The 72,089-nt window shown below is 37.1% G+C and overlaps 1 protein-coding gene across 1 annotated transcript; it reads right to left on the bottom strand.

Moving 5' to 3' along the window:
• Positions 1-26,135: 26,135 nt before the first annotated feature.
• LOC128652068 (aquaporin-2-like) lies at positions 26,136-61,824 on the bottom strand. The gene is given in 6 exon segments (XM_053705018.1): positions 26,136-26,348; positions 34,958-35,038; positions 37,779-37,943; positions 61,463-61,561; positions 61,563-61,808; positions 61,810-61,824. Coding segments are annotated over 6 exon segments (819 nt in total).
• Between the last annotated feature and the right edge of the window lie 10,265 nt (positions 61,825-72,089).

Below are 72,089 nucleotides of genomic sequence, written 5' to 3'. Positions count from 1 at the left end.
AGACACACTTGTCTTTGTACTCCTCACCTGGTTGCCTCCACACACGCTTGAACCATTTGAACTAAATAAGTTTATCTTGGTCTCATCGGACCACAGGACACGGTTCCAGTAATTCATGTCCTTAGTCTGCTTGTCTTCAGCAAACTGTTTGCAGGCTTTCTTGTGCATCATCTTTAGAGGAGGCTTCCTTCTGGGACCACAGCCATGCAGACCAATTTGATGCAGTGTGCGGCATATAGTCTGAGCACTGACAGGCTGACCCCCCCACCCGTTAAACCTCTGCAGCAATGCTGGCAGCACTCATATGTCTATTTCCCAAAGACAACCTTTGGATATGATTCTGAGCACGTGCACTCAACTTCTTTGGTCGACCATGGCGAGGCCTGTTATGAGTGGAACCTGTCCTGTAAAACCACTGTATGGTCTTGCCCTCCGTGCTGCAGCTCAGTTTCAGGTTCTTGGCAATCTTCTTATAGCCTAGGCCATCTTTATGTAGAGCAACAATTGTTTTCAGATCCTCAGAGAGTTCTTTGCCATGAGGTAACATGTTGAACTTCCAGTAACCAGTATGAGAGAGTGTGAGAGCGATAACACCAAATTTAACACACCGGCTCCCCATTCACAACTGAGACCTTGTAACATTAACGAGTCATATGACTCCGGGGAGGGAAAATGGCTAATTGGTCCCAATTTGGACATTTCCACTTAGGGGTGTACTCACTTTTGTTGCCAACGGTTTAGACATTAATGGCTGTGTATTGAGTTATTTTGAGGGGACAGCAAATTTACACTCTTATACAGGTTGTACACTCACTACTTTACAATAAATATTTACAAAAATGTGGGAGGTATACTCACTTTTGTGAGATACTGTATATATATAAGTATATATATAAATATATATATATATATATATATATATATTTATATATATATATATACAAATTCACTATACTATAATACAATAAAAGTTTTGAAAGTGCACATATTTCAGAGAAGACATACTTCACTGATAAAATAACTCTTACAAATCCTTTTATTTCGGTTTTTCTTTTATTCTTTTTTTCATACTTATATTCTCATCTTTCTTCTTTTTATTTCTATTTCATATATATATATTTATATATATATATATATATTTATATATATATATATATATATATATATATATATATATATATATATATATACATATGTATATCCACAAAGCCAGCGCTCAAGGTTATTAACAAAACATCTAGCTGGACTGCACTCCAATAGTTGCATAATTATGTCAAAAGAGAGACACTCACCCGGATTATTAGTACATTAATTGCCTAATGTAAACATTTCAGAGGCATATATGTCACTGCTGACTGCATTAAAACAATCTAACAATATGAGGCCTACTTATCAAGCCGTCAATTTACTTGCATTCGGCGGCACCAATACGCTCGCCTGACATCACCTAACATCACGGCCGCGGACCTGAATACGCTCTCCATGTTTATATAAAAAGCTGTCAAAAAGCTGCGCACCAAGTACGGGGCGATAAGCAGCGGACTGTTGTTAACTAACAGTCATCGATCTCGCTGCTATTCGGCTTTTTCACAGCTTTATTTATACCCTGTCACTAAACACCGCCACTATACTAAACTGTTTAACCCCTATCCCGCTGCTCCCTGACACTGCCGCAACTCTAATAAACTTATTAACCCCTATTCCACCGCTCCCCGACACCACCACAACTAACTAAATGTATTAACCCCTATCCCTCCGCTCCCGGAGCCCACCGCAATTCTAATAAACTTATTAACCCCTATTCCGCCGCTCCCGGACCCCGCCGCAACTAACTAAATTAATTAACCCCTAAACCTCTGGCCTCCCACATCACTACCCCTTACTAAACCTATTAACCCCTAAACCACCAGCCCCCCACATCGCCATAAACTAAATTAACCTATTGACCCCTAAACCTAACAACCCGCTAACTTTATATTAAATATTAACTCGTCCATATCTTATAATAAATTTTAACTTATCTTTAGATTTTAATTAAACTATATTAAACTATATTAAACTAATAATTAATCTACCCTAACTGTTATACTAAATTACATTAAACTATATTAAACTAATAATTAATCTACCCTAACTGTTATACTAAAATGACATTAAACTATATTAAACTAATAATTAACCTACCCTAACTGTTATACTAAAATGACATTAAACTACAAATTTAATTAAATATATTATATATTTAAAAACCTAACCCTACTCAAATAATTATTCCAATCAGCCAATAGAATGCGAGCTCAATCCTATTGGCCTATTGGATCAGCCAATAGGATGAAAGCTCAATCCTATTGGCTGATTGCAACAGCCAATAGGATTTTTTTAACCTTAATTCCGATTGGCTGATAAAATTCTATCAGCCAATCGGAATCTAAGGGACGCCATCTTCGATGACGTCATTTAAAGGAACATTTATTGTAAAGAAGACGTTGAACGAAGAGGATGCTCCGCGTCGGATGTCTTGAAGAAGGAGCCGCTCCTCGTCGGATGGATGAAGATAGAAGATGCCGTATGGATGAAGACTTCTGCTCGGTTGGATAAAGACGTCGGCCCGCTTGGATGAAGACTTCTGGATGTCGGTTCTTCAGAAACTCTAAGTGGATCTTCGGGGGTTAGTGTTAGGCTTTGTTAAGGGTTTATTGGGTGGGTTTTAATTTTAGATTAGGGTTGTGCTTTTGAAAAAGAGCTAAATGCACTTTTAAGGGCAATGCCCATACAAATGCCCTTTTCAGGGCAATGGGGAGCTTAGGTTTTTTAAGATTAGGTTTTTATTTGGGGGTTGGTTGTGTGGGTGGTGGGTTTTACTGTTGGGGGTTGTTTGTATTTTTTTTTACAGGTAAAAGAGCTGATTTCTTTGTGGCAATGCCCCGCAAAAGGCCCTTTTAAGGGCCATTGATAGTTTATTGTAGGCTTTTTTATTTGGGGGGGGGGGCTTTTTTATTTTCATAGGGCTCTTAGATTAGGTGTAATTAGTTTAAATCTTTGATAATTTATTTTTTATTTTGTGTAACAGTGTTTATTTTTTTTGTAACTTAGTAATCTGTAATAGTAGATTTAAATTATTTGAGTAGGGTTAGGTTTTTAAATATATAATATATTTAATTTAATTTTTAGTTTAATGTAATTTTAGTATAACAGTTAGGGTAGATTAATAATAGTTTAATATATTTTAATGTAATTGTATTATAATAGGGTAGGTTAATTATTAGTTTAATATTGTTTAATTTAAATCTAATGGTAAGTTTAAATTTATTATAAGATGGGGATGATTTAATATTTAATATAAAGTTAGCGGGTTGTTAGGTTTAGGGGTTAATAGGTTTAGTAAGTGGTACTGATGTGGGAGGCCAGGGGTTTAGGGGTTAATAACTTTATTTAGTTGTGTAGTTGCGGTGGGCTCCGGGAGCGGCAGGATAGGGGTTAATACTTTTATGTAGGTGGCGGTGGTGTCGGGGCGGCAGATTAGGGCCAGGGTTAATAACATAATGTAGGTGGCGGCCGTGCCGGGCGGCAGATTAGGGGTTAATAACATAATGTAGGTGGCGGCAGTGTAGGGGCAGCAGATTAGGGGTTAATAAGTATAATGTAGGTGGTGGCGGTGTCTTGGCGGCAGATTAAGGGTTAATAAGTATAATGTAGGGGCGGCAGATAAGGGGTTAATAAGTGTAATGTAGGTGGTGGCGATGTCGGGGGTGGCAGATTAGGGGTTAATAAGTATAATGTAGGTGGCCGCAGTGTAGAGGGCGGCAGATTAGAGGTGTTTAGACTCGGGGTACATGTTAGGGTGTTAGGTGTAAACGTTACTTTATTCTCCCATAGGAATCAATGGGATATCGGGCAGCAGCGAACATAAGCTTTCAAAAAGCACAAAAAGAACAAATGAAAAAGCTCAACCTATCTTGTAATAACTTATATAGGGATATGCTACCTGGTAAGTGTACTGCAATAAAACTGCAAAAAGAGAGAAGGCTGTACCGGTATAAGGTGCGGCCACAAAGACCAGGACAACAAGCAATCACCTTAAATAAATGAAATACCAATAAATATCATATAGTTGCAATTTAAACAAAAATTAATAAGGCAGAAAACAAACATCCTAAATAAATAAGCACATAACATTGAGACATACATAGAACAAACAAATCACATGGGCCCCTCATTCAGCTCCTAAACAGTGACCTAAGCCGGCAATACAGTCCAGTTTCAAAGTGATATAAAGCACCATTCAAAGCCACAGCAGTTGTAAATCCACATATGAATGTAAATGGGTGAAATGACAAAATGAAAAATATCAATATGATGAATGATACTGATGATAAATGAAGGTGATGACTGTATGGAGCGGCACAGCAGTGATAATAACAAAGCAGTCAGCAATGAGGATGAAAAAGTGAATCACTTAGGCCAGCTTGGAGCATATCAACATATTCAGCATTCTTGTAATCATAGGAATCTAGACGCCTAGTGTGGGGTATCCACATGAGAGAGTGCGTATGGGGGCGAGTGTAAAGGGTATTCAGACATCCATATGAAATGATCAACAGTTCGTACCAAACTCGATAACCCCCAGATAGTAATCACACAGGTGACCAGTCCCAATGCTACTCACTACTCCTCCACACTTCGGCTATCTGTACATCAAGTACGTATGATGAAACAATTAATGCTGATCCAAAAAGGAGGTGGGGGATCCCATGGACAAAACGCTGCACACCGACGCGTCCTTCTGCGCGTTTCACTCCTTACTCTCAGCACGGAGCTTCTTCCGGGTTGTGACGTAATGCGTGAGAAAATCTCTCTTATTGGTAGTAGGAAGAACATGTGACCATTAGGTCATGGATCCTTAAAATGGCACTTCATTTTTTGTTTTCAGCAGCCATAATAAGAAAGTAGTTTAGTCCTTAAAGCGGCAATGTATTTCAAAATGCCAAACGGAATACTTGATTAAACCTATTATACTAGATATATAACACAATCGTCACTTAGCAAAACAGACAAAAACACAAGGACAACATAAACACAAAAGAATTATCTAAACATTTAATCATATTTACAAAAATTACATATTGAAACCTAGGCATTAAACATTGATTTTAGAAAAGCACTAAATCAGTATTTAAAATGTGTACAAAAATTCTATGTATATCTATGTGATAGAATACGTATTCAATATCATTTTTCTGCTATAACAATACTTGAAAATTTGCAAATTCAAATTGTACGTAAAGGATCAGATTGGTGCCCCAGGAAGGCCCAAGTCACTGAGAGAAGGGAAGATGTACAACTTATATACATATTTTATTTTAAACACAGACACTTATTCTTTGGTAGAAATGAGGCAAACTCTAATTTTTTTTTTTTTGTGTCGGACTGAGACTGGCGGATCGTATGTTACGTCACAGATTTCAACTTTTGCCGGTCTGTAGGCTTTGATAAATAAGGGGAATCAGGCTCTCCACAATTACTCTGCGGAATTCCAGCGTATTTGCGGTTGACGGCTTGATAAATATCCCTCTATGTATCAAAAACAGCAGGTACATTTATATAATCCGGTTTAGGCTCATCCAACTATATTTACGGCATATAAAAAGCAATGCCCTTGCATTTCTATTGGCTGATTTTATTATTCCAATTCAAATCAGCCAAAAGGATGAACGTTTTTTTAATTGACTTATTTGAATTGGAATTAAAAAATCAGCCAATAGAAATTCAAGGTCACCCCTATATAAGGGGGGACTTTGCATTCAATATTCAGTGTTTTGCATTGACAGCATGAAGGATAAGGTGGACGATCAGAAGAGGACTGTACAACAAGATCAAGGAGCGCCACCATGGACCCGTCTCTGCCCCACAAAGGAGCTGAATTCAAGATGGTGAGCCTTAACTTTGGGGTTTATCGTTAGTTGTTTTTTTTTGGGGGGGGGATAGATTTATTTATTTTTTAAAAAAGCTAGAATCACTTTTTTTGTGAAAGGGCTAAAATCCCTTTTGTGCAAAAGAGATATATTACAAATGCCCTTTTAAGAGCAATTTTTAGATTAGGTTTTTTAAAGATAGTTTGTTTGTTTTTTTGTTCGTGGGGTAATTTTAGTTTTAGTATAGGGATTTTTATAAGGGTGGTATTTTTTTAGGGTACTTTAGTTTTAGCATAGGGCTTTTTAGTAGTATTTTTTTTTTTTTTTTTTGTATTTTTTTTTAATAGCTTTTAGGGGATTATTAGAGTTGGAGGTTATTGTGTTGGGGTAATGTAAGTTTAGTAGTTAATAGAGTAGTGGGTTATTGTTATGGGTTAATGGCAGTTTAGGGTTTAATGATAAGGAGTTATTGCTGTTTAGTGGTTAATAGTGTAGTGGGGGAGTTTGCAATGGGGTATGTAATGGTTTAGGTGATAATAGTGTAGCAGGGTAGTTTGCGATGGGGGGTTATGGCAGATTAGAGGTTAGGTGGATAGTATAAGTTGTGAAACAATTTTAATGGGTTTTTATGTGTTTAGTGCAACTTTTTTCAAGAGCAAACCGTTTACACGAGCTTCAAGCTCACATAAAAAGTTTGAAGATAAAATGCAATTGCGCTTGAGCGAACGCATTTACTTTCAGTAGTAGTATAAGAGTAAGTTAACGCTATTGTACGATCAATGTAATATCACGCTCACGTTAAAGTTAACACTCCACTTGTAATCTAGCCCTTAATGTTGTGCTCATTGGATTTAATTATTTTAGTAAAACAAGAGATTGGAGTGCTTTTACAACAGGCACGAGCTGAGATACAGCAGTATGAAGAGTTGAGCCTGCCTAAATTGCAGGAGTATAAAAGTGACAACTGGGAGGATAAACTAAGTCAGCAATTAAGAGATTATGGGATATAATTAATTTACCTTAAAAGCATAACATTGTCTACTGTTATTGAGGACTACAGGTAAAAGTGTTTATCTGTGTCTCTTGAGACCAGAAGAAAGGCAATAACTGACAGAAACAAGACAATGAAAGCCTAGGTTCTGTAAGCCCAAGAGCCTGGTTACTGTGGATAGGTCTGGATCTCTTTCTGATTCAGGTGCAACAGTTGAAACCCAGCCTGCACAACAAGTTGTAGGAGTCAACGCCCGTTCGAAAAATAAGGTAGAAATAGACCCCACCCAAGCCAAGGGTATAGCAGGGAAGTAACCAAAGCCCAGAAGGACACAGATAGAGAAGTAGCTGTTCATTTGAGCAGTTGTTTATTGACTGAGGTGGAGGAGAACCTATGTGAAGTTGGCACCCCATATTTGTAAAAACTGAAATAAAATATAAAACGTTTGTGCTGGTTTGGTTTGGGAGATATAGCGCATTATTTTTTATGAAACCACACCCACTTTCCACCCATGTTATTTAATTTTAAAAACAAATATACCATATGTTTGTGCTGCGTTTGTGCTGATTTGTGCCGCAAAAACTAACGTTTGTGCCGGTTTAGTTTAGGAGATATTGCACATTATTTTTTTATGCAACCCCACCCACTTTGCACCCCGTTATGCAATTTGAAAAACAAATATACCATTTGTTTGTGCTGCGTTTGTGCTGATTTGTGCCACAAAAATGAACGGTAGTGCAGGTTTGGTTTCGGAGATATTGCACATTATATTTGTTGAAACCCCGCCCACTTTGCATCCCATGTTATTCAATTTTAAAAACAAATATACCATTTGTTTGTGCTGCGTTTGTGCTGATTTGTGCTGCAAAAACTAATGTTTGTGCCGGTTTGGTTTCAGAGATATTGCGCATTATATTTGTTGAAACCCCGCCCACTTTGCACCCCATGTTATTCAACTTTAAAAACAAATATACCATTTGTTTGTGCTGCGTTTGTGTGGATTTATGCCGCAAAGATGAACGTTTGTGCCAGTTTGGTTTTGGAGATATTGCACATTATATTTGCTGAAACTCCGCCTACTTTGCACGCCATGTCAAGTTTTAAAAACAAATCTAGCATTTGTTTGTGCTGCATTTGTGCTGATTTGTGCTGCAAAAACAATTGTTTGTGCTGGTTTGGTTTCTGAGAAAATGGACATTCAAGATTTTATCGATTCTATAAACTCAAGTCCACTTTGCACCCATGTTATTAAATTTAAAAAACAAAAATCCCATTTGTTTGTGCAGATTTGTGCCACAAAAAGAAACGTTTGTGTCAATTTGGTTTAGAAGATACTGCATATTATATGTTATCAATCCCCACTGACTTTACACTTTATGTTATTAAATGTTACATACAACTATAATTATTTGTTCCCTGTTTGTGCCGAATTGGTGGATATTGCACATAATATTTTAGTTAATCTGTTTAGTTTTGCCTACTGAGATATTACTCTTATGTATCCTCAGTCTGCAACCAGTAATTAATTGTAAATAAAAATACACTATTGTACTGGATAGAGACAATTTGTGGATTTTTTTTTAGGGGAAATGTAGAAAACCAGTGATTAAAGGAACATTAAACACTCATTTTTTCTTTGATTAAATGTTTTGTAGATTAACTATTTATATAGCTCAGTTGTTTGTTTTTTTTTGTTTGTTTTTTAAATTGATAGTTTTTGCTTATTTTTAAATAACATTGCTCTGATTTTGAGACTCCTAACCAAGCCCCAAAGTTTTAGGAGAATACTGACGTATACCTACTCCAGCTTGCTTCTGTTTGTGTAAAGGGTGAGTGTCTGATATTTCCCAATTGCAGTGGGTGCTCCAGTAACCTTTTAAACAGAGCTAAACTGGAAGCTTCTAAGTAAGTTTTTAAATGGTTTTATACCGGATTTTTATATCAGTATCTGTGCATATTATTCTTTATAATAGTGTCTATTACATGCAGTTATATGAAAATTGGTGTACACTGTCCCTTTAACACTGCACCAAATGTAAGAAGGTTAACATTGCACCAGAGAGGTTAATGTGGCATTTACAGGGCCAGATTTGTAATGAGGCAGAGTAGGCATGTGCCTACAGGCGCCCTCCATAGAGGGGAGCCGTGCCCTTGCCTAATTGCTGGTGTTCTCTCAACTAATTCAACAGAATACCGGTAACAACAAGGAGGGTGTGCTCTATATAGAACACTATTCAGAACGCACCTCCTTCTTTTCCATGACCGGCGGCTTCCGTGGGGGCAGAGAGGGACCTCGGTTTAGGCTGCCCATTGAAATGCCTGTCCAGCACAGGCAGGCGTTTCATTGGGCAGCATACACTGGGGTCCTTCCCTGCCCCCACGGAAGTCGCCGGTAACAGAAAACAAGGGGAATGCGCTCTGTATAGTGAGCTCTGTGCCTACAAGCGCCCGAAATGTAAATCCGGCCCTAGGCATTAAGGGAATAACACGGTAACATATCGGTTTATACGGCATGCATGGTGTTATTGAAGCATAATATATGGGAAGGAGCCCAAACCATAGCATAAGTAATTTAACTGCAAAGTAAATAAGTAGAAACTCACTACTTAATTGAAAATGGAAATTTTCAATTAAATTGCAGTAAAGCCCTCTTCAACCCCATTAGGCCTAATAAATCTCCTTTAGCCAATTTAACCTCTTTGTTGCCATTTTATTCACCTGTAATGTCATGTTAACCACAGACAGCCCAATATTAACTAGATTAGAGTTAACAAGCGCTTAAAAGCACTCAACTTTTTAAAAAACATTTAGGGGGGCATTACATCCATGGCGATGGGGAAAAAAGAATTGTCTCACTAGTTTTCTATGCAGCACAGTAGTGTAGTTACACAGCGCAACAGTCTAGTTTCAGCGCCGTAACTAGACTGTTGCGCTGAGCAACTACACTGCTGCGCTGCATAGAAAACTGAAACAGGTTTTTTTCCCGTTACCAGGGATGTAATCTCCCCCATATGTATTTAAATATTTTTTTCTGGTGTGGAAGTCACATCTGTTCTTTTGTATACCCCAAAGTTTTACAATTATATTTGTACTTATGAACATTTTTGTTGTTATAATACTTTTGAATCAAAGAGTACATGTACACATAATGCGCAATATCTCTGAAATCAAACCGGAACAAACGTCGTTTTTGCAGCACAAATCAGCACAAACAAATGGTATATTTGTTTTTAAAATTGAACATGAGGTACAAAGTGAGCAGGGTTTCATGAAAAATAATGCGCTATATCTCCAAAACCAAACCGGCACAAACGTTCATTTTTGTGTCACAAATCAGCACAAACGCAGCACAAACAAATGGTATATTTGTTTTTAAAATTGCATAACATGGGGTGCAAAGTGGGCGGAGTTTCAGAAAATATAATGTGTAATATCTCCGAAACCAAACCGGCACAAACGTTCATTTTTTTGGCACAAATCAGCACAAACGCAGTGCAAACAAATTATATATTTGTTTTTAAAATTGCATAACATGGGGTGCAAAGTGGGCGGGGTTTCATTAAAAAATAATGCACAATATCTCCTAAACCAAACCGGCACAAACGTTCGTTTTTGCGGCAAAAATCAGCACAAACGCAGCACAAACAAATAGTATATTTGTTTTTAAAATTGCGTAACATGGGGTGCAAAGTGGGTGGGGTTTCATAAAAAAATAATGTGCAATATCTCCTAAACTAAACCGGCACAAACATTAGTTTTTGCAGCACAAATCAGCACAAACACAGCACAAACATGGGGTGCCAACTTCACATAGGTTGGAGGAGAGGGTGCTGAGAAAAGGCATATATTTTGTTCCCACTTGTTGGATAGATCTATTTGATATATCTGTTGACTAACAGAAGTTCCATAGATCATTTTGCCTAAAATAATTTTGTGGATTTACTACAAAAGATATAAAGAAGTTTAAACAACATAGCAAATTACTTACATACTGTTGGCAGAATGGTGGATGAGGAATCAGTGAAAAGTCTGTCAGAAATTATTTGACAAATGTGAAGCTATATAGAGTTTAGCAGAAGATGCAACTACTGTAAATTCGAAAAGTGGGTAAAGGTGGCTCTATAGTCATCTTGGATTATAACTACTACAGAGGTGAGAAAGTTAATTTAGTGATACTGAAACATTAAAGAGGCTATACGTTGATGGATGCTTAGGGGGTTGGTTGAACAGGGTTACATCGACAAGGATGTGAATGCATTTCTTACATTAAGTAACCTGAGGATGCCAGTCTTCTACACCTTCCCCAAAGTCCACAAGGACCCTAGGTGCCCTCCTGGTCATCCAATTGTAGCAACAATTGGTTGTCTCTTTTAGCCAATAGCACGCACTTGGTGTTTAACATGGATACTTCTCTGCTAGATTAATTATCTGTAATTGTTTTGTTTGGCAGGGTACAGGATTTGAACGAGAATGAGATGAAAGATAGATTTATCGAGAGGGGATACAACAACAAGGACCTTGAGGAATTAATTAACATTAGACAGAAGATAGATGTTGGGGATAATGAGAAGGATGACTGTTTGACTTTCACCACCATATATTGTGCAGATGAGAGGGAGATAAGTGGGATCCTGAATATGAACTGGGACATTGTAAGGTCTAATTAATCATTGCCTTTTAGGCTATGGCATTATCATGGAATGGATATAAAACAGCTAAAATTTTAAAGGATATACTGTAGAGGACAGATCCTATGCATTGTTACTTGCTGAAAACATGTTAGGGTGAGCTTAAACGGGGTTGTTATAAGTTTAGTGGATGCACAACCTGTAATAACAGGCCAGTTCTTTATGCATCCAGGTGAAAAGAGTAGGTATAGGATTAAATATAATTGCTTCATGCAGTTTATTTTATGTTGGCAAAACTAGTGATGACCTGTGCACCCGGGTGGCTAATAATAGAAGTGCCATCTGGGTGGCTAAAAGAAATGGGAAATCTTAACAGCTGGTAGCTTGCCACTTTTTTTGGAAGCAGGGCATTTATTATGTTTTCGTTTAACCTCTATATAATTTGAAGCTCTAGGATAAATATCTTTAAGAGTAGATATAGGGTGGGATGAGCCTTTTTCCTACAAATAGTTGACTTATTTAGTTTTAAAGAAATAGATTTGAGCATAGTGAATGGCCCAGCTAATGCATGGTGATTATTTAAGATATTATCTCTCCTTTAGTATTACTATTCTTAGCTTGATATATTTAGATTTATAAGTACGTTTGTGGATATTAATGTACCCTCTCCTTCTAAAAATATTTTCATATTGCTTTTAATGCAGCTGTTTCCTATGGTAATGGTGGTTGACGGTGATATCACTGGATGGCGATGGAGCTGAATGGAGCACCACGCCGGAGTTGAGGCAAGGTATATATACCATGTGTTGTCATCCTAAAATAATGTACACTTAAATACACACACTTATATCCAGAGATGACAGCTATAGGACAGATGGTTGACCGCATTACCAATCAGACACGCAGGTGAACTCAAACGGAGCAGCAGGGATTCCCTACTCAAAGGGCACAAGAGCGAAAATGCTGTGAGAAGCTGCTTGTTTCTTTACCTTCCAAGGAGGGACTGCAATCTTGGCGTGTTACACCACACACTGTGGTGAGGTAACGTTGAAGCGGTTTATGTTTCCCAGTTTTTAGCTGATGCGGCTCTGTTCTTATATTCAGCAAACAGCTGTTTTAATTATTGGGACAGTCAAACAGTGATACGCTGGAACTGTGGAATCTAGTTTTTTGGCTAATTCAGTCGTATTGTTAAAAAGACTGATCAGGATACAATGACTTTCTGAACTTTTAGCTAAGGTGGTATTTTTAACTTTATGCTAGCAAATTTAAGGGAGAAGTCCTTGATTTTTATGATTCTTATTATCTGAGTATATTGTTATCTGAGTATATACTGCTGCTGATATTTTGCTGCTGCTATTTCTTTATATATAGCTTTATGAATATACCGCTGCTGAGATATTGCTATTTTCCAATTTTACATTTTTTATATGGTTTACATTAAATATTTTAACTATATATAACTTTGAGACTCATTGAGGTTACTGAGATTTATTTGGACTGTCTGCTGTAGAGCGCCCTTTTCATTGCATTGTATTTTTTGTTTGTTTTTTGCTTTAAGCCTGTGAGGAGTTTAATAGAAAAGAGGCTAAACACCACCTACGCCTTTCCTACCCAGGGCCGTCTTTAATATTGATTGGACCCTGGGCAAAATTTTTCTTGGCCCCCCCCCCACCCCATGCAATTTCGCTCTCCACCCCAACATCCCAAAAAACAACTAAATCAATTTTTTTTATTATTAGCCCAGCGGTGGATAATCCACTGCTGGGCTAATCATTTAGGTAAAGGAGGAAGCATGGAGGTGCAGACAAATATAAGTTTACTGACTGGAACAGCAGAACTACTATGGGAAGCTGTAAAATCTGAGACAGAGAGAAAATAAAAACTATAAAAATAAACCTTACATTAATGTGTGAAGTATCAGCATGACACTATACATCAGCCACAGCAGCACATGTAGCTTCTTTGCTAGGAACAAGTTCCCTCTCACCCTGAACTAGACAATGCTGCATGGGGAGGGGTGTGTGTGCACTCGCTTATTCATCCCACTGACACCTTTCTACAAAGCACTATTCCCCTAAAAAACTTCAGTTAGTTGATCTTAGGGCCACAGCAGAAAGAGCAGGGCTAAGGGGACCAGTAGACATGGTGCTGTCTGTCCAAGGCTGCATGGATACAGTGTGAGATGAGTCACACAGCCTCAAGACTGAAGAGAGCAGTGTATGCAGCTGCACAGATGCTCAAATCCTCGTGTGCCTGCCGCTCCACCTTTCTGCTGCATGCGCCTACAGTCAGCCCTAACCAGAAACAATCCCCACCACCAGAGCAGTTACCTGGTAACAGTGGTAACCCCAGTAGGACCTTTTCTGATGCAGTGGGAAATGGCTGGATGCCGAGTTAGAGCTTTGCATTCAGTGCTGCACAGTGCACATCTAAAACAGCACATGGCACTAGCTTGGCATGTCACATGACACCGGCACGGTCTGGCACAGTGTTTTTAAAAAAATATAAGCAGAGTACTTTTGACTGTGACAGTATTAGGACTGAATGTGTGTGTTCCCCATGTCACATCAGCAGTCTGGTATGAACCATTTTTTTTTTCTTTTTTTTTTTTAGGACTCTTGGGCCCCTCAACAGAGACTGGGCCCAGGGCAGACGGTCCTGTTCCTACCCCCTTGGAAATTCTATCTTTATGAATAAATAGAACATATTTAGCTATGTGGAGAACATTGGAATGTGAAATATTAATATTTTCATGTTGGTTAATGCACTTGAGAATATGTAGGTAGGTTTTTTTCCCCCACTTATTTTGCTCCATTAACTTTTATGGGGTAATACTTTTCGCCATATTCTAACTTAGGCTTTTTGTGTGTATTGGGTTAGCGCAGGAGCTAAATCTTTTTACTTCCAGCTTGTAATATGAGCTTACTTTTTCAGAGTTATGCGTGTGAGCGTAAGCATTAAATATAGCTCCACTTGTAATCTGACCCTGTATTGGACTAATTTGTTCTGTTTTTTCTTTTGTGTGTTGAGGAGCCTCATAGTTAAGTTTTTTCTGAGGCCTTACTAAAGGCCCGATTATCTAAACCTCACCAGATCAGATGTAGTGTTTCACACCAACCGTCACAGGGTCTGACCTGGTGGAATTATTTTAAAAAAGGGTCAGTCCCTGTGAGTGGTGAGATGTCTCCTATTGAAATTAATGGATCTTGCTGGACAGGGACACTTCACTGTGTAGGGCGAAGTGAGCAGGGGGCTCACTTTAATAATGTAATCCTGCAGTCAATATAAATCACATTATGCTGCTTTCTGTGTATAGCACCATGCAAAAGCCTATATTTTTTTATATGTGTTTTTCTATGAAATATTTTGAGTATTTTTTCACAACCTCGCCATGTTTTCATTTGTGAGAAAAATCAGTTTTTTAGAGAATTATGCTGGGGTTTGAGATAAATTTTTTTATACACGCCCATGGAATTTTCATGTTCAGCCCATTTTACGAAAAAACAACAATTACGCTTTCTATTTTGTACTGTACGATTTATTCCTGTGTAATTTACATGCAAATGTTATGTTTTTTGATGAAATATGAGTTTTAAGGAAAATAATTTTCTTATGATTTTTGTTGAACCTTAACAATACCATTTTTTTCCTGTGTATTATTGTGTGAATGGTTTAACTCGTTGAGTGCTAAGCACTTTCCCACCTGGGTGCTAAGCTTTTTTAAGGGTTTTTATTATTTTTGTATTTTTTGAAGAAATTTTTTTTTAACTTTTTTTCTTCTTCTTTCAGATCCCCAAGACTTACACTGTTGGAAAGGTTAGGCAATTACCATTCCAACGGTGGGTCTTGCGGGTCTGTAGCTGCTTAGATGCCTGAGATACAGGCTCAATGATAATGGCTCAAAGCCGTCATTAGCACTCAAGGGGTTAAATATTAATTTTGTATGATTTTATAATTACGATTTTCATTGTGCAATTTTGTACTGTATGCATCTCTTTCCCATACAAAAATGCAGTATACACCCATTGGTGCAATAGCCTGTTTTTAGGGTAAAATGGAGCTTTATATAATTTCACCAGGGAAATAGAAGGACTGGCGAGAATTCTTAAATAATCTTGCTAGCCCAGAGAACTTTAGAAAATCAGCCCTTAAGTCTAGAGTTGCCTTTGATTAGTTTAATGTATTTTTTCATGCTAATAAAAGCATCTCGTTTTAAAATAGGGCCCGAAACCCAAAATTAGCTGATCTAAATGATTGTTTAGAATGTATTTTGATTCATGGTTTAAAGGAACATGAAACACAACATTTTCCTTTCATGATTTAAATAGATCATACAATTTTAAACAACTTTCCAATTGACTTCTATTATTTAATTTACTTTGTTTTCTTGGTATTCTTTGTGAAAAAGCATATCTGGGAGCTAGCTGCTAGTTGGTGACTGCACATATATGCCTCTTGTTATTGGCTTATCAATGTGTTCAGCTAGCTCCCAATAGTGCATTGCTGCTCCTTTAATATAGGATTCCAAGAGAATTAAATAAAATTGATCAAATAAATAAATTGGAAAGTTTTTTAAAATTGTATGGTCTATCTGAATCACAAAATCTTTTTTTGGGTCTCATGTTCCTTCATTATTGTCATTATTTTATTTAGATAAGCTGTGTTGCAAGCATATCATCAAGATAGGAAAAGTAAAACAAGGTGTTCCAGGTACACTTCATTTTTTTTGTATGGTAACTATATTTCTTTCATATAGGTGGTGAGAGTCACCTAGGAGCAGGCAAAGATTCCCAAACCCAAAGAGTTCTATAAATCCCATCCTACCTTATATGTACCTCAGTCTTTACTTTGCCTTCACTGGAGGTGGTCAAAGAATTAAGATGTGCATTTGAATCTTCAGTGAGAGGGGGTTTCATTCTATATTAAGGCCTGGTTTATCCTCAGGGTACAGTGCTTGTCAGAGGGATGTATATGGTATATGGTTTGTGACTCCTTTTTCACCTCATGGTAAATCTGTCACAGACCCTCCATATTTGGTTGCAGGGACTTGTATTTTGCCTCCTTCAATGGATCTAAAAAATACTCATATTCCATAACCTCTGATGATACGTACTTGTTTGGGTGTTTACTAGTTGTTTGCTGGTGAATGAGTGTATATTAGTAAGCATAATTTTTTTAGACACTTTATAGCCTTATTATTGGCAAAGTTTAAAAATATATGGCCCTGGGACAGAATCTATTCATTATTCTCCTTTCTGTTTTCCGCGATTAGGGTTTTTGGTGCACTTAGTTTGTTTTTTGCATGTTGGCCTTCAGGTCTACGCATTTCGGGCTGCTCCTATTCATTCATTACAGGAAAGGACTACTAACTTATCAACTGGTATGAAAGATTTAAGCAAAGCTGCTGTTTCTGAGGTGCTGGCTGCTCTCCCGCCTTCAAGTAAGCGTAAAAGATCAGTTCAGATTTTACCTTCTATTAGTACTATGCCTCCTGAAGTCAGGGATACTGTTATACCTTAAGAAGGGGAATTTTCCTCTGATGTTGAACATGATATTTTTCCTCTTTACCTTTATCATAATCACACACCAACAGACTGTTGTTGTTTCTTCAACAACATGGTTGGAGGATTAATTTTCCAAAGAGTTCCTTGGTTCCTCACCTAAGGTAACTTTTGGGGTTTTCAACTCCAGATGCAATCCAATTCACTGGTTTTCACATGAGACCTCTCCTGCTTTGTTTGCTTCATCAGTGGTGCAGAGATCACATTCAGCTATCTTAAAATATTTTTCTGGATCCCAGTACAAGTCAGTCTCTGACTTGGTGGCTGGATCATCACTTTATTATTCAGGGGACTTCTTTTGCCCATCCTGCCTGGACTGTGAGCACTACAGATGCAGTATTTCAGGTTGGGGAGATGTTTGGGGGTCTCTGAGAGCACAGGGGGTTTGGTTTCCTTGGGTTGTGAGGCTGCCAATAAATATTCTAGAACTCTGTGCTATTTTCAGGGCTCTTTAGGCTTGGCCTTGTTGAAAAGAGAGATTCTCATCTCCATTTTCAGACAGACAATGTCAAAGCAGTGACGTATGTCAACCATCAGGTGGGAACTTACAGGTCCCTAGCCATAAGGCAAGTGTCTTGAATACTCTCATGGGCGGAAATCAATTCTTGTCCAGTCTCTGCAATTCATATTCCAGGAGTGAACAACTGGGAAGCAGAATCACCAATCTCTACATCCAGGGTAATGGTCTCTTCAACAGGATGTGTACAATCAGATTGAGGATCTTTTAGGGTTTTCCAGAGGTAGATATGATGTCTTCTAGTTTGAAAAAAAACTTCTCAGGTACTTTGCAAGGTCCAGTGACCATCAAGAAGAGTTTGTGGATGCTCTAGTATTACCTTGCACATTTCAGCTTGCTTATATGTTTCCTCCTCTGGTACTTCTTCCTAGAGTGATTTCCCAGGTAAGCCTATAGAAATGTTTAGTAATCCTGATTGCCCCAGATTGCCCTTGCAGGATTTGGTATGCAGATCTAGTTCAGATACCAAGCTGCCCCCCTTGGACTCTTCCTCTGTGGTCAGACCTTCTATATCAATCTGGTTCTCAAGTCTCTGAACTTGATGGCATGGAAATTGAGCGGTTAGTCCTTAGACATAAAGGTTTCTCTAAAACCTTAATTCAGGCTTGTAAGCCTGTAACTAGGAACATCTATCATAATGACTGGAAGGCTTTTATTTATTGGTGTATACATCATGTTTTTTTCCTGGCATTCTTTTAGAATTCCTAAGATTTTGCAGTTCTTACAAGATGGTCTGCATAAGGGCCTATCTGCCAGTTTTCTTAAGGGGCAGATTTCTGCTCTTTCAGTTTTATTTCAGAGGAAGATTGCTAATCTTCCTGATATCCATGGTTTTGTTCAGAATTTGGTCTGTAATAAGCCTGTGTTCAAGCCAATTTCTCTTCCACTGGATCGTTTTACAAGCTCCTCCTTTTGAAACTATTCATAAGGTGCATATTAAACTACTCTCTTGGAATGTTTTAATCCTATTTGCTATCTCTTCTGCTAAAAGAGTTTCAGAGTTCTTTTCTTTTCATTGTGATCTTCCTTAACTTGTTTTTTATCTGGATAAGTCAGTTTTTATGGACTACTTTTGATTTTTTTGCCTAAAGTTGTTTCTTGAGGTAACTTTAGCAGATAAATTGTCCCTTATTTGTGTCCTGATCCTAAGAATGCTTCATAGAGATCGTGGCATAATTTGGAAGTTGTTAGAGCTTTGAAATATTATATTGATGCTACTAAGGAATTTAGACAGACTTCTAGTTTGTTCATTCACTTTTCTGGTACTGGAAAAGGACAGAAAGTTTCTGCTGTTTCTTGGGCCTCTTGGTTGAAACTCTTAATTCACAAGGCTTACTTGGAAGCCGGTCAGCCTCCACCACAACAGATTACTGCTCATTCTACTAGGTCAGTTACCACTTTTTTGGTTTTCAAGAATAAGGCTGACCAAATTTGAAAAGCAACTACTTGGTCTTCTTTGCATACTTCTACTTAATTCTACCATTTTGATGTTTTTGCTTCTTCTGATGCAGCCTTTCATATGAATATCCTTCAGGCAGTTGTCTCAGCTTGATTTTTTCTTGCCTTATTTAATTATTTTTTAAGTCCATTTAAAAAAAAAAAGAGTAAACATTTTTGCCTTTGTTGAGTTTTTGTGGGGTTGTGGATTTATTTTCTCAGTAAAAAAATGTTTTTAAACCCCTACCTTTATGTTATTACTCGTGGACTCCACAGCTTGAGTATTAGTTCCCAGGAGTAATTCATTGTGGACTCTTACCACCTATATGAAAGGAAACATAATGTATGCCTACCTGATAAATTAATTTATTTCATGGTGATGAGAGTCCCTTTGTTTTTGGCTTTAGTATTTTCTTTAGCACATCTTTTTTCTTTATTCCTTTTATGGCTCTTATTCCTTTTTCTTACCTCATGTTGCTTGGCTATATGTTAGACTGAGGTACATGTGAGGTGTGAGGAGTTTTATAGAGCTCTTAGGGTTTGGAAATCTTTGTCTCCTCCTAGTGGTAAGGAAGAATAATTCCAAGAACTAATGGATCATGGATTCTTACCACCATGAAATAAATAAATATATCAGGTAAGCATTAATTATCGGGTTTGATTCATTCAGTAATAGCACACAAATAAATTTGTCGGTCAATTCATTAGAGTATTTTATATATTATTAATCAACATCATCATGTAATTTAAAATAATAATGTCAAGCAGTTAACATGTATTTGAAAATTCCTCATATCGTTTGGAATTTATAAAATATACAGGCCATTCAACGACCAATTATTTAATGATAGAGATACACTGTACTTCAATGCACTATTGCAGTAATGGCAAATTTATTAATTTGGTGTAAATCAAACAGTCATTTATTTATTTGACATGATGGCTCATTTTCATGACTGTGATTTATATTTGTGATTTTATTTTATAATTAAATTATAAACAAAAACTTTTATTAAAAAATATATATATTCAGATCCAAAGATGTTGTAATTTATAATACTCAAGATTAAGATCTGGCCACTATAGATATAGATTCATTAAATTTAAATAATATTATCCACTGTGTAATATAAGAACTTTTAAGCTATTTACGTCATGTTTATCAGCATATTATAACTATTTACAAGTTCCTCAAAGAAGCAGGACTACCACCTATACCTCTGGCCAACATTTCTTTTTGAGAAATTTACCCATTGTAAATGGTTTAATGTCCAATAATTGATACTTAAAATTATTGCCGATTATGTGCAGCCACTGCACGTTTTTTCTCTTGATTATGGTAAATTGCACATTAAAATCCTTTTCATTTTTCCAAACTCAGTGTTTTCAGTAGTCATTGTTGATATAAAAATGTTCTAGAAAGTGAAAATATACTTAGATATGAAGAGCATTACTGTATGCTCAACTTATGATGTTCATTGCCAATACCTATATCTGTTTACAAGCATTAAAAGCTACTATTTTTCGCTTTAAAGGGATAATCTACTTGAAATTTGTTCTTGTTTAAAAAGATAGATAATGGGGGGGGGGGTGGAGAAAGCTTTGGAACAGAGTGGTCGCACACTATAACAGCTCCGAAGATATAATCTATGATTTTATAGTTAAGTGACTGCTTGGATGACCGAACTTTATCTTAAAAGGAAGGCGGAATTCTTGGGGAATGGAAGGTTCACCCAGGGGCCACCTTGGAAACTGAATTAAGTCCCTTTCAAGTGGAACTCCTCAACCTAAAGAAGCTGGGAAGCGACCATCTTTATGCCCGCGTGGTGCATCATAACTCTAATAACATAAGCTCATCAATGTATTATCTACAGGATATCTATGGCAGGTATGGAGAATGTATCAGAGGAGAGGGCGCTTACACTCCTGGAGGAGCATTTTACTGTTCTGAATGCATGGCTAGATCGCCGCATTGAAAACTTCCTCATCTCTCCGGGTATCAAACATAGCGACCCGACTCCCTCTCAGCATGGCCAAGCTGTAACTTCCGAGAGCAACACACAAGTGGGCGCTGCGACAAGGGAACAAACTAGCGCCCCTGCTTACCTCTGGTGCTCCCCAATGCGGATGGCGATTTGGCCCTTGCATGTTCCAGAGCCAGGGGGTGAAGCGGGGGAGCGTGAATACCCTTCCATTGTCTCTGCAATAGAATTGTGGATGATGTCCTCTAACTTGAAGACTCCAGGAAGAATTAGAGCTCCTAGAGATATATATGAGATTTGTAGGAGTGAGTCCTGGCTACACTCATTTCTCTGGATGGAGTCCCCACAGACCTCTCCAGGGATTTTGTCGGCTGGATGTGCTATACTGCGGCTGATGTGGTCATACAAAGGTGGTGTCAGCTGAAACTTAGATCAGATTCTGGTGAAGTGAGAGGCTCTTGACTGTGACATTTTATGACTATCACATGGTGCTGTGCCAAACAACCGGCAACTTTTGTGATTCCTAGAATGTCTGATGACTGAGCGTGGGCCTTGCTTCTACCAATCTTATGAGGCTCATCCATGTTTTCTCTTATTTCCACATGTAGGGTCTATTGGGTTAATATATGTAGTGACAAATTAGTACCCACGCTCTCTCCAACTTTAACTTCCCTTCTATTAAATATATATCCTATACTTTAGCTATAAGTGTGGATCCCCCCAAAGGTGTATTAATATTGCTACCTAAACACTTTGTCTTCATAGACTTTTAAATGAGTTATTTAAATAAGCAACTCTTATCATAATTACAGACTTCATTCATTGTCTTGGAGCTATATTTCTTCTAGGGGGTGATCTGGAGCTTACTGCTTGTATATTCAGGTTTAATATCAGCTTGTCATGTGACAGACTTGTTTTGGCAGAACTGGTATAGGGTAAAATCATTCTTATTGATGTGACTTGACGTTGAGTACCTTGGTCTCATAGGTTTAGCCACACAAGTTAGGATATTTACCCAGAGCATGTGTCTGTGAGCCAGTATGTCCAATGATAAGGGGAATGTTTATACTTTGACACCATTGCTGGGGACTGTATCTATCTTGTTATTTTGCTGTTCATTTAGCTTTCTATTTGATGGCTTAACATAAAAACACTATTTATCAAGATGAGCCCACAACAGGACAAACCCGGGATTGGAGAAATTTTCCTGCACTATTCTCATGGCTACCTTTCAGTGTACTGTGTATTTTGATGTAAGGTCATCAGATGCTGCACCCCAATTGGTTATCCCTTTTGCTGGACCATTCAGGTGCATAGGACAGATAGTGTGTGCCAATGTCTTTTTCTGATAGTACCTTTTATTCTTTCCTAAATTAAGTGAATTATATGTGACTTACTTTTCCTGCTTTGCTACATCATTGTATACCGTTTGATTGTTATATTAGGTTGTGACTCTGGTGACTGCGGCCGGGACGACAGGGTTCACTATGCTCCTATAGTTTCTAGTAAGGCATGGTTTCTAAATGTCTAGTCACTGTTCACTGCATTCTACACCCTGCTCTATTTCAATATTCTGTAAGTTGGGTCTGTCCTTAAGTGTTGGTCGCATATCCATCCTACATTATCACACTGCATTCCATATCTAGAATGACAGGGCACGATATCTGTTCAATGGTGGATATGTGGCAGTACTTACTAATTGCTAGCTATTTGCATTGACATTGGTCAGATAGGTTGGCAGAAAATAATCACTAACATGATTTTTATTATAGAACCCTGCTGGTAACATGCACTCATATATATTCATAGGTGATAACTTGGAGATTTATTTTGTTATTTAGCTGTTATAGTTCAAAAGTGTTTTTAGAGTGCTACAGCAATGAGCTATTGCCCTGCTAGGTGCCCCCTCCCTTAACTAGAACTATTGCGGATAGGGGCAACTAAAATACTCCGCAATTCTAGACAGAGTTAGGTAGTCTCTGCTCTATCATAAGCGCAAAATATTCCTCACATCATAGCTAATGGACCCTGCAGTTCATTACACTTTTTTCTCTGCAAACATAAGGCAGGTGTTCTTAGTTTATTTATACATACAAGCTGTACTTTGACATAAATGTATTGTATATACCGACTATATATTTTAAATCTCTCTTTAAGTGAGATCACTGCCCAGAATCTTTTGTATTTTCATAGTGCACATTTATATTCAGTGACTACTTTAGAAGTTTATATTAGCCATTATCTGACACCCATAAGTCGGTTTGTTAGCTACAGCTGTTATTATTGTGTTAAGTTTATGGCCTACTGGTGGCCTCTCAGGTCTTCCTCCTATTTAAAAAAAAAATAGGTTCTACCTTTTAGATGGGATCAAAAAGTAGTCCCCTATCTATCATTGTCCTTCCATAAGTCTTAGGAGCGTGAAAGGTCCAGAAGTGGCCTTCATTCTCGGCCAGAAGGCGTGATTTGTTGTACTGTATGGTGTGAATACCATTTAATGTGATTGTTATTGTTGTTTGCAGCAGGATGGGGTGCCCAGCACCTCTTATTGTATGCATTTGTGAATTTACTTATCAGTGTCTCACATTGTAAGATGTTTTATTTTCTGTACCGCATGGTGAACCTTAATAAAAATGTATTTAAAAAAAAAAGATAGATAATACCTTGTATTACCCAGTTTTGCATAACCAACAATTATAAATGATATTAATATACGTTTTACCTCTTTGATTACCTTGGATCTAAGCCTCTGCAGACTGCCCCAAATCTCAGTGCATTTTACATACTTGCATTATACCCATTTAGTACTGGTTCCCACATACCTCCACAGGAATGAGCACAATGATATCTTTATGACACATTAACTTGGACTGCCTGGCTCTGAAAAGCTAATAAAATGCACTGAGATAAGAGACAACCTTCAGGGGCTTAGAAACAGGCAGCTATTTAGAGGTTTAGAGGTTATAAAGTATATTAATATAACAATGTTGGTTGTGCAAAGCTGAGGAATGGGTAGTAAAGGCATTATCTATCCTTTTAACCAATAAAAAAATCAAGTAGATTGTCCCTTTAAGTACTTTTTAATGCTTCTTGATTGTCACATTTAGATTTGCATTACATTTGGAATTTCATTCCCAAATTCATCAATTGACCCCAAAGTTAAAGTTGTTTAAACTGATACTAAAACAAACAGGACTTTTTTAATAGTAATCTTATGCGTAAATTATTGGCTGATAAGGACAACTCCCAACAGCTCTTCTGATGGAAAAAGGCATATATCTACTTTTATTCAGCACCGGAACACCAATTAAAGAACAGCAACAGCAAACAAAAATATCATTCATTTTAAAATATTTCTTCTGACAAAGTAGTGACTTTAATGACACTTTAAATGTTTGTGTTTGTTTCTTTCAATCTTAATAGTAGCAAAGAAGCAATAAATATGCACCACACTTGCAAATAAATAACTTTGACCACCGGTAAATCAATCTAAATACAGATCTCTAAATACAGATCACATTTTTGGCTGCTCACATTAATCAGTTATGCTTCAGTTAAACCAAAAAAAACAAAAGCTATTTATTGTGAAACCAAAACAAAATTTGATTTAATCATTAATCTTTCAGACAGTAAATAAAAAGCCTGTGACAGGATATTATGCTTGAAGAATGAAAATTTGAACTTTCTTTTGAATCAGACATTTAAAGGTTTAAGATTTAAGATAGTAGTACACTTATTTTGTTAATATTAAATAAATATACAGTACAAACTATACGCATTAAGCTGACATACAGTACATAGAAGGAAGTATTATTATTATTTATTTGTTTAGGAAATGTAGTGCATGATTAGTCATTATAAAATACAGACTAAGGTCCAGATTACAAGTTGAGCACAAAATATTGTTTCCGCGAAAGTGATATTTGCACTCAACTGAGTAATAACAGCGCATGCAAATGTGCGCTGGTATTACAAGTGAGGTGCAATGCGAACATGACCTCGCATTTGTATTCCACGGAAGCATTGTGCTCTTGAGAGCGTGCTTCCATAGACTCCAATGGGAGCCTCGTTCTGATGCCGTCATACACGGCATAGAACCAAAGCGCAGCGGGAGGAGGGTAAGTTGCGCAGCAAATTTAAATATATATATATATATGAATATATACATATATATTTATTTGTTAATATGTGTATATACACATCTTAACAAATACATATATATGTATATAAGCATATACAGATATATTTATTGAGAACACACCGCAAAGTAAAGGCACTTTTCAGTGCCTTTTGTTTTCTAACAACCCATTGCTGCCACTTTTAACCCCTAAAAACTGCCTAGTGCAGTAGTTTTTATGAAAAAAATGCTACATTTTTTAAAATAAATAAATAAATAAAAGACCATTTATTTTGCAGGCATTGGGGGCACTTTTAGAAAATTAACCAAAGATCTGATCTCTGGTTAATTTTGTGAGCACTAATGAGAGCTTGTAAAGGCTACTTATTTATTGCGCTCCCACAATTTGCCGGAGCGTGATAAATTAGCGCTCCACTTGTAATCTATCCCTTAGTAAGGATGTATTTAATTTAGATTTTTTTTTAGCAATTGTAGTGCAATTTTAATAATTTCTTCAGTAAACATATATTAGCAGTCTACAGAACTGTAATTTGTTCTAGAGAGCTTTATTCTTCAAACAATGCTGAATTACCCTATTTCAAAAGTTTTAAAAATGATGAAAACATATTTAAAACATAACCTTAGACAACAATATGAAATAAATATTTTCCAAAAACAATGTAGGTTACAATAAAGTATGATTTTACCTTAATTTTATTTTTTATATTTTGCATTATATACATTTTACCATTCAGCACTTTATTATTCATATAATATCAATCTTTGCAGAGTTGGATTGATGATATGCAAAATAATGCGGAGGGATCTGACAAATGTAAATTTTTGACATAAGCTTGTTAGTTTGATTTCACAGAGATAGTCATTTTTTTTAGTATATTTGTGGAAGATAAGCGTTTTATATGCAGAAACTGAAAAAAATTGCAAACTTAAGGTATTTTTCTGTTAGAGTTGACTTCTTGTTGATTAAAGTTAGATTTTTTCTGACATTCCATTTCTGTGTGGTGAATGAAGCTCTACAGATTGCCTCCTCCGAACTTCTCTTTCGTCCCAGTCCTCCTCGGGCTCAAGCGCGCCTTTCAGGATTGCCAGCTTTTCAGATAAAGTCTTAGTATTGGGGAAAAGAATGTAATTATAAATCACAGATGCCAACACAGCACCAATCAGAGGTCCTAACCAGAAGACCTGTTAAGAGATTGGGAACAGGTTTACAACATTTAGAATTTAATATGTCAAATGTATTATTTATATAATGTATGTGTAGTGAGACAGATGGTATTGCAGAGAAGGATACAGTGGGCTATATTCTACAGGTGCCTAGTTGTAAAGGTAAATTTATTGACCATTGCTTCATTTATTTTTCATTAGTGGGTGTGACTGCAATCAAATCTAAATCTGTCTGAGGTGCCTATTCCATTAATTTATAATAAAATGCAAAAAATAATACTTATAACAGCAAAATGTATTATATAAATGTTTGCATTTGTACAATATTTGCATATCTGGTATGTTATAGTAAAACAGTCTTGCTGAAAAATGAATGAAAGGCAGGGGTCGTCGGGTGGGAACGCATGTGAACGGAGTTCTTGCACTATTTTTGCAGGAGGAACTAAGTTCCCTCTGGACAGAGAAGAGAAATGCTTTAGTGAACACTACTGCTGCTTGTGGGAGGACCTCAAGCACAATCTGGTTAGAGGGATAGTGAGATCCTCTAGTAAAGGGCAGTAACATTTCCTACAATAAACTTAATGCAAGCCTGTCAATGGTCCTGCTGGGTGATTATCCTGCACTGTGTGGAACCAGGTTATGTGTGCTCCAAGGTTATTTGGCTCCCCACAGCAGAAATAGGACTATTCCACCTTAAGTGGGTGAGACTCTGTGACAGAGGAGAAGTCTCAGACCCAAAGGCAACATTCAACCCTTCATTGGATTTAATTTGCTTTTATTAACCAAAGTGTAGAGATTATATACATATACAGTGTTTGTGTGTGTGTGTATGTAAGTGTGTGTGTATATATAAAACATTATTAATTGTGAGGGAGTAGGCTGGAAGTCTTGATGAGTTCCTACACTTTTTTGTAGGACTTGACCCCTGATGAAAGGTGTCTCAGCGATCTCACAGATGCAAACAAGCAGCTAGGCATAGATATTCTGTGCCCTCTATCTTGTAAAGTATCTTATTTCACAGTTCTATTTAGCTAATTCAAAGCTGAAAAGGTTGTCTACTTTTTAGAAAAAATGTATTTCTCTTTAAAATTACAGTAAAGTCAAAATAAAAATTTCACAATTCAGATAACACATTTAATTTAAAACAACTTTACAGTTTACTGATATTTTTTAATTTGCTTTATTCTTTTGGCATCCTTTGTTGAAAGCATATCTAGGTAGGTGCAGAAGCAGCAATGCACTACTGGATGCTAAAGAGTGTTTGGGGGCTTTACATATATGCTTCTTGTTTTTGGTTCACCCTATAAGGCCTATTTATCATTGCGTCAATCTCGATGCATTCACTGGAATCAATACGCTCGCCAGACATAGCGGCTGCAAATCTACATACGACGACCTTATTTCTTAAAAAGTCTGTCAAAAACACACACGTCAAGTACGATGAGCATCAAACTGTTGATAAATAAGAGTCATCAATGTCGTGGATATTCTGTTTTTTCCAACTTTATTTATACCATTTCATTACTGTCCATGAACAAGCACATTTCTCTCAAGCTAATCTTTTATTTTTCATCTGATAATGTCTAACAAATAGCTATATTTATACCTGCACAAACAATAATATCTCATAGAAGTTTATTTTCTATGTATTTGTTACACAAAAAACTGATAAAATGATATTTTCACATAAATTAATGTGTATATGTATTTCTAGAAATCATGATATGCCATTTTTTTTTATTTTTTAAAATGATTATTAATGCTAGAATTTGTACATATATCTTTGTACATACTTGTGTGTGTGTGTATATATATATATATATATATATATATATATATATATATATATATATATATATGTGTGTGTGTGTGTGTGTGTGTGTGTTATGTCAGAAATCTTTTGCAAACATATTGACATGTCCCTAAAAAAAATATTTTGTTTTAAACAATTTTGTCTTTCATATCTTTGTGTTTATTTATACCACTATATGTATATAGTGTAAATGTATTATTATTCTAAGCAGGAATAATTGTGAATATAACGTAATCAGGGTATGATATGTATTTATTTGCAATCAATGGATATTTTAAGAGCTGGGCCAGTTTTCTCTCTGCACCTGTGTAACCCCTCCTGATGGCAGTCTAGTTTTAAACATCACCCCTACACAGGTGTTAAAAAATGGACTGGCATATAAGATGACATTTCTTAATGAAAATGAAATTCAAGAGAAGGAAGAAAAACACTGAAAATAGTATGACAGTAAAGAGGTGATTTTAATTTCTGCTCTATCTGATTCATGACAGTTTAATGTTAGGTAGACTATCCCTTTGAGCTATCAGCTTAAGATTATATTGAATCAAACCTAATTTGAATTTTAAAATCATTGTCTAAAATATTACACTGTGTGTCCTAATGTCATCATCAATGTTTAACTTTAATACAAATTTCACATATACATACTTTCAAAGTATAATGCACAATGTAACAAATGGCACTTACAAGTTCTGATGAGTGATCAATGACACAAGTATCGAGCAATTTGATTAGTTAGTGATAGTAGAAAATGTATATTTAAATCAGATTGGCTGATGCATAAATCATGTGATTATGCATTTCCCAATCAAAAGTGGTGGAAAATTTCACTAGTTTGTGGGTTGCCTATCGCCTATCGCCAGAATAGGTCAACGGAAGATGCTATCTCTAAGGCATTACACTCTGCCTTGACTTATTTGGATAACAACAACACCTATGTAAGGATGCTGTTCATTGATTTTAGTTCAGCATTTAACACTGTTATTCCTACAAAGTTGGTTTGTGAAACATTATGACCTGGGTATCAACACCTGGCTTTGTAACTGGACCATGGACTTCCTGACCAATAAATCTCAGTCCATAAGATTAAGCAATTTCATCTCCTCTATTTTGCCCCCTAACACAAGGCTGTGTATTGAGTCCTCTATTATATTCCCTTTTAACCCACAACTGTCTGCCTAATACCATCATTAAGTTTGCAGATGACACTACTGTGGTAGGCAGGATCAGCAATAATGATGAGTCGGCCTATAGGGAGGAGGTAAAGCACTTGGTGACATGGTGTGCTGATAACAACCTGTCTCTTAACACCAAGAAAACCAAAGAGATTATTGTGGATTACAGAAAGTCTAAACGCTGTATACACATGTCCATTGAAAACCTGTCCTGGACACTAAAAACCTCCTTAAATAGGTGCAACAGCGACTCTACTTTTTAAGGAGGCTGAAGAGAGTTCATCTGTCTGCCCAAATCCTGGTCAATTTTTATTGCTGCACCATTGAGAGCATCCTTATCGACTGCACCTTGGTTTGATACAGTAACAGTACCAACCTTGACCGGAAAGCCATGCAACCATTGTTAAAAAAACGCCCAGTACATCATTGGTGTTCAACTACCCTCGATTGAGGACCTTCAGTACAGGTGATGCCTGCGAAGGGTGCGCTGTATCATTGGAGACCCCTTCTGTCTCCTTCATTAGAGACCCCTTCTGTCCCAGCTATGCTAATTTTATTATATATTATTATTACCTCCACCCCCTCTTTTTCATTTCTTCCCCCCAATTTTTTTTCCTCTTTCCCCCCCCTTCTACTGACCATCCCATTTCTTATTTTAAGCTATCTCATATTATAATTGCTGCACATTGCTTACACTTATTTAACTTGCACTACCAATTTAACTGTGCTCACTACTAGGATTGCACTATGCACCTATTTGTACCACACTGACAATTTGTATAACACTGACACATTATTTTTTCCCACTTTATATTCTTCATACAACTGAGTTGTTGTTCACTATTCTGATTGCACCATGCACTTAATTGTACTATGCTGAAAAATGATGGCCAGCTAACTAGGACCCTCAGTGTGTAAATGACTGTTTTTGCCATATCCCACTTATATTGCACATATTTTATGTATTTTAAATTTTTTAATCAATATTTACATATACAATATACTATTTTCTAAATATCAATAATACATATGTAATAAGTCTTTTATCCTATATTTACCATTGTACTAGCATTTGCACCTAATACTATTTATTTGTAATGTCTGGATTAGATGTTTTTAATTACATTTCATTGCCCTTCTTTTTTACTTCTGCAATGACAATAAAATAAATCTTATCTTATCTATTAATTAACTTCTATTGTTTCTAGTAAAAAACAACTTTGCAATATACCTGTATTTTCATTATTCAGTTTGCCCTTTAATTTTATTATGAAAATTAAGAGTCTTTCAATTCCCAGAATTGGAAATGCACGTGGAAAGGATTTAGAGGTAAACCTCTGTTAAACACCTGCCCCTAATAGGCATACGCATGACTGGAAGTGCAGAGCACAGCTATTGGCTGCACACTCTAGAGACCTATTTATAACTGTCCCTAATTGGCCACAGCAGTGACGGTAACCTAAGTTACAACATGGCAGTTCCCTTTGGTTTATAGGCACTAAAACTTTACACTTATTTTGTCAATATTTAAACAGATAATGAAACTTCAAAAACACATCTACATGTTATTCTCAGACTAATCTTTTCTTTGAATGCTTCATTCTCTCTAGCATTTATTTATGCCTAGATTACGAGTGGTGCGCTAACTGTAGCGCAAGTGCAATATGTTTTTTTTTACTGCCTTGAGTGTGTTTTGAACCTGAAATTGTTAACACAGGATTAGTGGACTATCTCCTTAGCTATCTAGTTGAATGTTTTATAAGTTCTTTACTAGTTTCACAATTTAATCACATACAGAGTCACAAAATTAGTGACACAGGTTACATGTGTTTATAGATAAACTCTGTATTAATCACTTTCACTATGCCTTTGTTTTCCCTTAAACTTTGTACTGTGACATTTCATTCTGAGCTCTGTAACTTTACTATAATAATAAAAATAATGCAATTACTTTGAAGTTCAATTTAGCAACAATCAGATTAGATTAGTTATGATTCGAATCAGCCAATGAGAGCTGCTTAAATCATATTGGCTGATTTGAACAGCCAATAGGATTTTAGCAGCTCTAATTCCTATTGGCCAATAGGAATGCAAGGGACCCCATCTTGAATTGCGTACCTTGCATTGAAGATTCAGTGTACGGCGGCGACCGTATGAAGAGGATGCTCCGTGCCAGATGTCTTCAGGATGGACCCCTCTGCGCCACCGGGATCAAAATAGAAGATGCCGTCTGGATTAAGATTGAAGAGGCCGTCTAGATGAAGACTTCTCACCGCTTGGATGAGGACTTCGCCGTCTGGATGACGATTGAAGAGGCCGCATGGATGAAGACTTCTCGCTGCTTGGATGAGGACTTCGCCGCCAGGATGAAGATTGAAGAGGCCGTCTGGATGAAGACTTCTCACCGCCTGGATGAAGATCGTTCACGTGGGACTTCAAAAACTGTAAGTGGATCTTCGGGGGTTAGCGATAGTTTTTTTTAAAGGTTTTTTGGGTGATTTTTTTTTGGTTTGGGCTTGTAAAAGAGCTAAATGCCCTTTTAAGGGCAATGCACATCCAAATGCACTTTTCAGGGCAATGGGTAGCTTAGTTTTTTTTTAGAGTTAGGTTTTTTATTTTGGGGGTTGGTTGGGTGGTGGGTTTTACTGTTGGGGGGGTCTTTGTATTTTTTTTTACAGGTAAAAGAGCTGTTTAACTTAGGGCAATGCCATAAAAAAAGCCCTTTTAAGGGCCATTGGTAGTTTATTGTAGGCTAGGGGCTTTTTTTTATTTTGGGTGGGCTTTTTTATTTTGATAGGGCTATTAGATTAGGTGTAATTCTTCTTTATTTTGGATAATTTCATTTGTAATTTTTCGTAATTTAGAGTTAGTTATTTTTTGTAATTTAGTCTTTTTTATTTTTTGTATTTAGATACTTTGTAATGTTCGGATTTTTTTCATGTGTAGTTTAGTTTTATTTAATTGGTAGTTAGTTTAATTTTAGTTTAATAATTATATTAGTTTAATTGTTAGTTTAAACTTATTTTTTTTAATTTGACAGGTAAGTTTTAATTTAATTTAAGATAGGGAAATTGTAATTTAAGTTAGGGGGCGTTAGGTTTAGGGGTTACTAGTTTTATTTAGTTTATTATGATGTGGGGGCTTTCAGTTTAGGGGTTAATAGTTTACTTTAGTATATTTTGCTGTGGGGGCTTGCGGTTCAGGGGTTAATAGGTTTATTATAGTGGCGGCGGTGTAGGGCATAATAACTTTAGTATAGTGTGGGCGATGTGGGTGGATGGCAGATTATTTTTTAAATTATATTTAAATAGTGTTTGCGATGCGGGAGGACAGCGATTTAGGGGTTAATATGTTTATTATAGTGGTGACGATGTCGGGGAGTGGCGGAAGAGGGGTTAATGTTTTTTAAGTGGCAGCAATATCGGGAGCGGCAGATTAGGGGTTAAGTTCAATATAGTACTTGCGATGCGGGAGGGCCTCAGTTTAGGGGTTAATAGGTAGTTTATAGGTGTTTAGTGTACTTTGTTGCAGTTTAGTTATGAGTTTCATGTTACAAATTTGTAGTGTAAAACTCATAACTTCTGCTTTTAGATGGAGGTACAGATCTTGTTGTTTTAGGCTGTAACGCAGCTTTTTTAGCCTCACAGCAAAACTCCTAATGGCAGCGCTATGGAAGTCCCATGAAAAAGCGTAATTTTTAAGAGTGTGGTATTGACGTTGCGTTACAGGCTAAAAGGCTTGCGGTACAGCTATAACGACAAGACTTGTAATGGCTGCGGTGCTGTTTTAACACTAAAAATGCCATATTTTCAGCGTTAAATGACGAACGCTCAACTCGTAATCTTGCTGAATGTGAACTGTCCCCTGCAGCTTTTGAATTCCATTATTTTTTTTATTTACCTTTTATAATGATACCATGTATAGAAGAGGGATATTGGTCTATTGCAGATGCAGGTGATAATATGTGTTAACTAGGGATGCACATTCTGATCTTTCATGAGGATCCAAATGCAGAAGTAAGCAGCGGCTTATGCCCTTTGGATGTTTTCGAATCCGGATTGATTCCTGTAAAAGATTCCGACACTAAGATCTCTGCAAATCCAGATATCTTTTACAAGAATCAATCTGGCTATGAATATTTTTGAAGGGCATGAGCCGCTGTTAACTTCCGCATTCAGAGCCTCAAGAAAGATCTGAATGCGCATCCCTCGTGTTAACGGACATGCTTTCTGTGCAGGGGCGGAATTACCATCTACATGAAGTGTCACCAGGGCCCAAGTGCTGGAGGGGTCAAAGCAGCCAATCTATACATAGACATGTGCAGAATGTGTACAATCCTATTGGCAGGGAGATTTGTATTGTGCAGTTTGCAGATCTATCTGTCTATTTATTATATATCTATCCTCAAAATAATTATACAGATCAGCAAGTGTATTATTACTATTGCTTACTACTGAGTTACCTTTGTGGGGAGCGCAAAATAATTTTGCACCAGGGCCCTCTGTTGAGTAGATCTGCTACTGTTTCTGTGCAGAGTACATTTACTAGATTTGTTTGTACTGTAACCATGCACAACATCAATGTTACGTTGGCTTCTCTTTCTCAAATATCTACATTTTCTGTTTTAGGGCAAGATTATTACCATTAAAAGACTTTAGGGGTTTGGACTAAAAAAACAACAACCTCAAATATACTTAAATTGAATAATACGTATACAATCACCATAACTTCCAAAGCTTATGTAAACTTCAGTTTCATACTCTATAACATATATCTTCATGACAAATTTCATGTAGTTATGAACAATTAATAATATAGTCATATTTAAACTATATATATTTTTTTCACAACTAAATAACTCAAAACATACTTAAAGGGACATAAAACCCAAATTTTTTTCTTTCATGATTTAGAAAGAGAATGCAGTTTTAAACATCTTTCTAATTTACTTATATTATCTAATTTGTTTTATTATCTTGATATTCTTTGCTGAAAAGCATATCTAGATATGCTCAGTAGCTGCTGATTGGTTGCTGCACATAGAAGCCTCGTGTGATTGGCTCACCATGTGCATTGCTTTTTCTTCAACTAAGGATATCTAAAAAAATAAGCAAAATAAGTAATAGAAGTAAATTGTAATGTAATGTTTATATTCTCTATCTGAATCATGAAAGAAAGATTTTGGGTTTAGTAGCCCTTTAACCAAATTCATTAGCATTTTCAGGGGTTTCAGTAACATGCAAGATAATTTGTGGACCAATCGAAAAGTTTTAAGCATGAGTATTTAACAAAATATGCTCATTTCAATTTAACCTGTGCCAGTACAGTTGACTTGTAATAGTGACTTATTTGTTATAATAATTTAGTGTATCAACAGTACAAAGTGAGGTGAGTGTTAGTATTTACTGTAGGATTAAACACACTGTTTATTCACTACAATTTATGTAAAATATTACTGCCAATTACTATTATTACACAACTTGAGGTTAATTAATAGTTAGTACAAGTTCTAACCAGCTAGCATGAAGAAACAATCAAATTTAATTTCCAACCATTATAACTGTAAATATGTCTAACAGTACAATATGTCTCTAAAGAAAAATAAAGCACTACATCATATTATTAAAATAAGATCTTACCCAATGGTCATTGAAATTCCCTGTCACAACTGCAGGTGCAAATGATCTTGCTGGGTTCATTGAACAACCAGTGTAGTTTATCTAAAAATAAATGGAGACTTTTATATGTATGTTAATGTTCAATAGAGTCAAAAGAATAAAAAGAGATAATTAACACAGGCCCTAAAATAGAAACTGAATATTTAATAATCATAATAAACTATGTAATGTTGGTGTTTTTATGTATATATATATACAATACGCTCTCCGTATTCAGCATTGCACCAGCAGCTCACAAGAGCTGCTGGTGCAACGCCGCCCCCTGCAGACTCGCAGCCAATCGGCCGCTAACAATCGGCCGCCCCAGTGTCTTAGACCTTGAAGGCCGCCTCTAATTTGAAAGCATTTTGACCGTTTTTCACCACTAGAGGGCATTAGTTCATGTATTTCATATAGATAACATTAAGCTCAGGCACGTGAAGCTTCTAGGAATCAGCACTGATTGGCTAAAAATGCAAGTCTGTCAAAAGAACTGAAATAAGAGGGCAGTTTGCAGAGGCATATATACAAGGTAATCACAGAGGTAAAAAGAATATTATTACAACTGTGTTGGATATGCAAAACTGGGGAATGGGTAATAAAGGGATTATCTACCTTTTTAAACAACAAAAATTCTGGTGTTTACTGTCCCCTTAAAGGCTGAGCATGTAGGTAGATCAGTGAAATGTTGCTCCCACTACCTCTTGATTACATAGCTTTTTTATAGGAAAAACTGCAGGCAAAATCAGCTTTTTCAAATGATTGTCCCATTTCTCAAGCTAAAGACCATTCATGGGTAGTTTCATCTCCCTGCTGCCTTAAATTGAAGCTGCCCTGGTCTATACACTGTGCCAAATGGCCAGCAAATCTATGTATTTTTAATAATTGTATTAAAAGGACTTAATTTGTCATGGGTTCAAATTTTTTTAAAAATGACTACACAATAAGGTGTTTCACAATGACTAAACATATGCAAAGAAGGGATGGGGTGGGGTATTGTGTGGGCAGGTGATGAGTGGGATATATATACATATGCACACACAACACTCAGAAAACCTGGCACTTGCCAGCAGATTCACAGTAATGTTTAAAAGCAAAACTGGTGGAAGTCAGTTACATTTGGCACCAAAGGATCAAGCCCAGGACCACGTCAAAGTTTCCCCCTTCCTGGGACCCTAAACCAGCACCCACACAATGCATACTTTCAAGCAAACCAACTGGGAACCCCCCAGGTGACACAGGCTTTAGTAATTTCCCCTATGTAAATACAAAACACAAGAATGGACCGCACTCACAGACTGGACTGGGTGCACATCCTAAGCCACTGTAAACGCCACAGCCCTGAACACAGTCAGACAGCTGCACAGTTCCTATCAACCCAGGCAGTTAACCCCTGAGCAGCCTGTGTGACAGACCCACAGGGAAGCATTACAAACATTATCAACACAACACACAGAAAACCTGGCACTCGCCAGCAGATTCACAGTAATGTTTAAAAGCAAAACAAGGGAAAGACAGTTACATTTGGTGCTAAAGGATCATGCCCAGTACCACGTTGAGGTCTCCCTCCTTCCTGGGACCCTAAACCAGCACCCACACAATGCATACTTCAAACAAACCAACTGGGAACCTCCCAGGGTGACACAGACTTTTGTAATCTCCCCTATGTAAATACAAAACACAGGAATGGACCGCACTCACAGACTGGACCGGGTACACATCCTAAGCCACTGTAAACTCCACAGCCCTAAACCCTGTCAGAAAGCTGCACAGTTCCCAGGGCCAGCAACCTAGACAGTTAACCTCTGAGCAGCCTGGGTGACAGGCCCTCAGGGTAGCATTAAAAACATCAACACAACACACAGAAAACCTGGTACTTGCAAGCAGATTCACAGTAATGTTTAAAAACAAAACTGGGGGAAGACAGTTACATTTGGCGCCAAAGATCAAGCCCAGGACCATGTCAAGGTCTCCCCCTTCCTGGCACACTAAACCAGCACCCACACAATGCATAATTTCAAACAAACCAACTGAGAACCTCCAAGGGTGACACAGGCTTTTGTAATCTCAACTATGTAAATACAAAACACAGGAATGGACCACACTCACAGACTGGACCGGGTACAAATCCTAAGCCATTGTAAACTCCTCAGCCCTGAACACTGTCAGACAGCTTCACAGTTCCCAGCAACCCAGGCAGTTAGCCCCTGAGCAGCCTGGGTGACAGGGAAGCATTACAAACCAAAAAGTGTCACAAAACAAATAACAAATACATTTTACAGTTACACTCATAATAACATAATCTAAGAAACAATTATTTTAAAAAAAGATATGAGATCTCAGGTGTTAGAAAATAAAAGGAAAACAAGGGGCTTTAACATAGAGATACATACCTATACATGCCTAAATATGTACAGTATATGTATGTGTATATGTGTATATATGTGTTTACATATGTATTTATATGTGTATATATGTATTTACAGACATATATACACATAAACACATAAATTCATATGTATACATATACACACATATACAGTATATAAGTGCATTGGAGCCCCTTACTTCTGTTGCCATTAACAATAGAACATGAGCGTTAAATAGCAATCCACTTCTAATATGGCCAACATACATTAGAACAGTTACATCAGACAGGAAAAATATAAGGAAAAGTTAAAAGGAAAAGTGGAGATAGAAGTGAGTAAAGAGAGAACAAAAAAAAAAAAAAAAAGATTAATGAAACTTCCAACAGAAACAAACTGATAAGAACACATTTTAATGTTGCTAACCAGATACATACACCAACTAGATGCCCAAAAACCACAGAAAGACCAATAGACAGAGCTGGAGAACCAATATTGTCAGTTCTTCGGTCATCAGTAGAGGCAAAAATGCATAAGACCAACTGGAGAGTCAAAAAAAGCTCTACAGTGAGAGCTGTTGCAGGGGTTGTGTTATTAAAAACCTAGAAAAGAAAAGAAACATACTGTTGGCTGATTAATGTACAAATACAAACATTAGGGTCCGATTCTCTAAATCTCTCTGGTCTGGCTAGATTATCAGTACTACAAGATCTCTCAGTTTTAAAAAGGCAAAGTTTAGCTTGAGAGTTCTTTATCTAACTAGCAGAGTTTTGGCTGCAAAGGAGAGGCACAATATATATTAATATACATAGTAACATAGTAACATAGTAGATGAGATTGAAAAAATATTTCAAACTATACAAATATAATATGCTTATAAATAAACTCCAGTTGATCTTAAATTAATCCCATTAAAAAAGGTGACCAATGTAACACAAGCAATCATATCCGTGAATTCTATTTCTAGCTAGAAATGTAAATAAACCATTTTAAATGGATCTGTGGTATTGGCATTTACTACCTCCTTAGGTAATGAGTTCCACAATTGTATTGCTCTTACAGAGAAAACATTTTTACGTTGCAGGAGATTAAATCTCCTTTCCTCTAGCCTTAAATTGTGACCTCTTGTCGCAAACAATTTTCTTGGAATAAACAGAGCTTCTGCCATTTCTATAGATGGCCTCGGAACACACCTGAGCTTTAACTAAAGGGATTTGGTCAGTCTCCCTTAAATTTAAGAAATACAACAAGGGGGTTTGGTTAAGCACACCTTACAAAAACATATTGTGGGAGTGCTGCCAAAATGACCAAAGTAAATACAAGACAAATAACAATCCCCTTGTATTGCTTAAAAAAACTATAGCTCAGCGTGCTAAGGCACTGTTGCAGAGATCTGTGGCAACCTGAGGGTAGCAGGTTTGATCCCAGCAAGGTCCGCTTAGCCTTTCATCCTTCTGAGGTTGGTAAAATGAGTACCTTAGAGTTGGGTAATAACAACACCTGTTATCTGCACCATGAGTTGGTTAAGTCTTACAGAACTACTAAATTATTGCCGATTTTCACACAAACTTAAAAATGTTGACCATAGCAGATAAATAGTTTTGTACCTAGCTAAATAACAAAGGTTTATAAATAAACACACAGCCACAAAATTACAGCATTTAAAAAAAATAAGGTTCAGTACATAAATTTGTACCGATTTTCCATAAACATTTAGCTTCAAAATAATATAACGGTTATGTTGCCCCCTCCTGAATGTAATGGATGTTTATTGATGACTAGAAATCAGAAGTATTTTATATCACTAAAGCTACGTTACATAAGGGCACTAAAATGATTTATGATCATCTGAGCTCAATATAAACAACTAGTCCTAAAGCCCGTGTACACGGGCCAATTTTTTAGGTACCGCGGTTCTCTCTCTCTCTCTCTCCCCCCCTCCCCCCCTCTGTTTTTAACCCTTTAAGGACACAACTTTCAGTTTGCTCAATTGTTTTATGACGGAGAAATTCCGTCATATGTCCTTAAGAGGTTAAATGCAAATGATTCTCTATATTTACCTAAAACAATAACAATTCTCTTTCTGATTTCAATACTGTACTATATTTCTGAGGGTACTATGCATACAAATGTAATAAAATTATATAAAACTACCTTTAGGTTGCCAGTAAAAGCTATATTATGGCATGTAAATATTGCCTAAATGGCATATGACATTAATGTATACTCTTGGGGATAGATTTATCAAGCAGAGGATGCTGCAATCTACCCCTCCCGTAGTTTCAAGTTCCTCTGAAACTGAAGTTAAGAAGCAGTTAAGTCCGCTGCTCCTTAACTCGTTCACCAGCACTGAGGTGGCGGACTGCAATCATCCCAATCAGATACAATAAGGATGATTGACACCCTCTGCTAGCTGCCGATAAGCTGTGAATGTGCAGGGGGCAGCATTGCACAAGCATTTGACAAGAAATGCTTGTGCAATGATAAATTACGACAGCGTATGTTGTCAGCATTTATCGATCTGCGGCAGACATGATTCTCTACAGCGGATCATGTCCACCTGCACAATGATAAAATTGCCCCAGAGTCCCATCCAATCTCCTTTCTGACCCATTTTACAGATGCACATATACAGGTATTCTGAGGCTAAACCTTTTCCCGTCCCAAGCCGTTTGGATAAAGGGTTTTGTACCTGAGGTGTACTACAGAGCTTACTCTGGATTGACATTAGGGTGGGCTATAAAAATGTAAAATATTTTGTAATGCATCACTTAACTTTCTTGATTTTCAAATTCATGTTGTTGGTGTTAACTTTGCACGTGACATATTGCCATCCAGTAATTAATCTCATGTTTAAAGGTTCTGCTAGACAGAATGATATATACAAAGCAAACATAAGCCTAAGGGGCCTAGTTATCAAGCCGTCAACCTCAAATACGCTTGAATTCCGCAGCGTATTCGTGGCGAGGCTGATTCGCCTTAGTTATCAAAGGCTAGAGACCGGCAAAAGTAGAATTTTGTGACGTAAACTTCGATCCGCCGGACTCAGTCCGACACAGATCGATTCTTACGTCACTCCAGATGTTCCGCACACAATCTGACTACTTTTGCTAGTTATCAAAAAACTAGCAGGTACGCTCAGCACTTTTCCGGCCCAGCGTACCTGGTTTTCAAACCGCCACCCTGGAGGCGGCGTATCCCATAGGAATCAATGGGAGTCTGACCATAGCGAAAGTACAAGTTCGCTGCTGCCAGACATCCCATTGATTCCTATGGGAGCTGTCTACACCTAACACCCTAACATGTACCCCGAGTCTAAACACCACTAATCTGTCCCCCCCTACAGCGCCGCAACTAAATAAAGTTATTAACCCCTAAACCGCCGCTCCCGGAGCCCACCGCAAGCTACTCTATACATATTAACCCCTAAACCGCCGCTCCCGGAGCCCACCGCAACCTATATTAAATTTATTAACCCCTAATCTGCCCCACCTACACCGTCGCCACCTATAATACATTTATTAACCCCTATCCTGCCCCCACTACACCGCCGCCACTGTAATAAAATTATTAACCCCTAAACCTAAGTCTAACACTAACCCTAACACCCCCCTAACTTAAATATTAATTAAATAAATCTAAATAATATTTCTATTATGAACTAAATTAATCCTATTTAAAACTAAATACTTACCTGTAAAATAAACCCTAATATAGCTACAATATAAATAATAATTATATTGTAGCTATCTTAGGATTTATTTTTATTTTACAGGTAACTTTGTATTTATTTTAGCTAGTTAGAATAGTTATTAAATAGTTATTAACTATTTAATAACTACCTAGCTAAAATAAATACAAAATTACCTGTAAAATAAATCCTAACCTAAGTTACAATTAAACCTAACACTACACTATCATTAAATTAATTAAATAAATTACCTACAAATAACTACAATTAAATACAATTACATAAACTAACTAAAGTACAAAAAATAAAAAAAGCTAAGTTACAAAAAATAAAAAAAAAGGTTACAAACATTTTAAAAATATTACAACAATTTTAAGCTACTTACACCTAATCTAAGCCCCCTAATAAAATAACAAACCCCCCCAAAATAAAAAAATGCCCTACCCTATTCTAAAATAAAAAAGTTCAAAGCTCTTTTACCTTACCAGCCCTTAAAAGGGCCATTTGTGGGGCATGCCCCAAAGAATTCAGCTCTTTTGCCTGTAAAAGAAAAATACAACCCCCCCCAACATTAAAACTCACCACCCACATACCCCTAATCTAACCCAAACCCCCCTTAAAATAACCTAACACTAATCCCCTGAAGATCATCCTACCTTGAGTCGTCTTCACCGAGCAGCGATGGAACCGAAGAGGAGACCCGGAGCGGCAGAAGTTATCCTCCAAGCGGCGCTGAAGAAATCTTCCACAGTCCGCTGCTCATCGCCCCATACTTGGTGCGCGGCTTTTTGACAGCTTTATTTGATAACTTAGGCGAAATTTTTCAGGTCCGCGGCGGCGATGTGAGGCGAGCTTAGGCGGGCGTATTGGGCCGGCGAAGGCAGGAAAGTTGACATGTTGATAACTACCCCCCTAAGGGTAATATACAGATATAGGGCATATTATTAAAATATTAGTTGTAAATATTTTGGTGAAAAAAATAAGTGAAACATTTTTGTGTTCAGAAAGCAATGGATTCTACCATGTTGGAACCTAGGTTTCGCTCTCTGCTAAGGCCAATTAGAGACAGCTATAAATGAGCCACTAAAGTGTGCAACCAATGACTGTGTAGATTATATCAAGGTTTAGTCTTAAGTTCCATTTCTAACAGGAATCGGAAAGCTCTCAGTATTCAGAAGTAATTTACAACAAATAGGGACAAAAAACATTTTTTTACTACACAAAACTAAACATTTATAGTACAGTTTCAAGGTGCTTAATGTTCCTTTGATTTATAAAGTCTTTGATCTTCCCTCGCTAGCACAGATGAGCTGCAATCAGTCACAGAGCAACAGTATTTCAAGCTTTGTTAATGATTTTACAAATGGTATGAGTGAAAATGCAATCTCATTGTCATATTCAGTACACCCAGATGTTATGTAGCAGCTGTCCTATGGATGGAACCTGCAGTGTACTGGATATTGAGGACAATGTAACTCTCACTTGCAAGGAGACTACAATGTTTTATGAAACATTACAACATTTTATCTTCTCTTTGATGATGAGACGGATCATTTAAGCTAAATAAAACAGATGTTACACATTATTATAGTGTACATGTTTTATATTAGTCTCTTCTTATTGATTTGTATATTGTTATGACTGTTTTTTATTTTACCTGAATCAAATTAATAAAACAAAATGATGCACACTTTTATTTTGTTTATTTAAAGGGATTGTAAAGTCCAATTAAACGTTCATGATTCAGATAGGGTGTGTAATTTTAAAAAACGTTCTATTTTACTTGGCATTTTCAGCGTTAAAACAGCACCGGGCACCGCAGCTATTCCAAGTCTTGTCGGTATAGCTGTACCACACACATTTTAGCCTGAAAATGCAACGTCAGTCCCGCACACATAAAAATTACAGCCTAGATTACTAGATTTGTCGGTAAAGACCCGCGGTGCTAACGAGCCTTTTTTTTTCAGCGCCCCCTTAAGACAACGCTGGTATTACGAGTTGTCTGAATGGCTGCGTTAGCCTCAGAAAAGGGAGCATTGAGCATAATTTAGCTCTACTTCAACTCTCAATACCAGCGTTGCTTACGGTAGCTGTAAGATGGAAAAACGTGCTGGTGCACAATATCCCCATAGGAAACAATGGGGCTGAGCTGGCTGAAAAAAAAACCTAACACCTGCAAAAAAGCAGGGTTCAGCTCCTAACGCAGCCCCATTGTTTCCTATGGGGAAACACTCTCTAAGTCTACACCTAACACCCTAACATGAACCCTGAGTCTAAAAACCCCTAATCTTACACTTATTAACCCCTAATCTGCCGCCCCCCGCTATCGCTGACACCAGCATTATATTATTAACCCCTAATCTGCCGCTCCGTACACCGCTGCAACCTACATTATAGCTATGAACCCCTAATCTGCTGTCCCTAACATTGCAGAAACCTATATTATATTTGTTAACCCCTAATCTGCCCCCCCCCGTCGCCGCCACCTACCTACACTTATTAACCCATAATCTGCTGACCAGACATCGCCACCACTATAATAAATATATTAACCCCTAAACCGCCGCACTCCCGCCTCGCAAACAATATAATACATTTTATTAACCCCTAATCTGCCCCCCTAACATCGCCTCCACCTACCTACAATTATTAACCCCTAATCTGCCGTCCCCAACGTCGCCGCTACTATAATAAAGTTATTAACCACTAAACCTAAGTCTAACCCTAACCTAGTTAATAACCTAGTTATTAACTATTTAATAGCTACCTAGTTAAAATAATTACAAAATTACCTGTAAAATAAATCCTAACCTAAGTTACAAATACACCTAACATTACACTATCATTAAACTAATTAAATAAATTACCTACAATTATCTAAACTAAAATACAATTAAATAAACTAAACTATAATACAAAAAAAACACTAAATTACAGAAAATATTTTTTTTTACAAGTTTAAACTAATTACAGGTAATCTAAGCCCCCTAATAAAATAAAAAAGCCCCAAAAATAATAAAATGCCCTACCCTATGCTAAATTACAAAGTAATTAGCTCTTTTACCAGCCCTTAAAAGGGCTTTTTGCGGGGCATTGCCCCAAAGTAATCAGCTCTTTTACCTGTAAATAAAAATACAATACCCCCCAACATTACAACCCACATACCCCTACTCTAAAACCCACCCAAACCCCCTTAAAACAACCTAACACTAACCCCCTGAAGATCTCCCTACCTTGAGTTGTCTTCACTCAGCCGAGCCAAATTCTTCATCCAAGCGGGGCAGAAGAGGTCCTCCATCCGGTTGAAGTCTTCATCCAAGCGGGGCAGAAGAGGTCTTCCATCCGATTGAAGTCTTCATCCAAGCGGAATCTTCTATCTTCATCCATCCGGAGCGGAGCGGCAGCATCCTGAAGACCTCTGGCATGGAACATCCATCCTGGACGACGACTTCCTAACGAATGACGGTTCCTTTAAATGACGTCATCCAAGATGGCGTCCCTCGAATTCCGAATGGCTGATAGGATTCTATCAGCCAATCGGAATTAAGGTAGGAAAAATCTGATTGGCTGATTCAATCAGCCAATCAGATTGAAATTCAATCCAATTGGCTGATCCAATCAGCCTATCGGATTGACCTTGCATTCTATTGGCTGATCGGAACAGCCAATAGAATGCGAGGTCAATCCGATTGGCTGATTGGATTAGCCAATCGGATTGAACTTCAATCTGATTGGCTGATTGAATCAGCCAATCAGATTTTTCCTACCTTAATTCCGATTGGCTGATAGAATCCTATAAGCCAATCGGAATTTGAGGGACGTCATCTTGGATGACGTCATTTTAAGGAACCGTCATTTGTCGGGAAGTCGTCGGCCAGGATGGATGTTCCGCGTTGGAGGTCTTCAGGATGCTGCCGCTCCATTCCTGATGGATGAAGATAGAAGATTCCACTTGGATGAAGACTTCAATCGGATGGAAGACCTCTTCTGCCCCGCTTGGATGAATAATTTGGCTTGGCTGAGTGAAGACGACTCAAGGTAGGGAGATCTTCAGGGGGTTAGTGTTAGGTTTTTTTAAGGGGGTTTGGGTGGGTTTTAGAGTAGGGATATGTGGGTGGTGGGTTGTAATGTTGGGGGGGCTATTGTATTTTTATTTAAAGGTAAAAGAGCTGATTACTTTGGGGCAATGCCCCGCAAAAAGCCCTTTTAAGGGCTGGTAAAAGAGCTGATTACTTTGTAATTTAGGATAGGGTAGGGCATTTTATTATTTTGGGGGGCTTTTTTATTTTATTAGGGGGCTTAGATTAGGTGTAATTAGTTTAAACTTGTAAAAAAAATTATTTTCTGTAATTTAGTGGGGGTTTTTTGTATTATAGTTTAGTTTATTTAATTGTATTTTAGTTTAGATAATTGTAGGTAATTTATTTAATTAGTTTAATGATAGTGTAGTGTTAGGTGTATTTGTAACTTAGGTTAGAATTTATTTTACAGGTAATTTTGTAATTAGTGCAACAGGAAAAAACGGCTACAGGGCTACAAACCTACTCAATCCAATGAATAAAAGGGGACAGCATAAGAAAAGTTGAAAAAGTAAAAAGGCTTTATTGTGTAACACTTAAAAACAAGTAGAGCCGTAGCTCAAAACAGCATACACTGACAAAAGGGGTAACAGTGCAGCACAGCAGACATGTTTCGTGTGTCCTCAGCACACTTGTTCACTGCTATATGATTGCTGCCACTGTTACTCCTATTTAAAGGAACAACACACATTAATTAAAAACAAAAATTAACCCCTTATTGTCCTGTTGAATTAAGTATGTTAGGCTAAACTAATGACAGAATAACATTGGGTACAGAGAGGGAGTTCAAGCAGCTAGATTATAAACAAAATAGTGTATTGTACAACAAATATTCAATAAAAATCTAAACTGGCTCAATTAAGAACAGCTTAAAAAGAATAAGTATGTATATACATTTGTATGTGTTCTCAACTCATGCTAATGCTGACTCATATTAGAGGTACCTTAAATAGATTTGAGGAAGGGGATACAGATATAGACAAATTCCTAATTGTGAGAGTGCAACATAACCTAATGTACCCATAGTCCCTAGTTGCTAAGCCCTAGATTTAATATGTTATATTTTGGTGAACAGTTATAATACACTATTATTGGCTATATGTACTATTAGTTTTTGAAAATGGTATAATTGTACAGGGTATCACCTTGGTATGACAAAAAAGGAAATGTAGTGCTTGGATTAGATAAAAAGATTGACATCGCTTTCTTTATTAATGCCATATGGATGTCTGGTGTTAAGTAGAAAAATCCATTGGGCTTCCTTATAGTCCAGCCTTTGGATTCTATCACCACCCCTTTTATGTGGTGGTACATGGTCAATTGCCTGTATGGACAAAAGGGCAGCATTGCCCGAGTGTTCAGATTTAAAGTGTCTGGCTACGGGAGTGAAGATATCTGGGTCTTCTATATCCCTAACATGTTCCTGGGCTCTGTCCCTAACAAGTCGTTTGGTTTTCCCGACATATTGTATATTACACCCCCTGCAGGTCAGCAGGTAAATCACATGATTGGATTTACAATTGAGGTTGAATCTAATATTATATGTGCGACTTGTTGATGTGGAGGTAAAATTTGCCCCTTCCACTACATGTCTGCAGGTTTTGCACCTTTGTGTCCTACATTTGAAAAAGCCAAACCTTTGTGGGAGCCAAGTACGTGTATTGGCACTTGCGAGATCGGAGGGTGCTATAATATTTCCAATAGTCTTACTTTTTCTTGCTACATATCTGCAACCCTCCGTAGCTATCTGTGCCAAATTTGTATCGGTGGCCAAAATTGGTAATGATTGTTTAATAATATCACAGATTTTGTGATATTCTAAACTGTACGGTGTACTGAACACAAGTTTGCCCTCTTTTTGTTTGTTTTGTCTGGTACCACTTTGTTTGTTAGTTTTATGTTTGTACACTAACAAATTTTCTCTTGGAATTTTTTCCACTTCTTCTTTGGTTTGCCTCAACAAGGGTAGAGGATAGTCTCTTTGCAAGAGTCTGTGCTCTAGTATTTGACACTGGGTTTCAAAGGTTTGTCTATCTGAGCAGAGTCTCTTGGTTCTAATAAATTGTCCCTTAGGGATAGCTTTCTTGACATGTTGAGGATGGCCAGATTTATAGTTTAGTATAGTATTGTCCCTTAGGGATAGCTTTCTTGACATGTTGAGGATGGCCAGATTTATAGTTTAGTATAGTATTCCCCCCCTGTGGGACATTGTATATTTTTTACTAACAGCTGTGGAATTTCTTTTAACGCACAATTATTTTCTTTTTGAGGGACAATGCTATCTCCAGAGACGTGGCACGGCCATGGGGGCAAAGTTTGCCCCCTCCTACGCTAACCTCTATATGGGGTGGTGGGAGGCTGCCCACATCTATGGAGATAGCAATCCCCACAAGGAACATATTATTTACTATGGTAGATATATTGACAACCTGCTGGTGGTGTGGGATGGAGATGTGGAACTTGCCAAAGATTTTGTCAAGAATATCAATGAAAATGATGTGAATCTTAAATTCACTTCACAGCTAAGTCTTGACCATATTGAATTTTTGGATGTTGACATTGTAGTCAACACAGCACAAAAAACCATTAATACCTCGGTGTATAGGAAACCCACAGGGGGGGAATACTATACTAAACTATAAATCTGCAAAGAGACTATCCTCTACCCTTGTTGAGGCAAACCAAAGAAGAAGTGGAAAAAATTCCAAGAGAAAATTTGTTAGTGTACAAACATAAAACTAACAAACAAAGTGGTACCAGACAAAACAAACAAAAAGAGGGCAAACTTGTGTTCAGTACACCGTACAGTTTAGAATATCACAAAATCTGTGATATTATTAAACAATCATTACCAATTTTGGCCACCGATACAAATTTGGCACAGATAGCTACGGAGGGTTGCAGATATGTAGCAAGAAAAAGTAAGACTATTGGAAATATTATAGCACCCTCCGATCTCGCAAGTGCCAATACACGTACTTGGCTCCCACAAAGGTTTGGCTTTTTCAAATGTAGGACACAAAGGTGCAAAACCTGCAGACATGTAGTGGAAGGGGCAAATTTTACCTCCACATCAACAAGTCGCACATATAATATTAGATTCAACCTCAATTGTAAATCCAATCATGTGATTTACCTGCTGACCTGCAGGGGGTGTAATATACAATATGTCGGGAAAACCAAACGACTTGTTAGGGACAGAGACCAGGAACATGTTAGGGATATAGAAGACCCAGATATCTTCACTCCCGTAGCCAGACACTTTAAATCTGAACACTCGGGCAATGCTGCCCTTTTGTCCATACAGGCAATTGACCATGTACCAGCACATAAAAGGGGTGGTGATAGAATCCAAAGGCTGGACTATAAGGAAGCCCAATGGATTTTTCTACTTAACACCAGACATCCATATGGCATTAATAAAGAAAGCGATGTCAATCTTTTTATCTAATCCAAGCACTACATTTCCTTTTTTGTCATACCAAGGTGATACCCTGTACAATTATACCATTTTCAAAAACTAATAGTGCATATAGCCAATAATAGTGTATTATAACTGTTCACCAAAATATAACATATTAAATCTAGGGCTTAGCAACTAGGGACTATGGGTACATTAGGTTATGTTGCACTCTCACAATTAGGAATTTGTCTATATCTGTATCCCCTTCCTCAAATCTATTTAAGGTACCTCTAATATGAGTCAGCAGTAGCATGAGTTGAGAACACATACAAATGTATATACATACTTATTCTTTTTAAGCTGTTCTTAATTGAGCCAGTTTAGATTTTTATTGAATATTTGTTGTACAATACACTATTTTTGTTTATAATCTAGCTGCTTGAACTCCCTCTCTGTACCCAATGTTATTCTGTCATTAGTTTAGCCTAACATACTTAATTCAACAGGACAATAAGGGGTTAATTTTTGTTTTTAATTAATGTGTGTTGTTCCTTTAAATAGGAGTAACAGTGGCAGCAATCATATAGCAGTGAACAAGTGTGCTGAGGACACACGAAACATGTCTGCTGTGCTGCACTGTTACCCCTTTTGTCAGTGTATGCTGTTTTGAGCTACGGCTCTACTTGTTTTTAAGTGTTACACAATAAAGCCTTTTTACTTTTACAACTTTTGTTATGCTGTCCCCCTTTTATTCATTGGATTGAGTAGGTTTGTAGCCCTGTAGCCGTTTTTTCCTGTTGCACTTTGTACTTTCATCACGCCTGGACAGAGGCGTGTCGGCTGGGCTCCCTACTTCCGGATTTCCTACACAGTCTGCACGGAGGAGCGGAACGGACGTGACACACTGTTACCTCTCAGACACGCTGAAGTGACGCTGCTCAGTGAAAGGACCCCGGACCCTCGCAGGAACGGTAAGCGCCACACTAGTGGAACTTTCTAATTTTGTAATTATTTTAACTAGGTAGCTATTAAATAGTTAATAACTATTTAATAGCTATTGTACCTAGTTAAAATTAATACAAAGTTGCCTGTAAAATAAATATAAATCCTAAAATAGCTACAATGTAACTATTAGTTATATTGTAGCTATATTAGGGTTTATTTTATAGGTAAGTATTTAGTTTTAAATAGGAATAATTTATTTAATGTTATTAAATTTAGTTAGTTTAATTTAAATTATATTTAAGTTAGGGGGGTGTTAGGGTAAGGGTTAGACTTAGGTTTAAGGGTTAATAACTTTATTATAGTAGCAGCGACGTTGGGGGCGGCAGATTAGGGGTTAATAATTGTAGGTAGGTGGCGGCGATGTTAGGGGGGGGCAGATTAGGGGTTAATAAAATTTATTATAGTGTTTGCGAGGCGGGAGTGTGGCGGTTTAGGGGTTAATACATTTATTATGGTGGTGGCGATGTCCGGTCGGCACATTAGGGGTTAATAAGTGTAGGTAGGTGGTGGCGACGTTGGAGGGGGGGCAGATTAGGGGGTAATAAATATAATATAGGTGTCGGCGATGTTAGGGGCAGCAGATTAGGGGTTCATAGCTATAATGTAGGTGGCGGTGATGTCCAGTCAGCAAATTAGGGGTTAAAAAAAATTTATTATAGGGTTTGCGATGTGGGGGTTGTCTGCTGGACATAGTCAAGATCTGCTAGTTTTGAAGCTAATAGAAATCTACTTACAAGTCAAATGGTGTGAGTTGTTGTTGGGTGTATCTTATCCTGTGTGTCTGAGCTTATCCAAGTGCATCATGAGGAACTTCTGTTAAGTGTCAGCAATTGTTTACCCTCTCATCCCTTACCATGCATGATCCAGTAAAACCATATCTTGTGAAATTGGTCCTTGGTGCCATGGAGCCATGCAATTTCTTCTGACATAATATATATATATATATTTAAATTTTGTCCATAATTTCCTGCCAGGTGGGGACTCCTATCTTCCAGTGTCTTGCTATGCAAGTTCTAGAGCCTGTGCAGCTTATCTTAATAAATTTATTAATGGGAGTGTTAAATTGAGGGAGACCATGGTTCAGTAACGCTTGAAAGATATCAAGGGAAATAGGTTTGTCAAGTAACGTGCTTAGCATATTGTTTAGTTGATTCCATATATCTTTTACTTTGACACAATCCCACCACATATGACTATATGAGCCCAGTTCTTCACAGCCCCTGTAGCAATTCTTTGAGTTAGTGGGGGAGAAGTGTGACATTTTTATGGGGGTTAAGTACCACCTAAAAGAGGTCTTTATGCAGTTTTCCCTAAGATCTGTACTTACTAAACCTTTGCATGCGTCAAACATAATTTGATCCCATTCATCCTTCGGGACTGTAGTGCCTGTGTCTATTTCCCATTTTGTGATAGTGGATGATTTAGATTTGTATTTATTTTCTTGAAGTGTAAGGTACAATTTAGTTATAGTGTGCTTATCTCTGCTATCGGATCTACAAAAAAAGTTCTAGCGTTGTGTATCGGTCTTTCCCTTCATGAGTGACATAACTATTGAGAGCAGTGGAAATTTGCAAGTAAACAAACCAGTGTAGTTTGAGTGGTATTAATTTCTCCTGCAATTGATTTAATGTGATCAGGTGTCCCGCTATCATGAAATCAGCTACCCTGTAAAGTCCTTTGTTTGCCCACTTATCTAACTGACCATGGATTTTCTTGATGCAGAAGGTGTTTAAGTGGTTTAACCCAAGTTTTGGCAGGGATCAGGGTTAGTGTTTTAGTGAGTGTTTTCCATAGTGTCATCCTATCTGTTGTGATGGGAGATCTGTTTGGGTCAGGAGTTTTGTCCCCTCTCAGGTCCCATAGGATGTCATCAGCCTTGCTAACACCTGCCAGATCCTTCTCTATTTTTGTCCACAAGATATTCTGTGTCTGTTTACTAATGAGGGAGGTCTGTGCTAATCTGGCTGCTTGGTAGTAATCTAGTAAATTCGGTAGACCCATCCCTCCCAATTGATGGTGTTGAGCTAATATTTAGGATGCAATTCTCGGTCTCCTGTCTTCTCTGAGAAAGAAAGTTAGGTCTGCTTGTAATTTTTGGATATCTGGGGATGGTATTTTTATGGGTAATGCTCTAAAGAGATACAAGATTCTGGGTAAGATATTCATTTTTAGAGCTGAGAGACGCCCATACCATGAGAAATTGCTCTTTTTCCATGTTTTCAGGTCTTTTCTTGGTATGGCTGGGTAGTGATAAGGGGAGAGCCTCACCACAAACACTATTTAAATATTATTAACCCCTAATCTGCCGTCCGCTCACCCCCCCCGCTATAATAAACCTATTAAACCCTAAACCGCAAGCCCCCCACAACAAAATAAACTAATTTAAACTAGTAACCCTTAAAACTAACGACCCCCTAACTTTATATTAAAATTTCACTAGCTTAAATTAAATTAAAATTTACCTGTCAAATTTAAAAAATTAATTTTAAGCTAAAATTAAACTATTATAATTATTAAACTAAAATTTAATTAACTACCAATTAAATAAAACTAAACTACCAATAAAAAATCCTAACACTACTCTAAAAATGACAAAAAGTATCTAATTACAAGAAATAAAAACTTTCGGCTAGATTAGGAGTTGTACTAAGGTCCTAACACTGCTTTTTCACTACCGCTGCTATTACGAGTCTTGCAGGTTTAGGAGCACCGCACACTTCTTTGGCCTTACCGCAAAACGACTTACGTAAACTTCGTAAAGCCTTTTTTCTATGGGACTTCCATTGCGCTGGTATTACGAGTCTGTTCTGGGAGGTCAAAAAGTGAGCGGTACACACTCTACCTCCAAGTTCTCTAACACATTTTAAAGTCAGTAGTTAAGAGTTTTATGGTACAACTCCGTAACATAAAACTCATAATTAAAGTGCTAAAAAGTACACTAACACCCATAAACTACCTATTAACCCCTAAACCGAGGCCCTCCCGCATCGCAAACACTAAAATTTAATTTTTAACCCCTAATCTGCCGCTCCAGACATCGCCACCACTATAATAAACATATTAACCCCTAAACCACCGCACTCCCACCTCGCAAACACTAGTTAAATATTATTAACCTCTAATCTGCCATCCCTAACATCACCGCCACCTACATTATACTTATTAACCCCTAATCTGCCGCTCTGGACATCACCGCCGCCTACATTATACTTATAAACCCCTAATCTGTTGCCCCCAACATCGCTGACACCTACATTATTTTTATTAACCCCTAATCTGCCACCCCCAAAGATAGAAGATGTCGTCTGGATGAAGACTTCAGCAGGTCTGGAGGACCACTTTGCCCTGCTTGAATGAAGACTTCTCCCGGCTTCATTGAGGACTTCGGCCCGGTTGGATGAAGACTTCTACCACTTCCTTGAGGATGGATGTCCGGTCTTCAGAACTGTAAGTCGATCTTCAGGGGGGTTAGTGTTAGGTTTTTTTAAGGGGTGTATTGGGTGGGTTTTATTTTTCGATTAGGGGTTTGGGCCGCAAAAGAGCTAACTGCCCTTTTAAGGGCAATGCCCATCCAAATGCCCTTTCAGGGCAATGGGGAGCTAAGGTTTTTTTTAGTTAGTATTTTATTTGGGGGGTTGGTTGTGTGGGTGGTGGGTTTTACTGTTAGGGGGTGTTTGTATTTTTTTTTTTACAGGTAAAAGAGCTGATTACTTTGGGGCAATGCCCCGCAAAAGGCCCTTTTAAGGGCTATTGATAGTTTAGTTTAGGCTAGGGTTTTTTTATTTTGGGGGGGCTTTTTTTATTTTGATAGGGCTATTAGATTAGGTGTAATTAGTTTAAATATCTTGTAATTTGTTTATTATTTTCTGTAATTTAGTGTTTTGCTTTTTTTGTACTTTAGCTAATTTAATTTAATTTATTTAATTGTTTTTAATTTAGTAAATTTATTTAATTATAGTGCAGTGTTAGGTATTATTGTAACTTAGTTTAGGTTTTATTTTACAGGCACTTTTGTATTTATTTTAGCTAGGTAGTTATTAAATAGTTAATAACTATTTAATATCTATTCTACCTAGTTAAAATAAAAACAAACTTGCCTGTAAAATAAAAATAAACCCTAAGCTAACTACAATGTAACTATTATAGGTAAGTATTTAGTTTTAAATAGGAATTATTTAGGTAATAATATTATTTTTTATTTAGATTTATTGTAATTATATTTAAGTTAGGGGGTGTTAGGGTTAGGTTTAGACTTAGGTTTAGGGGTTAATGCATTTAGTATAGTGACAGCGACGTTGGGGGCGGCAGATTAGGGGTTAATAAATGTAGGTAGGTTGCGGCGATGTTAGATATGGCAGATTAGGGGTCAATAATATTAAACTAATGTTTGCGAGGCGGGAGTGTGGCGGTTTAGGAGTTAATATGTTTATTATAGTGGCGGCGACGTTGGGGCGGGAGATTAGGGGTTAATAAATATAATGTAGGTGTTGGCGATGTTGGGGCAGCAGATTAGGGGTCAATACATATAATGTAGGTTGCGGCAGTGTCCGGAGTGGCAGATTAGGGGTTAATAAGTATAATGTAGGTGTAGGCAATGTCGGGGGCGGCAGATTAGGGGTTAATAAGTGTAAGATTGGGGGTGTTTAGACTTGGGGTTCATGTTATGGTGTTAGGTGTAAGACATAAATTGTTTTTCCCCATAGGAATCAATGGGGCTGCATTACTGAGTTTTACGCTGCTTTTTTGCAGGTGTTAGACTTTTTCTCAGCCGGCTCTCCCCGTTGATTCCTATGGGGAAATCGTGCACAAGCACGTACGACCAGCTCACCGCTGACTTAAGCAGGGTATTGGAGTGTGGTAAGGAGCCCAATTTTGCTCAACGCTCACTTCTTGCCTTTTAACGCCGGGTTTGTAAAAACCTGTTATACCAGCGCTGCAGGTAAGTGAGCGGTGAGAGAAAACTGCTCGTTAGCACCGCATAGCTCCTAACACAAAACTCGTAATCTAGCTGTTTGTAAATTACAAAAAAACACTAAATTACGAAAAAAATAACAAATTATCAAAATAAAAAAGAATTACACCTAATCTAATAGCCCTATCAAAATAAAAAAGCCCCCCCAAAATAAAAAAAACCTAGAGTACAATAAACTACCATTGGCCCTTAAAAGGGCCTTTTGTGGGGCATTTCTCCAAAGATATTAGCTCTCTTACCTTTAAAAAATATACAAACACCCCCACAACAGTAAACCCCACCACCCAACCAACCCCCCCAAATAAAAAAACTATCTAAAATAACCTAAGCTAACCATTGCCCTGAAAAGGGCATTTGTGATGGGCATTGCCCTTAAAAGGGCATTTTGCTCTTTTACTGCCCACTACTCTAAACTAACCCCCTCCAAAAAAAAAACTTAAAAAAACCTAACACTAACCCCCAACAATCCACTTACAGTTGTTGAAGTCCCGCTTGAAGGATCTTCATCCAGCCAGCAAAGTCATCATCCATGCGGCAATATGTCTTCATCCAGACGGCCTCTTCTATCTTCATCCAGCCGGCAAAGTCCTTATCCAGACGGCCTCTTCGATCTTCATCCAGCCGGCGCGGAGCGGGTCCATCCTGAAGATGTGGAGCATCCTCTTGATACGGTCGCCGCCATACACTGAATCTTCAATGCAAGAGCTGCTTAAATCCTATTGGCTGATTTGAATAGCCAATAGGATTTTAGCAGCCCTACTTCCTATTGGCTGATTCAATTTTTTCAGCCAATAGGAATGCAAGGGACGCCATCTTGAATCGCGTCCCTTGCATTGAAGATCCAGTGTACGGCGGTGACCGTATAAAGAGGATGCTCCGTGCCAGATGTCTTCAGGATGGACCCGCTCCGCGCCTCCGGGATCAAAATAGAAGATGCCGTCTGGATGGTGGGTCTTTGTATTTTTTTTTTCAATAAAAGAGCTGATATCTTTAGGGACAATGCCCTACAAAAGGCCATTTTTAAGGGCCATTGGTATTTTATTCTAGATTTAGGTTTTTTATTTTGGGGTATTTTTTCTTATGGATATTAGAATAGAAATATTTTTTTATTTTTGATAATTTGTTTGTTATTTTGTGTAATGTATATTTTTAGGGGGTGTTTTTTTAGCAAAAGAGCTGTTTAACTTAGGACAATGCCCTACAAAAGGTCCTTTTATGGGCCCTTGTTTGTATAGTGTTAGGGGGTATTTGTATTCTTTTTTGGAGCAAAAGAGCTGTTTATCTCAGGGCAATGCCCTACAAAAGTCCCCTTTTAAGGGCCACCCCCAAAAGGCCTGTTTAAGGGCCGCTGGTAGTTTGGGGGGTTGTATAGTGTTAGGGGGGTGTTTGTATTATTTTTGGAGCAAAAGAGATGTTTATCTCAGGGCCCTACAAAAGGTGGGGTTGGGTATTTTTTTAAGGGTATTAGAATATGATTAATCTTTATTTTTTTTGGATAATTTTTTTTTTGTAATGGTAGGTTTTAGTGTAAGGCAAGTTAGGTTTTATTTCACAGGTAAGTTTGTATTTATTTTAACTAGGTAGTTAGTAAATAGTTAATAACTATTACTAAGTAGTCTACCTAGTTAAAATAAATACAAACTTACCTGTGAAATAAAAATAAAACCTAAGCTGCAGTAGATACAATATAACTATTAGTTATATTTTAGCTAGCTTAGGTTTTATTTTACAGGTAAGTATGTATTTAGTTTTAAATAGGTATTATTTAGTTAATAATTGTAAAGTTAATTTAGATCTAATTTAATTATGTTAAAGTTAGGGAGGCTTAGGGTTAGGTTTAGGGTTAGGTTTAGGGGTTAATATTGTTTCATTAACTTGTTGCGATGTAGGGGTCTGGCGGTTTAGGGGTTTAATAGGTTTATTTAGTTAATAATTGTAAATTTAATTTAGCTATATTTTTATTATGTTAAAGTTAGGGCGTGTTAGGGTTAGGTTTAGGGTTACGTTAGGGTTAGGGTTACGTTATGGGTTAGGTTTAGGGGTTAATATAGTTTAATTTAGCTTGTTGCGAAGGGCTGGCGGTTTAGGGGTTAATAAATGTAGTATAGTGGCGGCGATATCGGGAGCGGCAGATTAGGGGTTAATAATTTGATCTAGTGATCTAGGCAGTGTTGATATCGGGAGCGGGCAGATTAGGGGTTAATAACTGTAGGCAGGCGTCAGCAATGTTGGGGGGCAGCAGATTAGGGGTGTTTTAGACTTGGGATCTATGTTAGGGTGTTAGGTTTAAACAGTATTTTTATTTCCCCATAGACATCAATGGGGCTGAGTTAAGGAACTTCTGTTTCCGCGATCGCAGGTGTTAGTTTTTTTTTGCCAGCTCTCCCCCATTGATGTCTATGAGGAAATCATGCATGAGCACATCTCAGCAGTGCTCTGAATGTGTGCGGTATGGATCTCAACGCTACCATATCGCATGCAAAAGGCATTTGATTGAAAACTAGTAATAGCAGCACTATAGGAAATTAAATAACGTAACTTTTCTTGCATTCGTTAATTTCTCTATAGCGCTCAAAACTCATAGTCTAGGTGATTGTGCTCACGCACATGGAGTTATTTAAGAGTCAGCACTAATTGCCTGAAATGCAAGTCTATCAAAAGATCTGAGATAAGGAGTCTGCAGAAGTTTAGATACAAGCGGCTAGATTACGAGTCTTGCGTTAGGCTTAAAAAGCAGCGTTGGCCGGTCCCAACGCTGCTTTTTAACGCCCGCTGGTATTACGAGTCTTGCAGGTACAGGGTGTACCGCTCACTTTTTTGGCCAGACTCGGAAATACCGCAAATCCACTTACGTCAATTGCGTATCCTATATTTTCAATTGGGACTTGCATAGCGCCGGTATTACGAGTCTGACCAAGATGTGAGCGGTAGACCCTCTCCTGTCAAGACTGGTACCGCATTTAAAAGTCAGTAGTTAAGAGTTTTACACTACAACGCCGTAGCATAAAACTCTTAACTAAAGTGCTAAAAAGTACACTAACACCCATTAACTACCTATTAACATCGCAAACACTAAAATAAAAATTTTAACCCCTAATCTGCCGAACCAGACATCGCCGCCACTATAATAAATATATTAACCCCTAAACCGCTGCACTCCCGCCTCGCAAACACTAGTTAAATATTATCAACCCCTAATCTGTCGTCCCTAACATCGCCAACACCTACCTACATTTATTAACCCCTTATCTGCCGCCCCCAACGTCCACTATATTAAAGTTATTAACCCCTAAATCTAATCTAACACTAACCCTAACCCCCCAATTTAAATATAATTTAAATAAATCTAAATAAAATAACTATCATTAACTACATTATTGATATTTAAAATTAAATACTTACCTATAAAATAAACCCTAAGATAGCTACAATATAACTAATAATTACATAGTAGCTAGCTTAGGGTTTATTTTTATTTTACAGGCAAGTTTGTATATATTTTAACTAGGTAGAATAGTTATTAAATAGTTATTAACTATTTAATAACTACCTAGCTAAAATAAATACAAAAGTACCTGTAAAATGAAACCTAACCTAAGTTACAATTACACCTAACACTACACTATAATTAAATTAATTCCCTAAATTAAATAAAATTATCTAAAGTACAAAAAAACAAACACTAAATTACAGAAAATAATACACACATTACAAGAATCTAATCCCCCTAAAAAAATAAAAAGCCCCCAAAATAAAAAAGCCCTACCCTACACTAAATTACAAATAGCCCCTGGAATGAAGGTTCCTTTAAAGGACGTCATCCAAGATGGGCATCCCTTCAGTTCCAACTGGCTGATAGAATTCTATCAGCCAATCGGAATTAAGGTAGAAAAAAATCCTATTGGCTGATGCAATCAGCCAATAGGATTGAAGTTCAATCCTATTGGCCGATCCAATCAGCCAATAGGATTGAGCTGCCATTCTATTGGCTGTTCCAGTCTTGGATGATGTAATTTAAAGGAACCTTCATTCCCGAAGAGCCGTCAGATGAAGAGGATGCTCCGTGTCGGATGTCTTGAAGATGGACCCGCTCCACGCCGGATGGATGAAGATAGAAGATGCTGTCTGGATGAAGACTTCTGCCTGTCTGGAGGACCACTTCGTCCGGCTTGGATGAAGACTTCTCCCGGCTTCGTTGAGGGACTTCGGCCAGGTTGGTTGAAGACGGTCTCCCGGTAAGGTGATCTTCAAGGGGTTAGTGTTAGGTTTTTTAAGGGGGGGAATGGGTGGGTTTTAGAATAGGGTTGGTTGTGTGGGTGGTGGGTTTTAATGTTGGGGGGTGATTTGTACTTTTTTTTTTACAGGTAAAAGAGCTAATTACTTTGCGGCAATGCTCCGCAAAAGGCCCTTTTAAGGGCTATTTGTAATTTAGTGTAGGGTAGGGCTTTTTTATTTTTTGGGGGGGGGCTTTTTTATTTTTTTAGGGGGATTAGATTAGGTGTAATTAGTTTTAAAAATTCTTGTAATTTGTTTATTATTTTCTGTAATTTAGTGTTTGTTTGTTTTTGTACTTTAGATAATTTAATTTAATTGTATTTAATTTAGTTAATTTATTTAATTATAGAATAGTGTTAGGTGTTAGTGTAGCTTTAGGTTAGGTTTTATTTTACAGGTACTTTTGTATTTATTTTAACTAGGTAGTTATTAAATAGTTAATAACTATTTAGTAACTATTCTACCTAGTTAATATAAATACAAACTTGCCTGTAAAATAAAAATAAACCCTAAGCTAGATACAATGTAACTATTAGTTATATTGTAGCTAGCTTAGGGTTTATTTTATAGGTAAGTATTTAGTTTTAAATAGGAATAATTTATTAAATGATAGGAATATTTATTTAGATTTTTTTACATTTTATTTAAGTTAGGGGTTGTTAGGGTTAGGGTTAGGTTTAGGGCTTAATAACTTTAATATAGTGTCGGCGACGTTGGGGGCGGCAGATTAGGGGTTATTAACTATAATGTAGGTGGCGGCGATGTTGGGGGCAGCAGAGTAGGGGTTTATACATATAATGTATGTGGCGGCGGTGTCCGGAGCGGCAGATTAGGGGTTAATAATATAATGCAGGTGTTGGCGATGTCGGGGGTGGCAGATTAGGGGTTCATAAGTGTAAGATTAGGGGTATTTAGACTCGGGGTTCATGTTAGGGTGTTAGGTGTAGACATAAATGTATTTTCCCCATAGTAATCAATGGGGCTGCATTAGGAGCTAAACGCTGCTTTTTTGCAGGTGTTAGGTTTTTTTCCAGCCGGCTCTCCTACATTGATTTCTATGGGGAAATCGTGCACGAGCACGTTTAGCCAGCTCACCGCTAACGTAAGCAGCGCTGGTATTGAGGTGAGATGTTGAGCAAAATTTTGCTCTACGCTCACTTTTTTTGCGGGTTAACGACAGGTTTGTAAAAACCCGTAATACCAGCGCTGTCTGCAAGTGAGTGGTGAGCATAAACTGCTAGTTAGCACCGCATTGCCTTTAACCCAAAACTCATAATCTAGCCGAAGGTAATTACAGAGGTAAAAAGTTTATTAATATAACAGTGTTGGTTATGCAAAACTGGGGAATGGTAAATAAAGGGATTATCTATCTTTTTTAACAATAACATTTTTGGTGTTTAATATCCCTTTAAACAAAGTGCTTTTTAAAATGAATATTCCTATGCTAATACAACTTTAGCATGTCCTTGACCACCAATATATTTGTGGGTGTTAATTTAATTATAATTTAATAACTACTGTAGGCATACAATATTTCCTGCTACATTTCATTTAAATTGACATAACATTTTGTTATGCAAAAATAGTGTATGGGGGCCTATCTATCAAGCTCTGAATGGAGCTTGACGGCCCGTGTTTTCTGGCGAGTCTTCAGAAAGACCGCAAATACCGCTTCACAAAGACCGCTGCTCCATAACCCTGCCGCCTGCTCTGAGCAGCCGGACAGGAATAGCCACAATTCAACCAGATCGAGCATGATCGGATTGATTGACACCCCCTGCTGGCGGCCGATTCGCTGCGAGTCTGTAGGGGGGCGGCGTTGCACCAGCAGCTCACAAGAGCTCTCCGCATTCAACAATGTCTTGCGGACCTGATCTGCACTGTCGGATCAGGTCCGCAAGACATTTGTTAAATAGGCCTCTATGTGTTAGTGTTGACTCTTTATTAGATTAAGTGGGAAAAAAAATAATATGGTGTCCCTAACAAAATTTAAATAAAATCATGGTTAAAAAATATATATTAATATATTTTTTTAAATGTATCCATTTGTTTATTATTATTATCAAGCAGATGGCAGACCTAAAACAAAACTGAATGTGATATGTCTATATCTTAAAGGGACAGTGTAGTCAAAATGAAACTTTCCTTCTTCAGATAGGGCATGCAATTTTAAACAACTTTCCAATCTACTTTTATAATCAAATTTTGCTTTGATCTCTTGGTATTTGTGGAAAGCTAAACCTAGGTAGGCTCATGCTAATTTCTAAGCCCTTGAAGGCAGCCTCTTATCTCAGTGCATTTTGACAGTTTTTCCACAGCTATACAGTGCTAGTTCATGTGTGCCATATAAATAACATTATGCTCACTCCTGTGGAGGTATTTATGAGTCAGCACTGATTGTCTAAAATGCATGTCTGTCAAAAGAACTGAGATAAGGGAGCAGTCTGCAGAGGCTTAGATACAAGGTAATCAAAAAGGTAAAACGTGTATTTTTATAAACGTGTTCGTTATGCAAAACTGGTGAATGGTATTAAAGAGATTATCTATCTTTTTAAAACAATAAACCATTTTCAAGTAAACTGTCCCTTTAAAACATCATATCTACAACCATCTAACAATATGCTATTATCATAAATCAACAGCATATTAAGAGTAATAAAACAAGCAATGAATAAACATATATATTAAATTCTCACCCCATTTATTGATAAATTTCCTCTGGCATGGAAAGGTGTAACCTCTTGCAATAAAGCTGCTCCAGATACTGCTCCTAACAGTTGAGCACCTATGTAAAAACGTTGCTCGTAAGAAAGAAATGTGTGACCCAACCAGAAATGCTAAAGTGACAGCCGGATTAATGTGAGCGCCGCTTATGTGACCAATTGTCTGAACTAAAGTGGCAATGCCAAGCCCAAATGCCAGAGCAATCTGAAGGTCACTAGGATTTACCCCTGGCCAGCTAAGTGCTGAACCTAAACCAAACAAAACAAATAATAGAGTAGCAAAAAATTCTGCAAAAACAGCACGAATAAAATCCACAGAACCGTAGCTCCCACATTATGGATACCTTCTATATTAGTTAAATTAATTCGATTCTTAAAGTCTTAGTTGTGGTTTCCTGTGTTGCTGATTAAGAGAAAGTTTGACATAACCATTTCTCCTTATATAGAATCACCTGCCCCACTGTTAAAATTAGAAAATATTTAAAGGAGGGGCTCAAACACTAAGATTTTTTTCCTTGCAATTAAAATAGAAATTATGAAGAAACCCACATTATACACCATGATAATATCAAGTAACCTCTGTCTAAAGTAATGTTTTAGTTTTATCAGCAATTATAGCTTAACTGATTTGTAATTTACTCCATGCATCAGAATGGTTTGACATGTGTTCCAGTCTGAATAATCAGATTTCTAAACTTGTGTGCATAAAAAACGTAAAATGAATCTTGTTGCTAATAGCTGAGTCCTGTTTATACCGATGTTATCTGTACTTTTTAATAAATCCATATCGGAATGTGACCAGAGAAGTAATAGAATGACAAATTCCTTTGTTCTATATTAGTGTAGTTTTCCACAGGGTCATTGAAGTTCTGTATTTTGTTCAGACGTCTCCATCTGTAATATAAGGATTTAATATAGATGCCGAGGATAAAATAAATGCCCAATGTCCAGTTTATCTAAATTACTTGTTGAAGTGTCACTCATGGTATTTTTGGACGGATTGTCAAATGCATAGCTATTGTAAAACCCCACAGTAATCTACTTTTGAAGCCCTACTGGTGCAGTAATTGCCCCTATATCTTGCATGTGATCCAGTGGATATTGGGTTTTCAGCAGCTTCTTGAAGGATGTTTGGACGTTTCAAGTTATACACTTTGAACCTGTTGTATACTAATTTTATAGGTCACTAGACAAAAGGGTCATGTTACATGGAGACAACATCTACATCGCTTCAAGTCCCATCAAATAACAAGACATCCGACTGTACATCTGACTGTAACTTAATCATACGTCCATTATGATTGGTCGCAATTTGATACTGAAAATTGGAAAAATAAGACAACCCCCCCTTTCGGGGCATTCACCCAGGCAATAAAATCACAAATTATTTTTGAACAATATAACATACCTATTTCACACAACAAATAAATATCTCTTTTTTTCATGAAATGGTTTAAAAATTATTCAGGTTTTCCCCTTGGCGACTCAATATATAGTTTACTAAGCAATTTCACAGGTCAAACTATTTTGAAAGTTTAATTTTATAGGATGTTTTTCTGGTATCATGGTATTAAAAGCTCTGTTTGGGAGGGAGAGTTAGCAGGGCTCTTCTACCCCCTTTTTTTCCTTTTTTTTTCTCTCCCACCTATTTGTGAAAAAAAAAAACAAGATTCCTACAAAAAGTGATTTTTTTTTAATTTTTTTTTTGGTTACATATGTTGGTTATAAAACTTGGTCCAGTATTAACTGGGTTTGCATTGACACTGGAATTGTATGATGTCTTGGATAATAAATAAATATATACTGTATAAAAAAAAAGACAACAAGACATCTCCCAAGGCCCTGTCATAAACCAGGGCCTTCGGAGATGTCTTGTTGTCTTTTTTTTTATACAGTATATATTTATTTATCAAAGTATATTTATTTACTTCAAAGTGACTCACAGCACTAGGCACAACTAAAGAGGCTGGTTCATTCTTGGGTGAATTAGACTCGGAGGGGGTTTGAGGGAGGCTCACTGTTAATGAAAATTTGTCTACCTCTCCATCCACGTTTACTGCTGCGCTGCATACCTATAAAAAGGTCATCTACCAGGCCAAAGTTCCAGGTCAATAGCATGGTAACCACTCACTTAATGTACAAGCATAGACCTTGACCTGAGAATCACCTACTCATTGAAATACCCCAACAATTCCACACAGTGAGATCAACACACCCTCTGGGCAAAACAAAGCCTCGGGCTGATATCAAACTAAAACTCAGGTATTTGGGTCCTTTAAAGGGACATGAGAAGATAAGTGAGGACCTTTTGATAGTTCTTTGAGTTTTACACGGTTCATTAGTTAAGCTTTTATTTGAAAGATCAAATATATTAGGAAAGGTTCCACTCTCTGTTATTGTTTTCCCCAAGTTATCATGTTACAGTTAGAGATTGGGTGACTTTTATTTCTGCATTCGGCATAACACCAGTGTCACAAGTATGGTTTCTATCGCACCTATATCAATGTTGGAGAAAGATTTATGAAACCGCTCTTTGAATTATCCACATAGTATTTGCTGTTTATAAGCTTAGACTTCACCCAATGGGGCATATTTATCAATGTGCGAGCGGACATGATACGATAGTAGCAGGGGGAACAATTGTAAACAATGGCACTATTAAGGCGATCCCCACCTATAGTATTGCTTTACAGTGTATGTCTAAATCTTCTACACTATTGTAAGTAGGAAGTCATGCAGGTGAGTTGGTGCTGGTGCACAAATCAGAATCAAGTTCAAAACGTGGAAGTATAGACACTTACCACAAGAAAGAATGCACGTCTAGCACTCTACGCCCAGACTCTAGGGAAGTACTGGTTGTGAGAGACTTAAAATATAACTTTTATTGAATTATTATAGATAAAATACAAATGAACAAAAAACACAAAGATAAAAGGACTCAAAGTGAAGCAATCACGTAGGAAGTAGTAGACACAAGTACTATGTAAATGCCATCATGTAAGTATCATAGGTGTGTCACTACTATGGTAACGGAAATGAATGGAAGCTCCTATGACAGTGCTATTAGCGTATTGCTCTAATATGATAGAGGCAACTAAATAGGTAACTACCACAGTAAAAATTTGCTTTTGTTTAAAGCAACGTAAGTGAGTAGTAGACGCTTTGAATTGCATCAATAAGATGATTCTAGTGTGGTACCACATAAGATAAAATATAATCAACCACTGGTATTTGAACTTAATCGTTGTCTTGGCTGATACAGTGTTTTGTGTTAAGACTCATGTAATATATGAAGTCACATCAGGTTTAATGATATCCTATTAATATCCAGGTAGTTTTGTGAGATTGTTCACATATAGAATAACAGGTCAATTGATGTAGGTATTGGTGATGAAAAAAGGATACTGGTATTCCTTATGTATCCAATATTATTATCAAATGAAAACAGCGCAGTTTTTATGTCAGTGTAGGTCCATCTGATGATAGAATATTATTTGCAAAGATCGTTAAGAAAATAATTTCTTGTAGGTTTTATCACTGGTATTGTGTATTATTATTACATTAGTAGTATATATAAAAACAGATACAATTCACTGCCAGTATGTTCTGTGTTCACATTATGGTTATATATAGGGCACTGAGGTCCCTATGTATCTCGTGTACTATTATCTATTTCAGCACACAGTAGAGGTGTAGGCTTGTTATATGTATCTTTAAACATACCAAAGATGAACAGTGGCACTACTTAGACTTTTCCTCTTGTAATAAATCAAAATCAGAGGTAAAGAGTAGATTAATTTTACTGTATGTTAGAGGAAATATGTGCTTGTGCTCAAATATAAATATATACACAAAGGAAGAATGGTATAAAGGATACCAGACTACCCAAAGTATGCACTTGCAGCACTCTAGGTCTGAACTAAAGATTGGGATTTCCGTAACAGGATATTAAAATATAACTTTATTGGTATTAAAGTTAAAAAAACAAAATTTGTTTGGTTGATACACACACGATTAAAATTTGCTCCATGCTTGAATCAGTATAATGAGTTTCACATTAATCACTATTCATGAATAATTCGGCCTGAATAAATTCACTAGTTATAGTGATCTAAATAGTTCAGTAAATCAACTTGCTAATGGTTACCATCAGAGTGTTCATCAGGAATAGTAGAGCTTATATATAAATTCTGGTCAAGGTTGTGTACTCTCAGCTATATAGGCTCCTGCTATCCTCATTCAATATAATGGATGATAGCAGAGTAAAGATTATTAATAATGATTATCCACAAATAGGGGTACTGGTGAATTAAATATTCACAAAAACCGAGGGTTTGATCAATTGTAACCTGGTTATAAGTTTAACCTATATATTGGTATAAATAGTAATGTGTGCGTGCTTGGTGCTACTGTAATTTTCGAAAATTTCATTAGGTATATATTCCTAAAAATTGGAGTACAGTTATAATCACAATAAGCCTAGTTCTGTGTAGCCCAGACCTCCGATCTGCCACTATGGTTCACTAAAGTTATTAAATAGTTAGACCCTGATTAGTCCATATAGCAATGGCTGTAAAAGTTACTATGGATTAGTAATCCACCTTTATAAATTTTAGGCGATGTTTCATGAAAAACTAAATCTACTATCCCAGCGACTCCCAGATTTGTATCAATTGACAAGTGTCCCAAAGTTTATTAACAGTGCCAAAAATTATTATTATTCTTATCCATTGTATGGAAATTCAGATTAAGTGCCTTTTGGCGCAGCCACTGTTATGGTCACAAGTCATATAATTATCAGTCCTCATCTTGTAACATTCTTCTCATAGGGCATTTATACACTGGGTTTTATAACTACAGTTAAGTTTGGCATATCCACTTTCAATAAATGTTTCTTATGATTTAGTTTCAATTAAATAACCGTGTTATGATATCAATTAAATTCGAAAGCTCTGAAGCTGTGTTCAAAGTTAAAGCTCGGTCTGGCACAACTCAGATTATAATATAGAGTTAACAGTCCATTAGACGTAATGATTATCTGTCAGTTTTTGTTTAATTCGCAACTAAGTTTGCAGTTTGATATATATGTTTCGGTTTAAGCGCTATGTGGTACAGCTAATGCTGTCACTATCGGGTAGTGTTCAACAACCACACTCATACGTTTGTAAGGTCTTATAATACACGCACATTCACACACTAGTTAGATAGTTTAAGTTAAAACTGGCACAACCCAGTTATTATAGTAATATCCACAATGTGGCATATAATTTTTAAAGAAACTTAGTTAAACTATTAATGGAATAAAGTCTGGCACAACCCAGGCTATATGGTATTAGCTCGTTATTGTATATATAGTAAGAAAGATTTTTCTATAAACACCATGTAACGGTCCCTATTAGGTACCCTGACCAGATAGGTCAAATACAATGTTATTAGCTCTATAATTGCGGTAACCCTTTGCTCCACATGATTTTAGCGATACTGGGCTAGTTTAAAATACATAGAAAATAGAGCGTGAACGAGTTCAACACTCTCCCCTGACGCGTTTCGCCCGATTGGGCTTTATCAAAGGCAGCGAGCCGCCGTATTTTTGGGGATATATACCCTGTGGGACCGGAAGTCCCGCCCCCCGCTCCACTCTGATAGGTATTCTAATTGGTTCTGAGTGAATTGGTAGACAGCTATTAGCTCTAATCGCAAAGTCATGTTTTACGGACCTGCATGGAGTCATACTCATGGGTACTAGCGATTGGTTCTGACTGAATTGATGGACAGTTGTTACTCCAATAGCACGTTAATGTTTACAATACTACATGGTCCGTATTGTGAAGAATGATATTTATGTTGTATATATTATCGTAAGAAGATTTGACAATAGTAAACTGACTCTCAAGTATCTATATCTAGTCCCATTATTGATATAAATTGGATATTCGTTATAGGATATTGATCATCTGAATTCCTAAGATTCAATACGCTAAAAATAATAATGATAATAACTCTGCGGGGACCATACATTCTCAAATTTTTGTGGATATCATAAATCTGTAAATATGTTAACAAATGTGCCTGTAATTATAGTCCACATCATTAAGTATACGATAATTGAATCTACATTTACTGTTCTACCACCATAGTCTTGGTTCAATGTTTTAACCTATTGTACTATTCATTATTTATGCAATTACGTTCAAAGGCTCACTGGAGCGTTGCTTTCAAAAGCATTATAGATTAGTATATCAGAATTAGTTTCTGCAGCTATTTTTATATAAGCAACTGCTGGTTCAATTTCAAAATTAATTTATTCAAAGGGGGAATAAAATGAGAAGTGTTGTGTGTAAAACATCTATTCAATTGTAGTATGTGTACTGTCTTCCTTACACCTAAATCAACGTGACATGTGTATTTCTTCTAATAAACTTTTACTTGACTGGAATATGCTATGTTATTATGCGTACAAACAAACATGTGAATGTTGTGGGGCAGTGAAGAGATGGGAAAAGGAGGTGACAAGGGGAATAAGTGTGATAGGAGTGAAAGAAGGTGTTTATGGGGGTTGGTTATATTTAAAAGTGTTTGCTAGGGGTGCTAGAAAAAGGAATATAAAACTCAAAAATTATTAGATTTCAAAACCAGAATTCACTTATGTATGTGAGTATGGTCATGAGAATGAATGTCTTTATTCCCTTGTAAGGATTTGATAAATATCGTTCGAATGCTTAACTTATTTGTCATATAAGTTATAATATAGGTTTAATTGTAATAACCATCAACCTCACTATGAATTGGGGGGAAATGGCAATGCTAGCTATTAGATCATATACTGGTTATATAAATGTACAGAATGAGAGTTAGGTAACTGGATCAATATTTTATCAATATTTTAGCAGATTCCTATTATTGCCCTGTCTGGTGTTTACATTAGGGACTATCAACAGTTGATCATTTGATTCTAGGTAGGTTTATATGATCCTTCATAGAGATAATACTCTTATATTAAAATGAACTTTTATAGAGTTGAATATCATTCTATGATTTTATCTTGTTTACCATCAATGAAATTTTGTAAAGACAGAGAAAATCTGTTTTCATAGGTAAGTTTGTACGTTTGGCCTTGTTCTTTCTTATCCTTTTATTGGAAGAGTTTATTGTTCTCTTCGTGATTATCCTTAGACATAAAGATTATTTTATCTAATTATTTCTTTTGTCAGATTAAAAGGTTATTCTACTGATAATTACAGATAAACATACAGGTTGTTCTGTTCGTTAAGACCCCAAGGTTGGACCGAATTTATAATAGATCCATCGGCTTTCAGATTTCAATAATGCCGTTTCAAGGTCCCCTCCTCTGAATCCTAGGCTGACTTTCTCAATACCCCAGCATTGTAAATCTCTTTGGTTTGAGTTGTGATGTCTTAGGAAGTGTGCAGCTACACTAGTTAAGGTCTTTAATTCTTCTTTATCTTTGGCTGCATTTTTGATGTTCCTTAAATGTTCCTGAAGTCTTACTCTTAGTTTCCTAGTTGTCATTCCGACATAATACAGGTTGCAAGTGCATTGGAGTTACATAGAATACACTTTCAGTATTGCAGCTTATGTATCGTTTAGATTTTATGATTTTTTCCAAATCTGTCTTTAATCCCAGTAGTATTTTTCATAAATTTTGCATGTGCTGCAATTCCCACATTTGTGAGCTCCCGGGTTAAATGCTGAGGTGGTCTTTTTCCTTTGGAAATGACTACTGGTAACAATATCTTTGATGTTTTTAGTCCTCCTAAATCCAAATGAGGGGCTTGGACCCAAAGTGGTTATCAATAAAGGGTCAGTCATTAGAATAGTTCCAATGTTTCTTAATTATGTTCACAATTTGTGGTAGTTTGAGTATTGTGAGTCAGATTAATCTGGGGATTGAGAGTTATTTTTTCTGTCTTTTATGAAGTAAATTTTGGCGTGGTGTTAGACGGGCTCTCTGTTTGGCCTTTTTGATCGATCTTTGCTGTAGCCTCTTTTCAGTAATCTTTCTTCCAGATCTAATGCTCTCAATTCAAAAGTTTGAACGTTCTGAGCAATTTCTGCGAAGTCTCAGGAATTCCCCTGTTGGAAGGCTTCTCATTGTGCCTGGGGGCATGTGCACTAGTGCTATAGTAGTAAGCTGTTGGTCGCAGTAGGTTTTCTAAACATATCAGTGCTAATGACCCCAACTCTGTTCGTACGGATGGTAATGTCCAGAAAGTTAATCTGTGTCAGACTCTCCTCATGATTTAATTAATGTTAAGTCGATTGTTATTCAGGTGACCAAGAAATTCTTGTAACTCCGAATTGAGTGCCTGCCCATATAAAGAAGATATCATCTATGAATCTAATCCATAAAGGTATTAGATCCGTATATTTCTGATTCTGTTCCGTAAATACATATTCAGTTTCCCACCACCCGAGGAACAAGTTGGCATATGTAGGTGCACACGTAGTGCCCATAGCTGTTCCCCCGGGTCTGTAGGTAGAATTGACTGTCAAATGTAAAAAAGTTGTAACTCAGTACCATCCTAAGTAGTTTAAGGACGAAGTAATCATGTTCCTCGCCTTCTTCGAGTTTTTGTCCAAGAAGTATTTTACAGCTTGTAAGCCTTGTTCATGGTTTATGGATGTGTAGAGGGATTCCACATCCCGTGGTTACCACCATGTTGTATCATTCAGTGTCAAATGTTCAAGTCTTTGTAGGACTTGCATTGTAATCCTGTACATATGAAGGCAGTTCCTCTACGTAGTGTCCTTAGTCTATGATCTATGTACTCACTTGCCCCTTTTCTGTTAAACATCCATCCCAGAAACTATTGGGCGTCCTGGTGGTACTTCGGCATTTTTGTGGATTTTTGGTAACATATAAAAGGTGGCGATTTTAGGATTGTTGACCGTAAGGAACACTTCTTTTCTTTGATAGTAATGATCCCTTCATTGTGGGCTCTATTTATTAAATTGGTATAGATTTTCATGTATCCATCCATTGGATTGAAGAGCAGTTGGTATAACAGGATTTGTCCTTTAATTGCTTTGCCAGCTTCTCTCAGATACATATCCAATGGCCAAATTACTATATTGCCACCCTAGTCAGAACCTCTTATCACAACTTGATCCCATTTCTTCATTTCCTGGATAGCCATATGTTCTTTGTAAGTTAAGTTATATTGTGAAGGTATTGTTTGTAGTGATGTTACATCTCGACACACTAAATCTCTGAATATTTCAATCTGTGGAGAGTTCACAAATGTTGGTACAAAGGTTGATTTGTTATTGAGTTTATCCTCCATTTTGCTGGAGTTTTGTGGTTTCTGATTCAGTTTAATATAATTTTTCTAGATCTCTGAGCTGCTAAGCTCTTCTTCAGACCAACCATCTGGGTTAGAGTTATGAGAAAAATGTTTTTGTCAGAAGTAGTGTCCTTATATATAACTGAATATCTTTGACAGTCTCAAATTTATCAACATTGTTGGAGGGGCAGAATGACAGGCCTTTTGAGAGTACCGACATGTGTTCCGGTTCAAGTTGTATATTTGATAAGTTTATTACTCTCAATGATTCAGACGAAATCTGGGGAGAATGGGCTCTGATCCCCTTCTCTGTGATCTCCAGGGTCCCTGGTTGTCTTTGTATGGTCTCGTTCGTCCCCCATCGATGGGTTTTTGTTTACGCCCCCTGCCTCTGCGTGTCCTCCTCCCTGTTCTCCTACATCTAAAAAATCCTTTCTTTTGTTCCTACTAGAGGGATCTTGGGTGTAATTGTGGATGTAGGGCTTAGGGGGTTCTTCATTATTAGATTGGTGGTTTGTAGACTTCCTTCCTCGCCATCAGTGTCAGAGATGTCACACTTTCGATTATTTTCACTTTGGGGTTCCTGTTGTTGATATTGTTTCTATAGAAGGCCATTCTTTCACCATTTGTAGACCTCTATATTATTGAAGTCACTGATATCTCTATTTAACTTTCCCTGTTTTGTAGTTTTAAGTTCGAGTTCCATATTTATCAAGTTCCTGCTGATAGGATTTATACAGTTGGTTGAAGTCTTTGAGGTGTTCAAATTTTTTTAAAACCTCATTTTGTTCTTTGATTTTTGTTTCTAATATTCATGACTCTGATTTATCATGTTTAACAAGTATGCCCATTAGTTTCGCTGAACACCTCAGATAAGGCTTCTTCCCATTCAGTGGTAAGGGCTGGATTTTTGACTCAAAGCGCGGGAAAAGCTGAATTCTGAGCCCTCTAGGTATCAATTTTTCTTTCAATGGTACTTTTCAAAAAAGTGTCGGTTCCACTCATACTTTATCTTGGCGATACATAGTTCTATGAACATCTTTAAGCGCCCCCATCTAGTGTCGTTTGCTGTAGTAGTGCTCCCTGCAGTGTTATCTCTCTTCAAAAATCTCATTTAAGTCAGCCGTTCTTTTTAGTTGTCTAGCCTGTCTGTCCTAAATCAAATGTAGAATCCATGTTGTAGTGGAGTAGTTTGTGTGCTCTACTGTTCTGAATTCTGGGGTCACCCAGATATACACACTTTAAACATACAAAGATGAACAGTGGCACTACTTAGACTTTTTCCTCTTGTAATA

Source organism: Bombina bombina, chromosome 3 (assembly GCF_027579735.1).
Source record: "Bombina bombina isolate aBomBom1 chromosome 3, aBomBom1.pri, whole genome shotgun sequence".
Lineage (NCBI taxonomy): Eukaryota > Metazoa > Chordata > Amphibia > Anura > Bombinatoridae > Bombina > Bombina bombina.
Note: the sequence above shows the minus strand (reverse complement) of the source record. Positions and strands in the feature narration are given on the sequence as shown.